Source organism: Seriola aureovittata, chromosome 22 (assembly GCF_021018895.1).
Source record: "Seriola aureovittata isolate HTS-2021-v1 ecotype China chromosome 22, ASM2101889v1, whole genome shotgun sequence".
Lineage (NCBI taxonomy): Eukaryota > Metazoa > Chordata > Actinopteri > Carangiformes > Carangidae > Seriola > Seriola aureovittata.
Genome location: NC_079385.1, coordinates 3,485,774 through 3,546,721, shown reverse-complemented (window position 1 = coordinate 3,546,721; position 60,948 = coordinate 3,485,774). Strand labels below are relative to the sequence as shown.

The 60,948-nt window shown below is 41.1% G+C and overlaps 2 protein-coding genes across 4 annotated transcripts; both read left to right on the top strand.

Moving 5' to 3' along the window:
* Positions 1-367: 367 nt before the first annotated feature.
* nap1l1 (nucleosome assembly protein 1-like 1) lies at positions 368-27,160 on the top strand. Of its 3 annotated transcripts, XM_056367292.1 has the most exons (16): positions 368-502; positions 6,331-6,369; positions 7,312-7,400; positions 10,449-10,551; positions 13,618-13,759; positions 15,536-15,628; positions 16,035-16,163; positions 16,407-16,478; positions 16,571-16,710; positions 18,487-18,632; positions 18,769-18,788; positions 19,956-20,078; positions 20,310-20,342; positions 20,949-20,999; positions 22,814-22,850; positions 25,262-27,160. In XM_056367292.1, the coding sequence occupies exons 2-15, from the start codon at positions 6,353-6,355 to the stop codon at positions 22,817-22,819; spliced, it is 1,164 nt and encodes a 387-aa protein (XP_056223267.1). In that variant the 5' UTR covers positions 368-502; positions 6,331-6,352; the 3' UTR covers positions 22,820-22,850; positions 25,262-27,160. The 3 variants fall into 3 exon arrangements, with proteins under 3 accessions (XP_056223267.1, XP_056223266.1, XP_056223265.1); XM_056367291.1 differs by lacking the exon at positions 22,814-22,850 and having other exon boundaries at positions 15,536-15,616; XM_056367290.1 differs by lacking the exon at positions 22,814-22,850.
* Positions 27,161-28,362: 1,202 nt separating this feature from the next.
* phlda1 (pleckstrin homology-like domain, family A, member 1) lies at positions 28,363-33,159 on the top strand. The gene is made up of 2 exons (XM_056367293.1): positions 28,363-29,192; positions 30,834-33,159. Exon 1 carries the CDS (start codon positions 28,692-28,694, stop codon positions 29,151-29,153), a length of 462 nt encoding a protein of 153 aa, XP_056223268.1. The 5' UTR covers positions 28,363-28,691; the 3' UTR covers positions 29,154-29,192; positions 30,834-33,159.
* Positions 33,160-60,948: the final 27,789 nt, after the last annotated feature.

The following is a 60,948-nucleotide window of genomic DNA, read 5'->3' as shown; positions in this document are numbered from 1 at the left end:
GTGTCATGATGGTGATCATGGTTAAGGATGATGAAGATAGTGATGATGTAATGTTACCTTTAGCAATTATGCTGTTGTCGCTGCATATTATAAATGTAAATCATTATAAATACATAGATGATTATTATAAATGAAAATGATGAGGAAACTGATGGTGAATACAGGACATGGTAAAGAGAAAGAGGATGATAATGAAAGAAAGGAATTAGGTGATGAAGAAGATTTTCAAAATGATTAGAGGAGGAAGAAGAAGATGGTGGTGGTGGAGATGAAGATCCCTCATCCCCTGCGCCCCCCTAGGGGCACCCTCGCCGCTGCCCCTCCCATGAACAGCGTTGCCTCGGTGACTGCCAGTTTACGTGATGACGTCGGATGTATATGAGCGCAGGCGGCGGGATCTCTCTCCCTTTTACCGCCATCGGAGCGGAGTCTCTTTCTTCCACGGGACCGCTTCACTGCGCAGCGCTGCCTAACCTGTCCAGCCTCCGGCCAGAGAGCGAAGGTAAGGGACAGAGCTGGGAAATGGCTTCCCTGCCAACGCCCCAAACTTGTGCGTCGTTTCATAAGTTAAATTTAATTTCTGCTGCTTTAACAAACAGACGACAGAGGAAGACGGCTGTGCTTTGCTAATGCTACTAGTCAAGTCAGACAGCGGCAGCAGCCATTGAGACTGGCTCCACCATGATGTGTGTTAACGTTACACGCGATTAAAAAAATAATAAAACAACGATTATCATCCATGCCCGTTTCCCCTGGATTGTTCCGACAATCATGGCACTGGTAGAAACAACAAAACGTCGGATAATCCTCGTAACTGTCGGCGTTTTTCGACATTTGTTGACACGTGTCTTGTATCTTGTATTTTTGGACTTGACCTTATTTTTTGGAGGATGATACCCAGGGTGGGGAACTGGGGATGGGAGTCTGGACTTTAGGAGACAGCACACTGCGGCTGCTTTAACTGTAATATTATAAAACGAAAGCCGGTTTAAACATGGCACCGGTGCGTTGGCAACAGTTCTTGACTGGCCCATATTTTGTAGCTACAGCACCGTGTTTGTCGAAGCTGTTCCTCCCACTTGCTCAGCCCAAGTAGTGCGCATCAAGCTAGCAGCACACAAGCTAGCTCAACTAGCCGGACACACCGAGGCAGTGCTTTGACAAGAACGGGGCAGGCCGGCTAAAGTTAGCCTGTTTACTAGCCAGGGGACGGCTTGTTTGTGGAGGAAGCGAGTGGACATTTGTTGTCAGGCGTCGGTCGGTAAACATTTCAACAGGTTCGCTGTCTTGCTTTGGGGCAAATGAAGTTAATAATGTGCCTCTCAGAGTGAGCATGCAGGCGCCCACCCAGGGCTTTTTGTTAGTCATTGATGGTTTGCTAGACTTGAGCATGCAACACGTGGTCGCTGGGCAGGATTAGGGGAAAAAGGCTTGTCCCAGGAAGGAAAAAGTGTGTATGGTCAGTCTGCTGGACCAGTGTTACATATGTAGTTATAGGGTTCGCACACATATATAAGAAAGAAATGTATTGTCTAGTAGCTATTTGGTATTTGTTAGCTTTTTGACATGGGATGAGGTGATTCAGATGTGTGTATGGATGGCAGTAACACCACAAATTACACATGTCCTAAGCTGTAATGCTGCCAAATATTATCAGATGTCTCATATTATGAGTCATCACTTGGACAGATCAGATGTTGTTTTCTTGATGAGATGGTGGTTCTGACTTATTTTCAAAACAAAAATATCATATTGTACAGAGAGACTTAAACATGTTAAGATATTTTAATAAGCAACAATACATAACAAATGTTCCCATAACTCCTCACATGCATTAGCCACATGCTTTGAAATGGTGGAGCCTGGTCTCCCAGCAGAGTAGTTCCTCCACATTGCATTGTTTAGCTGCAACTATTTTAGTCCATTTTAAAAAGAAGGTACTGACCTCAACTTGAAAAAATCTGTCATCATATTTTGCGCAACATCAGTATACTTGCAAAATATGTGCTGCTGCTAAGAGCTTTCTGCAGTACTTTCCCATCAATAATTTGGCATTATAGAGAATACAAGATGACTGGGGTGGTGGGTGTCATCTTACCTTAGATATTAGTGTGTGATATGGGGCACATGTGCAGTTGTTTCTGTCACGCTTGTGCATTTATTCACTTGGGCCCTTGTTGACTAAGAAGTGGAAGCCTTAAAATTTATCACCATATTAAAAAAGTGACAGAATGAAGCTCTCAGTTGAGAAATGGGATGTAATGAAAGCCAGAAATCAGAGTAAACAGTCTGCTCTCTTTATCAGTTATCCCCTTATGAAGGAGGAAACAATTTGATCCGTCATGTGAATTTATTCTGAGCTCAGAGAACTGTCACATCAGCTCTGTAGTTGAATAATCTTGCTTTATTAGCTGAATGTAGGCCAGCTAATATATGTAGAGATGGTGATGATATGATTTACAGAAAGGATATTTGTCCTGCTCATTTTTACAACTTGTTACGACCTAGAGGTCTCCCAATTTTGGTTTTAATTGTTAGTCCTCTGTAAAAACAGTATGTTCTTAGTGGGAATGTGACTAGACACGTTGGGGAGTTTGAGAGTCCAATTCTGGGTTTCGGAATCAGAACCGTGCTGCTGTCAAAGTGTTGCCATCTAATAAGGTACTGATTTATCCCTGGGATGGCAGGTGAATGCAATTAAAGATCTGACGGGATGAAGTCACCAGGAAGGTAGCAGACCAGGATTAGGCACCTTTGCCATAGTCTCAAACATGTTGAAATGTCATTCAGATGTTCTTTAGGTTATTTCAGACAGATCATGATTTCAGGTGGTGCAGGGATTATGGTAATGAGTTTCCCACCAGGAGAAGCAATATGAATTTATCTATCTTATCTGACAACAAAGTGAGAGAGGGATTCTGGATTAGGCCCGGGAGATGTGGTTGAAATCATTGCAATATTTGTGTCTAGTAAGTTTATTTCCCAATATTTCATATTTCATTTCAGTATTACCATTATATTATTTGCAAAACTTGTGCAAAATCGCAAGATATTCAAAATAGGGCGTCAATGATGTATGATCTATGATATACTATCTTAAAGACAAAGAAAAGTAGCAAATCTCACTTTAGAAGCTTGAACCAGATGTTTGGCATTTTTACTTGAGAAGTGACTCATGATTAATTGTAGCTGTTGACTTATCATTCTAGTGCTGGTTGAAAGCAATGAACTATGTCACGTATGTGTAATACAGAAAGAACTGAGTAACAAATCTATCACACATTGCTCTGAATCATTAATTTTGGACATCAGAAACATATATAACATAAGATCATCCTCAGAATATGTGTCTGCTAATGATTGATACATATTAATATTGAATAGAAGCCAGGTTGTGATGTCATCACTCTTGCTAGCAGGACTGAACTGAATTTCATACTATGAAGCTAGAAATGAACCAAAACAATAAATCTGAAACTGACCTTCTTTAATAACTAAAGCACTGCAGCATATAATTCCTTGTGGCGTTTGCATACTTACACCCTTGAAATAGACCAAGAGGGCTTTCTACAGGCCGTATTTACTAGCAATTGACCCAGCAGTTGTCCCATCTTCTGTCAATTCCCCATCTTTAAAAAAACAAGTGTTAACAAGAAGGTAGTTCAGTATTTGACAGAAAACTACAAATTGTTTTTCTGAAATAGCTCAGATGTACAGCTGTCAGTCTTCAGCAGGAATTGGATGGTTCTCTTACTTAGTTATTACAGAGAATGTACAAGCTAAATGGCTGGGTTTAGATAATGATAGATAATGTGTGTTTGAAAGCATAATATATGAAATGCATAGTGTAGTGGAAATGTTTTTGCATTTTGACTATAGGGAAAATGTGTATACATGTATTGGATTGATCAGCTGCTGCCTTTAACCATACCTCCAATTCTGCCTCTCTCAGTATATTTAAAAAGGCAACAGAAACAACTGTAGGAGACATGGCTACGCAGTATGTGACGGGAGCCGGGGGGACACGGGGAGACCAACTGACCACCACTGCTCAGTTTAGCACGGGCAGTGACACAAAGCAGGTAGTTGGAGCTAACCAGCCATGAGACGCTCCACTCAGACTCCTGTGCTGTAGCTCAGCTTGTGGCCCTACTACATAAAGTTCTCCTGTGTCTGTGGGAGAGTGTCAGTACATAGCTGTAGACTGGCTGTTTATGATGCTTAAGGTTACTGTTTAATAGCCCTAAATGTCTTAAGATTTGAATACAACATAGCTATTGGCAGACCCAGCCACTGCAGAGAAATAAATATGCTTCATGTACAGTGTTGTTTTGCTCTTATCAGCCTTGTTAACACTACTAGCAGCCCTGTTTAAAAGGTGCAAACAGGAAAAACAGTTAGCCAGTATTTGGTCCCAGTTAGGGAGGGGCCAGAGAATTTGTCTGAATCGAAGTAAAAATAATAATAGTAATACAAACATCACATACAGATACAAGCTCATTTTGAGCAGAAAAGCAGTTTTTACACACAATAGATCTTCAATCTGTGTTAACATTATATATGAACAAAATTCTATGTGATTATGTATAGTGCAAATAAATAGTGTAATTCCTCTTTTAGACATCAAGTGGGCACTAGTGGGACAGGTGCTCATTTGCCTCAGTGTTGCTAGGTCTTTCTTATGCTCACTCCAGGGTTTTAATTTTTAGCTTGGGTCACTGCAGTGTTGATAGGCCAGTGTGGAGGGAGTGACATTCAGGTGGGGTAGGAGGAACCCAAACGCTGAAGATAACACAAAACATTTAAGGCCCGTTAATAACTTATTACACCTCTGGGCATTTGTCTTTTTAACATTGATCAACATGAGTTAAAGTTACTTTTATCCTAGTAACACCATGTCTGTTCTGTTTTGCCCTGTCTTTAATTCATTACAAAACCATAGTTTTGTGTTACAGCCACCTTAGCTATTGTGAGTTTTGACCCTGTCACTTCCAGGTCGTGATCTGTTGCCTTACTGTCTTCTGGGGACCGATTGTCAATGCAAGTCTCCCCTGTCTGCCCCTATGAAAAGAACGCCATGGTAATCCAGCTTTCTCCGGGGAAGGCAGCTCTTGGAGGGGGCGCTGGGTGGTTGAGTCACAGCTAGGTCTGATCCTGTCTGGACCAAGATGGGGACTTCTTTTATAAGCATGTGGCCTGCCTTGTCCAAAGCCAGGGTCTTCGGTTAATAAAAATGCTCCTTGTCCTCTGAAAGCAGGAAATAGGTTGTTTCAAAGCATGTGATAGGCTGAGAAATCAACTCAAATCTCTGTCTGCTTATTGCCGGGGTCCTGTTGCAGCCAGTAATGCTGCCCAAAAACATTACTTTTAAGTGGAGACCTGTAAAGTACTGGAAAATTTAAACAAAACCATCAGTCAGAAGTTTTTATGCTCAAAAACATCAGCATACTTAGATTTTTCTAAGTATCTTGAACAGCTGATGGAAGAAGTTTTTATAAAGAAAAGATTCTGCTCTGCTTTGATCTTTCATCGGATGCAGGCTGTGAAATGTTGTATTGCTTGCTGCATAGCTTCCTTTTTCATATGCATTTCCTCTTGTATGGGGGTAGTAAACACATACACACACAACAGTAATTTGCAGGAGTAGGATTACTTGTGATCATTTTCTTTTTTTTTTTTAATTAGAATGGTTGGGATGGAAAGATCTTGAAGCAATTATGTAAGATCTAGGTTATGTAATAAATATGTAAGTATCTATTGTTTTGTGGTGGTTTTACTGGTATATGGCCACATATCTGAAGTAAAGAATGATCTATAACTGAAATCCTCATGGGAATCGGTTGGTTACTTCAGCCTGCTAGAGTCAGATGACATATTAGCTTTGTCTGTCTGAAGGTCTGTGTGACCAAAGTGAACACTATCTGAGTTCTTAACTGTTTTGTTTCTATACCTGAACCCAACCTGTGCTGGATGTGTCTCAGCATCTTATCTTGCAGGCAGTTCAGGATCCTCTCAGATTATGGAGAAGTAATAGGGGAAAATCTATTAGTGTTTATCCATAAAATCAAATTAACTATACTCTGGTGGTACATGGTGGCACTGCCTCGATATAAAGTACACTAAAAACTTTAAAAAAAGTTGTAGCTGTTTCAACTGTCATTCACTGTTTAACACCACCGTGTCGTGCTCTAAGCAGCTTAAAATTAGCATCAGGAGTTATTTGTAAATGCTGTTTGACCCAGATCTGGTGACAGTCAAATGTTACTCAACATTAATTAGCTTGTGTCTTCCAGTACTGTGGAGCTAATTATTTTCTCTTCTGTTTTTTAGCATCACTTAAGACTCAGCTAAAATGGCAGACATCGACAAGTAAGTACATCTTCCATCAATCACTACCATAAACACTTGGCCTCTCTGCCACCTGTCTCTTCTTCCTCTTTTGGTCTGTGGTCTCTGAGGTAGACTTCAGGGGTCTTTGACAGTTAAAAAGGGATACACCTGCTGTGACATCACTGATGTGGGCGTGGTCAAATACACAACATGATGAAACTAACAAAGGGCAGTGCAGCAGGCTGTCCCTTAGTAAGCTCTAGTGAAACATTTGTTTAGGTCTGTTTAGGATGCTGTGCCCACACACAAAACAAGACGCCTCATGACACAGAACGATGGACCTGAACATCAGTCTAACTGGAGTATGGCTCCAGTGGTTGACACACACACACACACACACACACCACACACACACACACACACACACACACACACACACACACACACACACACCCTCTACTGTTGGCCATTGATTTTCACCTCCTGCTGAAGACAGACAAGAGGATGAGAGCAGGGTTCAGTATTGTGCTTCTTCTGCACTGCATCTTAAAGGTGGTGTCATGTTTCACTGCTTAGAAAGGCATCATGGGTAAATAAAAAAAAGACTCCTGTTTTGATTAATGCTGGAGTTTCTCTTTTAGAGCTACACTGCTTCCAGTGGTCAAAACAGCAGAAAATTGTTTTGTCCGCTCCTTAGCTCCGTACTGTTAAATATGCCCTTCAGCAGCGTATTATCACTTATTTTCATATTTAAATGCTCTCATGCTCATTCTGGAAAACTTGAGGTATGAATATGCAAGATTCCCTGGATACATTTCAGACTTTTAAGAATTTAAATTTCTGTTTTCCTCAGCCTAATCATGGTACACAAGTAGTTTGGTGGCCAGTGTTAATACTGTATACTCATAAACACTCTGAAGTGTCTGTGTTTTGGCTGACCTTCCCATCTGCCTCCCTCCCCCTGTGTTTCTCCCTGAGCAGCAAAGACCAGGCTGAGATGGACCCGGCAGATATGGAGGATGTGGAGGAAGTGGAAGAGGAGGAGACCGGAGAAGATGAAAACAGCAAAGGTAAGCCTCTCTTCAAAAAAAAAAAAAGCAACATTGTGTAATTGTGAGCAATAGTATAGTTATGAATTATACATTCACATGTATAAAAATGTCATTCCAGTAGTAGAGTAGCAGTTTGAACTCTGTGTGCCTCTGCCTCATTTTAAAACTGAGCAGAGATATTTGCATGACATGATTTTGAATTGTAGTTAAGAGCTGGGAGGCACTAATCCGTTTTATTTTAGGATCTGGATGCTGTTTATGCATCCTTTGATGCTCAATAAATGATTCAGACGGCCTCTCATATATTAGCCTACTCCCACCTCATTGTGAATAGATATAGATGGTTGTTTGGACTTTTTCTATTTATAGCAGTTGTGAAAAGTCTTCTAAAAAGACAGACTTGAAAGAAGACAGCTCATTCTGGCTGCCTACGACTGATCTGTCATAGCCACCACACTCTCAGGAAAAGCTGTACATGAGGTCTGGAAGCTGAGGGGAGATTAGAAATGCATGAGTAATACACAGTTACAGCTTGGCAACATTAACATGCAGTGCAAACTCTTGTTAAGAAACCTCACTTCACGCATCAAGCTGCTGTGAGACACGAGTAACAAACTCAAGGACCCACAAATCTCAGCTCTGAAGATTTGTGAAAGTGAACTAAACATAAGGTGAAAGTATGTCTGGAGCCCCCACAGTGTAAATCATACAGCCACTCAAATCCCCAAGTTCATTTACTGTCAACAGTTTGACTTTTTCCTCTTTGAAAATAAGGATGTGTAAGTGCTGTCCTGACAAATACATGGGTCAGGTTCCAGGAATCAAACCTTTAACCTAGCAGGTGTTTGTACCATGCTGAACTAGGTTATGGTACTGGAGGCTGAGACCTGAAACACTGGTCAGAGCACAGTAAAGGTAACTGATGATTGTGATGTCCATCCCATTCTTGTGAATACGATATTGAGCAACACATTGACGGAAACTTCTTCCAATTTGGCACAGGCATTCACTTGGACTCAAGACTGATTATATTTTTGTAGTCAAAAGTCAAGGTCACGGTGACCTCACAAAACCCGATTTTGGCCTTGTGAACGCAATATCTTGAACTCTTAAGGGAATCCCTTAACATTTGGCACAAATATCCACTAGGATGCTCAGATGAAGTGATTTAGACTTTTGTGGACAAGGTCAAGGTCCGTGTGATCTGACCAAACACTTTTTAGCCATAACTCAAAACTTCTCACAGCAATTATGACAAAATTTCACACTAATGGTGAATATTTTATGACTCTGGATAAACAGGGATGTCTGTTCATGGAGGAAAAAATGTAAATAACACTAAAACTCTTCACTCAAGTTCTCTTGAGTTAAACGTGGTCACCTTCTCACAGGATTATCACCAAAGTTTCAAGGCTGTTTTATCTCTCAAGGCACAAAAAGATGAGATGGCTTGTGTTGTGCATAAGGCTGGGGATATGGCCTATGAATAATATTTTGATTATATCTCTCTCGATATTTTGAAATCTCCCCTAAAGCACTTAATAAATGTGCAATATAACCATTTGATGCATAAAATCTCCTCAGTATGATGATTCCAGTCCCTGCAACATTTGTCTTCATTAAAACATCTTTGTTTACTGTTTATTCATTAGTGGTTTCTATTGGAAACTGTGTGTACCCCTAGTGGAACAGTACATCAGGAGCATAATTAGTGAAATTCCACTATTCAAACACTCAGCTTCTGTAAATTAAAATCTACTGTAAATAACTGAATTTCAGTTGTTTTAAAAGCTGTATTTACTGTGGAGAAGCAAATGGTCAAGCTCAGAGAGTGTATGGTCGTCAACAAGACACCGTTTGGTGAAAAACAATGTCCTCCAGAAGGTGGACCTGTCTCTGCGGTAGCTGCTGACCCTCATTGATTTGTCCACCAAAAGCAGCATTTTGTAATGAAGCATCAAGCCAGTATCTTGTGCTGCACAGGTGTATTTATTTGACTGGATGCAGCGTCTCAGAAAGCTGATCTATTGTAGCTGGTAACACATTACAAGCAAAATGCCCAGGATGTGCCAACAGAGAAAAGTGACTTCCAATCTCTTTAATCTTCTCACCTGCCAGCAGCAATCTGACTGAGCTTTGATAGGTGCAAGCAACGCGCTGGCCACTTGGATTGTACCATCTGTCACCTGTCTGGTTTTACAAAAGGAGAACACCCTTTATTGCAGACTGCCACCTCTTGTTCCTGTGCAGCTCTGGCAATGTGCACATTAATAACCAGACTTCATTCAGTCTGTTCCTTTTTTTTTTTTTTTTTTTTTACTTCAAAGTATGCAGGAAGCAAAAATATTGAAATAGAGGTAAAAACACACCAGGTAATGGAAAGATGACAGAATGCTTTGAATAGTGAAAACATACACAATGCTGAGCTGTGCAGTTTAACTCAGAAAGGCTCTGATATTGCAGCGGGGATCAAGTCACTTTACTTAGTAGAAGTAAACATGGTGTTCTTGTGCAGCTGGTGATTCCGGTCCCAAGCATGTTCTCATCAGAATATGAGCAAAATAACATTTTCATACACTCCGCTGGGGTGGGAGGTTTATAAAGTTTTGAAAAAAGTTCTTGGCGCCCTTGGCGCCATTTTTGGTGGCACCCTGCCACCAAAAATGCTACTTCTTTGGATAGATATTTATAAGGAAATCCAAAACTAGAAAGTGGTTAAATTGGATTTACATTATTTATGAAATCTTTAGAATGGAAAGAATTACTTTTTGTATTGCAACAGGACAAATTTATGAAAATATGGGAAAGATGGATAATTTCTCTTTATTTAAATAATATATTATTATAGTATTTTTTTCTATGCCTATGGTTTGATTTACTTCATTGCTCCAATTGCTTCTGTATCTATTTTAACTCAAATTCATTACTTTTGGTGACATTTGAGTCTTACAGAAGGCTTTGATGGAAAAGTCACATTGTTTGAATGGATGATGAAGAAACACAATAAAAAAGAATTGATTAATTTGCCTTCATATTGCACTTTTGACTATATGTGTTTGTCCTCAGCTCGTCAGCTGACTGTGCAGATGATGCAGAATCCACAGATCCTGGCTGCGCTGCAGGAGAGGCTGGACGGTCTGAACGGCTCGCCGTCAGGGTACATGGAGAGGTGAGGGATCAGATCTCGGAGCACGTTTCTTCTGCTCGGCCCGTCAACACTTGTCACAGAGCAGAATCAGCTGCACCATAGTTAGCAGATGTTCAGCACCTGTGAGGATACTTAAGCAGAGGAGATGCTTTTTAATCTGATAAAGGCTATTAAACTTTTTATTGGTCAAAACTGCTGTATGTCAGTTTTCCATTATTATAATATTGGATAAAACATAAAAGCATAATAGATTTGTTTTTAATCTAAAACTTTTAATTGTGTTTAATTCTGTCGCTGTGGCTCATCGGTCATAGGTTGTAATCACTTCCTCTCGGATTGTGGGTGGATGTTTCTGCTCATACTTACATGCTAATTAGTTTTCTAAGTGGTGACCGAGCCGCACTGAGTAGAGAAGCTTTCATACAAACCAAGTTCAAGTTATACTCATCTGTTCAGTCGTACTCATCTGTAGCAGTGATATTCTCTTAAACATTAAGCTGTGATGATGCACTAAAGAGCCAACCATTCAGCCTGATGCTGAATGGCTGAGCCTATACACAGGCTACAGGCAAGTTTCATTGTGGTGCTGCTGAGTTGCTCAATAGCAGAGAAGCAAAAAGGGAAAATTGGCGCATCTTCACAGACATCACTTTGTACAGAGCTGCTTCACCAGCAGCCTGTTTGATACACAGCCATTGTTTAGCCTGAATTTGACTGGCTGTGTTGAAGGATAGAAGATAGTGGACAACCTGAGAGTACAGGAGAAGTTACTGAAGTCGATTTTAGCTGCCAAATTTTACCTGCATTTGGCAGCAGGTGGGAAATTCAGACTCAACAATTGCGTCCTCAAATAAACATAATCCTCAAACACAGACTGAGGACGTCAAAAGACAGTTGTCCATTCACAGTAAAATGCTAAAACAAAAGGAAAATGGCAGACACTACTTTTCACATGGCTGTGAGCACCAAGTGTCTCACTGCGTCATGTCTACCAAGCTGTCCAGAGAAGGTGAATACTTTGTCTAGCCTTTTGTACCTTTTATGTGCTAGATGAGCTGAAAGCAGCGGCTCGATGGCGAACATGTTAAATCCCTAAGAGCAGAGGAGCAGTAGGAGCTGAGATGCTGTATGAATGTAGTCGTGTGTCTTGGCTGCAGGGCTCTGCCACCCACTGTTCCTCTTCTCAGCAAAAACAGCTCTTTGATCAACTTGTCAAATGTTTGGCAGTCACCGACAAACTCACCAGTTTGACCGTCTAAGCACTTGGGACCAAACATGCATTCCCTTGCCAGGATAGTGCAGGCGTTTTAATTTACCATACTGCAGAGAAACGTACCTCTGCAGCTTCACTGAGGCTCTCTGACCACTGTGAAAATTAAGACATGAATCAAGACTCTGTGCTACGTGTTCAGACTTAATTGCCAAGGTATAAAACTTAATTTCATATAGTAATATTAATTAGTTAAAAATTTCCAGTTTATTGAAACTGGTATTCAGCCTGAGGGAAACATTGATGGCATAAATATTAGGTACAATATCTTATTCATTCAACCTTTTTATATAAACAGAGTGGACAAGACTCAGTTCTTAAATTCATTTTGTGTGTGTTTGTGCATTTATAAACACCAACTGACATTACAACATTGAGCTACAATCGCAGAATACAGCATAAACATTTAAAACCTGAAATTAGGGGTGGGTGATCCAGCCAAAAGATCATATGACAATTCTTTTGAGTAGAATCGCAGTTTCTGCTCTGGTTTTATTCTGAAAGTCCGTATCTTTCCGACGCTTCTCTTGAATATTTACCTGATCGCTGCCATTCTTCACACACAATGCTGTTTACAAAAATCTCACTTCTTGCTGAAGTTCAGATTCAGTATTCGTTTGGACAGCGCTGTTTATTTATAAGGTGCTATATGTAAGCACTTTAATTTGAAACTTCAGGCACTGCTGACCCCTTCCAGTATTATTAAATGTAAAGGTACGGGATGTAAGGAGAAATTCTGATCCGATTCGTCTAATGATGAGTGAATAATATTGATAGATTTAATGGGTTCAACATATTTTTCAAGCAGAAATACCAGTCTCTGGTTTCAGCTCCTGAATGTGAGGACTTGTTTTCCTTGTCAGATATAATTATGAATTAAATATCTTTGGACAAAACAAGCTATCTGACATTCTTAGACTAAAATGATTAGATGAAGAAAATCAGATTGAATGAATAAATGATGAGTATTAGCCCTACTTGTCAGCAGTTTGTGAAGCATATGCTGTAAGATGTGTACAAGTATTATCTAATCGACAGAAGACTGACTTTAACTTTGGTACAGTTCAGATCTGAGATGTAAAACACCTAGTTTCTCAAGTGAAGATGGTGACGCATGCAGGTAAATAATCACTAATCCAAGGTTATGTAGTTGAGTTTGAGTTCATCAACATGTCATTTAAAAGAGGTTTGATGTCCTCCTTAAAGATTTTAAATGTTGTAATATTGAGGAACCCACAACATCATCCAGAGCAGGAATCAGGCCACGAATCCCCGAAGCATAAACCAATAAATCTGTGTACAAATACAACATCATTTCTTCACTGTGCTGCTAAATGAAGCAAAGCTCAATAAAACCTGTTCTTGGCTTAGTTTCAGTTTGTTTAAAGGAGCGTACTTGGAAGGCCACCCTGACTTACTGGAGATCCTCTGGGGAGAGAGAGCTCCTCTGCAGTGAGCTGCTGTGCTCTAAAGCTCTCAGCAGATTAACTTCAGAGGCAGGGTCCTCTCTGCTACCATTTGCTCCCCATTAAGCACATTTTGTCCTGTGTTTTTATATTTAGAAGCCTGCAAGCAAAATGATTAATACATCTATCTTTAGATTTCAGAATCCATAAAGGGCTGCCCAAACCCAACCAAAATAGCGGTTTTTCACTTGATATTCCATGCACTGCTTTACAGTTTATAGATTATTTATTCATGATTGGCCAGAAGTGCAGCGATTGTAGCTGTTTGTGTTGAATGAAAACCTCATCTGTTTCCAGGATTTCTCCGGGATTCTACTCACATCTTCTCTGCTCATGTCTGTCCTCCCACAGTTTACCAAAGGTTGTAAAGAGACGTGTAAACGCCTTGAAGAACCTACAGGTCAAATGTGCCCACATTGAGGCCAAGTTCTATGAAGAAGTACATGAACTGGAGAGAAAGTATGCAGCCCTCTACCAGCCCCTCTTTGACAAAGTACGTCATTTACACACCTTCTTCATGCTGACTTTCTACTGACACGGTAAAAAAAGACAGTGAAAAAGTGAAAGTTCAATAAGGGAAAAGTGCTTTATAAGTGCAGTCCATTTATACCTCTTTCATTTTCTTTTTGAGCCCACATGTATTTGGACAGTTCAACACTGTGCTTCAACATGTTGAGTTGGAAATAAAATAATGGTTCCTACATTAAAGTGCCAAGTCTGAGCTTTAATATTAGTAGGTTCACATTAATACTAAATTAATCTATCAGATATCAAAGGCAGTTGGTTTCCCAGAATCGTTCTACAAAAGCAGATGCGCAGTAAAATGTTTTCTGGTTGTTTGTCCATCCCATTCTCATGAATGTGATAACTCTAACACCATGAGGGAATTCCTTCAAATTGGACACCAACATTCACTTGGACTCGAAGATGAACTGATTTGAATTTAGTGATCAAAGGTCGAAGCTCAAGGACATAAGTCACAAATTCATCCGCTGATTATGACACAATTTAACACAAATGTCTAAAAGGATAAAATGAAGTGATGACAGTTTGTATTCAAATGGTCAAAGGTCAGCTTCACTGTGACATAATGATCTGCAAAAACATCTTTGGCCACTATTCAACACTGTAACTCAGGAAAGAGAGATTGTGACCATCTCTCCTGCAACTTGGCTGGTTGGTGGAGACATACAACCATGAGGCGGGAAATGTAATTTAGAATGTACCCAATTAATGATTTTGGAAAACCATCAGATAACCTTTGATATCTGTGATGGATTCTTTGAATACTGATGTAAATATGCTCAAATTAGAGGCCTGACACTTTAACATAACCATGATTATATTTCCAATTGAACATGCTTTTTTTTTTTTTTTTTTTTCAATTACTTCGACAAATCAAATTTGTTGCGGGTAAACTTTGTCTATGATCGTTTCAGCTCAACTTGACTTGAGCGTTTCCATGGCCTTGAAATGTGCGACTTGTCTATATGTCAGAGTATTTGTCAGTCTGATGTGAGGGATTCTCTAACTGTTTATAGGTGATGAGCACCAGAGAAGATATCAAAGATGAGCGTATTTAAATGTTTACATATTGTTCTAAATAGGAAACGGGGAAATGAGAATGTTTTAGCTAAAGTTGACACCAAACCTTGTAAAGATTTTACCTTTCAGATCAGTTGCATTAGCATCTTAACCTTGAGGCTCATTAAATAACCAAATAAAATAAACCAAATTTCTTGTCATTGGTCTGAAAATGTAAAAAACACTTGGATGATTCTGGTTAAAGAAGCAGTTTTTATACTTGTTTAGGGCACATGACTCAGCAGAATTGTCTTGTTCAAGTGTTCAATATGACAGACATGATGTTCAAAACATGGCAACACACGTGACTCAGGTGAGGTTGACCCTGCTTTCAATCTTGATCCTGATCAGTTTTGTTGTGAGGAACCATTTTATAAACAGTTGACCCTCATGTTTCCCAGGCGCATAGTGCAGCTTCTCAGCCCTATTTGTTTTCATGTAAACAAACCCAGGATGGAAGCAGCTGCTTCACCATGAACGGCCCATGTCGTCATGTCTTTCCCCTCTAGTGAAAATGACTCCCACTTGATTTAACGAATGACCCTTTTTTCTTTGTATTTGAGGTTGTATCATTTCGCTTTTCCCTAAGACTCACCTCAGACAATAGAAAACACAAATAAAGAATAATGTACATCACCCCAGAGCCACAAGTACAAAGTTTAACTGTATCCCATCTCCTTCACAGAGAAGCGACATAGTGAAAGCAGCCTATGAGCCCACAGATGAGGAATGTGAATGGAAGGCAGATGAGGAGGAAGAGCTGACAGTAAGTAAGCAGGTACAGGTGACGTATACACCTGCATGCTTCCAGTCTGACTGAACATTTTCTGCTTTTTATATCTTCTTTCATTTCATGCATCTATCTCACATGCTCACCCAGAACTGGATAAACTTCACTTCCCAAAACAGGAACACTGCATGCAGCTAATATTAAATGGCCATGGATTCAAATTCAAAATCACTACCCCTGGTTTCAGCTGCAGAGCATCAGTAGAGTTGATGAAATCAGTGTAGTGATCTATTGCAACTATGTAACTGCAAGCTAGTTCTTCTATTTTCTCTGTTCATCTGGTCCCTGGTGCTGTGTGGTATCAGTGTTTGTGGTGAAAAGCTTTTTATACAGAAATAGAGAAAATGGTTGAGCAAGCCTCGTTTTTTGAAGAGAAAATGTCTCCCTCACTCAGGACGAAATGAAGGAGAAGGCCAAGTTAGAGGAGGAGAAGAAGGACGAGGAGAAGGAAGACCCCAAAGGCATCCCTGAGTTCTGGTTAACGGTTTTCAAAAACGTGGACCTGCTCAGCGACATGCTGCAGGTAGGCCCGTCCAGACAGCTCCTGGAGAGGCAGAGAAAATGGGTCACAGACGGTTTTTGCTTACAGCAATGAAGAAAAAAAAAAAATCAGGGTTTGCTTCCACCTGCTGGTGAAGTTGTGTAGAGCACGAGTTTTAGAGTTGGATTATAACACAATATATGGTATATCCTCAGCTGTGAGTTCAAAACAATACAATCTACCTCTGTGGTGTGATCTAATGCTGTGGTCTTGTCTCTTCCTCAGGAACATGATGAACCCATCCTTAAACATTTACAAGATATTAAAGTAAAATTCTCAGATCCAGGACAGCCCATGGTGAGTCAGCTGGCACTGTAACGTGGTTTACACCAGTCTGTTAATTTAATAAATGACCTGTATGTAAACATAATGTGGTTTGGTTTCCCCAGAGCTTCACGTTAGAGTTCCACTTCGAGCCCAATGACTTCTTCACAAACACAGTGTTGATGAAAACCTACAAGATGAGGTCAGAGCCCGACGAGAGCGACCCCTTCTCTTTCGACGGACCAGAGATCATGTGCTGCACAGGGTGAGTCCAGCACCCTGTTTTATTCAGTTCGGTGTTTGTCTTAAAGCTCCATATAGTCTAAAGGTAGATGTCCATGTGTTGTTTGATTATAAAGCAGGTCTAGCTTCTATATTAATACTGTGAAAGTATCAAAGCGCTCAGTCCACAGAGAAATGCACACAGCCTGTATTCAGAGACTGAGCCTTAAAATGAGTTGTCAGGACTCATGTAACTTTGTGATGTCGGGGTTTTTCCTGCATAGAAAATTGCAAGGCGGCTGCCTCAGTCAAATTTCGTTCCGCCTCCCGACAAAATTCTACTAGGCCTACTTGTTTTCTCGGTACTCGGTGGATTTGACGTTTGTAACTGCAATTGCGGCTGTATGCCACTACGGTAATGTAGTGGCACTGTATCGTAATCCGTGCATCAGGCAGAGCCATCCGAAATTGCCAAAGAAGAATAAGAACGCACTGGATTTTCTGCCTGTGGAAGGAGGCGGCAACCTGAATTTGCTGCTATTCTCACAAGTGAATAATATCTTTTTTACATCCAAGCACACCCAGCTTCTTGAAAAGTTTCCCTGAACTAACATTGCATCCCATCGTGTATTTTTTTTTTTGCAGAAATGCTGCAAAATCACAGATTATTTTAAAAAGAATTTTCGAGGAGGAGAATTGCGAGGACAGGTGAAACAGTGCAGAGTTCAGACATCATTCGTTTTTCTAATATGGGAAAAAAGTTAATTCGTGTTACATTAACTGTATCTCATCCGTGTCAGCACTGACAGTAGGCGTAGTTCTCAGTCACAAGTGGAAGGTGCCGGTGGAGGAGAGGATCAGAGCGAGAGATGAGTCAAGGCGAGAGTACCAAGTCTTTAGGAGTGTATTAATGAGTGTATTAAAGCCGACGTTTACATGATTTTAACGTCAGTTTTTTTCAGGCGCACCCTGGATATCAAAGCTGTCACCATTGCACACAACCTTGCAGGATTTGGTTTCTCTTGGGTTTTTACCTGAAACCTGCTACATTTTTATTCGACCTCTGTTAAGAACTCTGACTAGTGCTTTGTTTGGCTTCTCCAACAACAACCTTTTAATCTTTTTAACACCATTCTTCTCCTGATTGTTGGATCTCTTTTCATGATGTTTTATGAACTATACTTGGACTGAAAAACAGCTATTGTGGCTGTGTGTGGACTGCAAACTTGCTTACTCACAGTTACAAGGTGATATCCTCCGCATGGTGTCAGAGCTCTGAAAAAAGGATAAGTTGCTTGATTGTCTGATCGACCTGTTGTTACTAGAAGCCTGAGAGAGGGGATGTAAAACTACATTGAGATGGTTTTTTGTTTTTAAAACCACAAATATATCTTCTTATGGATCAACACTTTTTTAAATTAAGTGAAACTCATTCATGTTGTGTGTGTGGTTGTGTATTGTGTAAAGTTTTCAAGCAGTTTGCAGTGGTCATTTACTTTTAATCTCAGTAAAACTATGACGGGCATTGTTTATTTAATGTCATGCCGTCAAAGTTTATTCTGTTTTATAATATCAGCCTCATTTTTTCTCATGGCCCGTTATTTAATAAAACCCACCTCCACAGCAGCCACCATGACCTGCACCAAACGTTCTCTCTCACTGTTATCGCTCCACCTCTTCCATCTCGACACCGACGACCTCACCACTTTCGCTCCTAAAATAAATCCCAAGATGTCATTTAGATTTGGCATTTTAAAATGTTGGACACTGACCTTGCTGTCTGTCGCCGCCTCTTCCTCCTCCTCATGTTTCACCACAGTTGCACGATTGACTGGACAAAGGGCAAGAACGTCACGTTGAAAACGATTAAGAAGAAACAGAAGCACAAGGGCCGCGGCACGGTCAGGACGGTCACCAAAACGGTTCCCAACGACTCCTTCTTCAACTTCTTCACCCCACCAGAGGGTAAGAATGACGGGGCAGAAATGTCAGGGTTTAGTCTAACGTAGCACGTTTGATATTGCATTTGATAGAATGATTAGTTAGATTTTTGTTCCACCTATAGTGTAATTAACTTTATCTATTCTCCTGTTGTTTACAGTCCCAGAGAATGGAGAGTTGGTAAGTCATTGCACTTCTTCTAACTGTTTGTGCATCTCATTTTACTAACTGGCAGTGGGGGATGTTTGTTTTGTATATGTCCCCAATCCCAATGTCCACCCTCATGGACTCACAGGCTTTGAGGCATGTTCCTGGTGAGTCCATGAGGTCACAGGGCTGTCCCACTGTCAAACCATTGAGGGCATGAGGGCTCTCTAGCAGACCATTTGGGCCCTTTATGCACACGTTCTGTAAGCCTGCATTTATGCAGACTTTGCATCAGGGAATTACAGCATTGTGACACCAGGAGACGCCCAGAAACAAAAAAAGAAAGCTTAACAATCGCCATAAAAAAGATAGAACGGTTAATAAAGAAGCATGAAAGGAATTCAGCCTAATGTTACAAGAGAAATTGTTACATGTGAGCAGTGTTGTGCATGTTAATATTCTTAATGAACGCTGAAATGAACGAATCAGTTTGAGACGGACATTTTACTGGTCAACACTGACAACTGCATTAGATATTACAGAAGTCTCCATATTAACAAAGAAATTAACTATCAAAAATGAGATTTTCTGGTGTGATGTTTTTAAACTGCACAAAGCTTACTCGTATTAACCAACATGGCTGATCTGATTCTTCATACCAACAGTCCTAATATGTGACTTCATTAACAGAACTTGTTTCCCTCTTACATTTGATTTCAGTGATTTTAATCAATGAGATTTACAAGAATATTTACAATCTTTCAGAGCACCCTGTCAAATCATAAGATTATTATTTATTTTATTTATTTACTTTATTCTCTTGCATCATTGTTCACAGAGCTGTGCAGAAGAAATAAATATGTTGGCCGTATGTTTTACTGTCTAAATTGGTCTCAGAAGCTTGGCCATTGAAGGTTTCTCACTCCTGTGAACCTGGTTTTAAAACCTTTTAAGACTCCAGTTTCCAAACTAAAAGTTCTGAGATCAACCACAACTAGCGGTTTAAGTGAATGTCAGTGCAACATGAAAATCAATAAGTACTACAGTCTAATGTAGCATGATACCAACACTGACTACCAGTAGTTGTATTGAACTGCTGAATCAGATTGAACCTTTAAGTTCAGGCCTGGTTGCCTCATATTAAAACCTTAGGCAGTGCAGAATACAGGAAATGCATAAATGGAATGTCTCTCTCTTCAGGACGAGGACTCAGAGGCAGTTCTGGCTGCTGACTTTGAAATCGGCCACTTCATCCGTGAGCGTATCGTACCTCGGGCCGTGCTCTACTTCACAGGAGAGGCCATAGAGGATGATGATGACGACGTGAGTATCAGTGACTAATTTAGAGTTTGGCTGAGCTCTCTTTAAACTGGACCATACTGGATTGTAAACTGATTTTAGTAATTAAAATAATTATCAGCTGGTTTAATGCAAGATTCCTTAGCTGTTCAGTATTCTTCACTTAAAATGTGACTTTTGTTTTTTGTGGAACAAACATTAATTCAAATTGAGTTTTAATGTTTCCTAGCTAATCCTCATGTTTGTGTTTTACAGTACGATGAAGAGGGAGAGGAGGCGGACGATGAGGTGAGATTATTTAGGCCACTCTGCATAATTAATGTGTGAAAATGATTGACCCTGATCCTACCCAGACATTACCTGGAGGAGCTGTATGTAAAGTCTGGATCGACTTTACTCTGCAGCTCCAGAATACAAAATCTGTGTAATGTCAGATTGAGCACATGTGAACAGAGAGGGTCATTGTCTGGAGAATTTCCAGCGAGCAGGTGGACATGTTGATGATGATTCTATTATCCGACTGCTGCATAACCAGAAGAATACAAACACTCGAGGGTGAAGAAGGGTCATTTACATGAAGAATGTCTGACAGACGTCTGTTCGGACAGCCAGCTGATAGATGTTTCATGAGCTATCATTGCTTTGCGTGTATTCACGTGCACGCACATCGTAAGACCAGGCGCAGCTATGACTGTGGTGCTCTCAGTGTACATTCAAATCTAAAACCGGCATAAGAGTTAAGACTTACTTTTTTCCACCGAGCTGAAGCTGTCTGCTCTCGATTGTCCGAGCAATGTCCCGAGTTCATATGAGAAAACTGCAGTGGATAACAGTTAATTGTGGATGTGTTGAGGGAACCCAATAGACTGAAGTTGCTGTGTGCTGTGTGTTCAGGAAGGTGAGGAGGAGGCTGACGAGGAGAACGACCCCGACTATGATCCCAAGGTGAGCTCACCCCTCCTAACACACACACACACCCTCCCTCTAAAGAACTGTGGTGTTCTGAGAAAAGACCTTACTCAGCTGTTCTCAACTCTGTTGGCTCTGGGCACTCTTGCCAGCTCAGACTGGAGGCCGTGATAACTGCAGTGAGCTCTCGATTCACAGGCACTTTCTTTTGTCATTACAGTGAGAAACGTTGTGCAGTAAACCATCCAGTGCCCTCTGGGTGTCCTGAGCTGCAGGTCGAGAACAGCTGTGCTAAATTGACTTGTCAGATTTTCAACATACAGAATACATACTGTCAAATGCATCTCATTTTACACCAGCTTTTGGTTTGCTTCAGCTTTTATTTTGTTGTCGTGATCTTAATTTGGCTCCCAGACTAAGACAGAAAAAAAACACTCCTCCTCTGTTCACCATTGTCTTAACCAGATCTTGAACTCGTAATTATCACCAGTCAGTTAAGTCTGACTGTTGCATGCTGTTACTAAAACCTTAAACCTAACCTTAAACAGAAGGATGAAGACACCAGTGTACATATGCGTCCATATGCGTCCATTAGAGACGTGTAGGTGGTTTGAATGATAGCACACACAATGAAGTGTGAACCTGCAGAGGCTTACTGTAACTCAACTGAGACAAATACCAGATCCTCTCCTGTAGACTCTGTTTATTCACTCTTTTTTTGCATCACTGCTCTCCTGATGGAGGTAATTTAGATGTAGATCAATGAATAAGCAGAGAGTACAGAACAAAAACAGTGAAAACTCAAACGTATCGCTACCTCCACTAAGACATATGAAAATCTCTTGATGCGTAATATGTTAAAGTATGGCACCGTAGTGTGTTGCTGAGCTTTTACTCTGCAGTTTTTCAAATTTGCAGTTTGTGTAGGTTATACTCTAAATTATTTTTTCAGCCCACATACATTGGTTTGTGACTTTTGTTAAAGTGACAGTTGGGGTTACTTGATGTGGGGGTGTGTGAGGTAGTTATCTATAGTCAGTGTGTTACCTGCAGTAGATTCAGATCAGCTCGCTCTCAGTTAGAGAAGCAGCAGGAACACCGGTCCAGAAGCTGAGTGATGTTTTAGCCACTTAAAAAAAGCCAGTTCAGTATCAGTTTAAATATACGCTTTATTTTGAATATTTTTACCACTTAATCTTGCTGTCAAACAGTCTTTTCCTTTGGAGAGGAAACAAGCAACCCTATGTTTAGCTCTTTCTAACTCAAACAGCTGATCTGCGGCCTAATACAGCGCAGTGCTGTAGTTGTGCTATTGCATTGGAATACAGGAGTTCAACGGTTGAAAAAATATAGTTCACAAGGAAAGGACTGTTTGACGTCAAGATAAAGTGGTGGATACACTCAAATTAAAGTGTACACTGAAATCCATATTAGCTTTTTTTTTTTGTTTTTGCGGATGTCCTTGTTCACAGCCGCACATCACTCAGCTTCTGTGGCAGGCTATTTTTCTAAACTGAGAGCTCGCCAATCTGCGGGTAATAGAGTGACTATAGATAAATACCTCACACAATCCCACGTCCTGAACTATTACTTTAAGTGCAACTTCATTGATTCGGTCTGAGTTTAGGGGCTTTTTTTTTTTTGCAGACTGGAGCCGCTTGTAAGTCTGACACATGATATGAACCAGCATGACCTCTGCTTCTTCTTTGCTAAACAAAAAAAAAACGTCTTTGACATTCTGTATTCTGCTAGTTTTTGCTTTTTTGTTTTTCTCCTATTCATTAATGTTTCTTCATCTCCGGTCACTTTGGCATCTTTTGTCAGCTACTCTTTAAATTTTTCCTCACTAGGTTTAAGTGGTGACAGTAGAAAAATAACCCTATCCTGGTAGGTAAAGCTTGTGAATTGTCAGCTTACTACCATCACACCCCCACCCCCACCCCTCCTCCTCCTCCTCCTTCAGTCTTGATTTTAACTTTGCTTTTCCTCCTGTTTTTTCCATTGTCCATCCATCTCTCTGCACCCCCCGTCCCACACATGAGCACCCTCTCCTCCTTTGCCGCCGTGCTGCACCCTCCCGATTTACTAACCCACTGGTTTGTTGTTGGTTTTTTGAAGTTTAACCCATAGTGAGCTCTGCATTTGCACCTGTATCATTTCTGTATGTTGAAGATAGTCCAGCCCTCCCTTTTTTGTTTTTTTTTTTCTCCATGCTGAACTCGTCCTGTCCACAAACGCAAGCTAGTTTTTGAGTTTTTGTTAGGATGAGGGTTTGTCTGCCATGAATTCTGTGCTTTATTTGTGGATGTTTGTTATAATACCCATTGAAACATCATTAGTCCATTTGTCCATGATTTTATCCTCCTTTTCTTGTCCACATGAGTTCTTTTTATCTACCATTTCTCTATAGATTGGTTTTTAAAAGCCTGTTACTGTTTTGAAATAAAGTCTAACCAACAGTTAGCAGATTTTAATGATACAAGAAATGCCAACAAAAAATGTTTTTAATACCTCTAACGGTGGAATCATTGTCAGTAATAACAGCCTGTTTTCATTTGAAACATGATTGCATGAAGCAGATAAAATAAGAAAAAAATCAGAAGTCTAGATAAGTCTTTCAACAGATGCTGCATAGAAGCAGTGAAAATTCAGTCTAGTAGGTAAAATTGTAAAATACTTCTGGGCTTAAAACTTTCAAGAGTTCAGTAAAGGCCAAGTGTATTGCACGATGGTTAAAATGACCTTGCATCGTGCAGTCAGTGTGGCATCAGGCCATAGAGAGCAGCCTGAACAGCTGCAGTGTGCCATCACCTCCAGAAGTGTCTAATATCAGCTGGAAGGTCGCCATGCCTCAGTGTGATGGCTCTTAGTTATCTTTCTGTGCTCTTTTTACCTCTCTACATAGTGAAGGGTTCCCTTTGTTTTTGGCAGCTAATTAATTTCAGGCCTGAGGTTGTTTGAAGTGTTTATATTTATTATCTTGTAGCAGCAACATCAGAAATAAGCACCTTTTGGCAGGTACCTGTGTTTCAAAGCTTGTGTCCTCCTCAAATATATTCTGTTCAAAGGGCTCCATAAAGTCAGCTGTTACAGTCCTGTTTACTTTTCTCTATCCCAATATAAGTTTATTATGAGCAAACTTCTTCAAGCTGTCAAATATTGGTATCTGCCTCAAAAATCCAGTGTTGGTTGGGGTCTATTGTGTAGATTTGTGAACAAACAATTTTTCTGCTTCTTGTAAAACTTAAAACCACTCACTTTGATGATAGTGCAAGAAAACAGAGATGGCCACAAGAACGTAGGGAGAAAAAACTAAACAACTTTTGGTCAGCAGGAACAATTTCTGTACTACAACAAAATATCAGGTTAAGCAGAGCGCCATTTAACACTAAAGTCCCCATTAGTCTGTATGAAGTGTTTCGACTGCTTACTCCCACATCCTAACTTGTCTTGGGAGCTCCCTGGTGGCTCATTGGCCTCAGTGTTTACACTAACACATTGTCCTGGCTTTGAATCCAGCCTAAGACGTTGTTCTACATCCCAGTCCTTCTGTTTAATGTCTTTTGTGTTTTTAAAAACATCTGCAGTTTGTGGCCCCGAGAGCCTAATACCTAAGGTTCATACCACATAGCTGCCCGCACTCTAGCGGGGGGACACTTGTTTTCTGCCGTACTCTTCCCTCCCCACATTTCCTGTCTGTATCTCTGCTACTGCTGTCATAAGATGGGGGGAAAAAATCCGCCACAGTCCAATTATTTTTGGGGGGGCATTGCAGTAGTGGAAAGAGGACAGTAAAGGACAGAGATGAAACAAAGGTCCCAGGAGGGTTTAAACCCCGGGGACTTTGCTTTCATGGTCGGCCTCCTAATCCTTCAGCCATGGGGGCGCCTTGCACACCTGCTCAGTCTTTGTACCCCGAAGGTGCCTATGTAGCATTTCCACCAGGTCATGGGTCACTTAAGAGGATGTTGATCCAAAACACTTGTGTAGTCATAGCACTGATAAGTGTGCTACTAGGACACACCATAGTGATCCCAGTCTGTCCAGTGTGAGTGTCAGTCATCACGTTCATATCTGTGGTCTGTCTTTTTTTAGCTGTGTGTTCAGCGCAGTCGGGACATGAAACTTTGCCAACTGTACTTATATTAACTTAGATTTTTAGAAGCTTGTTGAATGTTTGAGGTCTTGAAGTGGCTTGGCTGTGTGTACATCAGATTTTGGTATGTGTGTCTCTCTTTGGAGCAACTATGGTCTTAACAACGCCCCCCCCCCCTCCCCATCCCTGTGATTTCTTACAGAAGGATGCAGCCCCCCCAGCTGAGTGCAAGCAGCAGTGAAGCCTGGCCTGGCTGCCTTGAGGATCAACTGCACTGTAACAGCTTCTCAAATTTAAAAAACAGAAGAAAAAAAAAGATTAAAAAAAAAAAAAATAGTTACTTACCGCCTTATAATGTTTTGTATTTTTCTTGGTAGAGAATTTGAAGAAAAAAAGGTTTCAAGATTTTTGTTACAAAAACTCATGGTAATATACTGGGAGCTGTGAGGCTCAATATACATAGTATTTTACTAGACCTGTTTTTTCCTTCTCTTCCTCCTTCTCTGTAAAATAGATAGAATACAGGAAAAAATCTCCCTCAAAAAGCATGAACTTGTTTCTTCACTGCTAAACTAGTTTGGGTTCTTGTGAAGTCTTTTGTTGTATTTGCTCTTAGACAACAGCTGTGGTTTAGACTGCATCACGGCAACGTCAGTTTATAAATAACACCCCCCACCCTCCCCTTCCTCCTCTTTCTCCTACCAAAGTTCCAGGTTGGTAAGTTCTGGTTGTCCCAGGTGAATCTTTTTTTTATTCTTAGCGGGGCCTTTAGCACTTGTTAAAAGCACTGTAGCATTTCCAGCTCATAGAGATGGGAGGACAGATGGGTGACCGGCAGCTGGGTGTCCATTCCAGTTTATCTAATCTTGCTGAGCATGAGTTCTGGAGTTGGTGTTTCTGGCCACTTCCTGTGCCATTTGTGCTCGACTACTTTCCACTCTTGATACATTCCAGTAAGCAGACTGGCTGGCACCATCGGTGTACCTCTCTTGAAAGGAGTCCACCTCTCTCTAACTGGACGGACTCTTTCTAAATTGAACAAAAAATTAAGTTTGTTGAAGTTGGACTTCTTCGTCACGTAATCGGTCGCTCCCAGCGCTTGGTGCAGCCTGGTCGAGTCTCTTGAACATTCCAGAGAATCCTTTTTAGATGAGGAAGAGCAGGAGACAGGTGGACAGGATGGCCAGTTCTGGGGCCTCCTTAGGGCCCAGTAATCCAGTGCTTCAGGCTCCTTGTAGGCTCGCAGTGGCATGGCTGTCATTTCTATAGCACTTTGTACTAGTGTGTGGTGTACCAGTGGTGTCCGTTCATCGGTAATCTGTCTGAGTATTCCTTGTGAGCAGCACTTTGACGCACCCCCGGGATGGTGCTGTCATCCTGCTCTGTGGACGGTTCAACTTGTGCTATCTGGTGTTAAAGTGCGTTACCTTTCTTACCGGGGGGAGGGAGGCACACTTCAGAGAGGAACAGGGTTGGGCAGATGTAGCACAGGGATGACGATGAAAGGCCAAACCAGGTTTTGACATGTAGAAGTATCGATGTGTCGGGTTCACCAAAACCCCCTTTTTCTCTTCAGTTCATGATATTTACCTCTTGTGTCGCCAATTTGTGACTGGTCAGGTGACTCTCGTGGACCTCGGCCCCTGAGGTCTCCGTTCATTTTTATCACTGTGAAAGAAAGAGGGGAAGCGTGATTAGGCCATTGTGTGGCCAATGACCCACTGCCCTCCCCAACCCCAAACCCTCCTTCCTTTGTTACCCAGAAGGCCACAGAGAAGCATGTCAGAGCAATATTCAAAGCCAGGAGGGGGACCAAGACGAAACGTAGCCTGCCTCCTTCCCAGTCCATTCTTAATGCCTTTTTAGTTGTGAAAACAGCCAAGTGTTGGTTGTGTTGGGCAGCATCAGTGTCCGCTGTGGAGAGCCAGGGTACTTCTCATTCTGCAGGGAGTATTCAAATCATGTTCATTGGGAAAGGACGTGACAGGGTTCTGTAGGGTCCTTCTGAGCAGCTGTTGTCAAGGCAAAATGCTATGCTACAAAAATACTAATGTACTCAATAACTGTACGTGTATGTTCATGAATAAATTGGTTAAACATGTCTGATATGCTTGACTTGTTTTTCTTAATGTATTTTTGTTATTTTTAATGAAACCTGAATGTTTTTATTTTTTTGATATTACAATTGTAAACGTAAATCCATCCAAAGTATTTACACAAGCTGGACACTACCAGAAGCCAATCACTGCTAGAGTAGGTTGGACTAATAGGTTTTATGGAAAGTCTTGTGCCAGCAGAGGGCGCAAGTGTTGTGATGTTGTGCTTCTGATACACTTGGCAAACACTCCATGTGGTTTACACTGAAATTAAACGTGACCGCATCAAATAACACTGAAACACAAGAGGGCCATTAGATACGCTGATGTAGAGGTGACAGTGATAGTGATGAAAAATTTGAAATAATATGAATTCAAAACACTTTGATTACAAATAGTGTTAATTAAGATCATAACACCTGAATCCTTAGAGTGAAAGAGACTGATCATGTTCAGACTTTACCTTAAATTCAAATTAGGACGTCAATACTTTCAGGACATTGTCAGATTAAAAACACTGAATCACCGTCAGTGCTGGAAGAAGCATTTGGATATTTAACTACAGGGAAAATGACAATGCTGCCACAAAGTAGAAATACTCCCAAAGTCTTCATTCAGATGTTTTGTTCAGAAATTTGAAAAATATACTTAAAATAATCGACTTTATTGAATGGACTATGTACAGTAGCCTATATTAAACTATTATTAGGAACACAATGAGATGCAAGCATTGGATTTCATCCATAACAATGCAAAATGTTCTTTATATTCATCTCTCTCTCTCTCTCTCTCTCTCTCTCTCTCTCTCTCTCTCTCTCTCTCTCTCTCTCACTCACTCACTCACTCACTCACTCACTCACTCACTCACTCACTCACTCACTCACTCACTCACTCACTCACTCACTCACTCACTCACTCACTCACACACACACACACACACACTTTCTTAAGATACAGCTGTCAGATCAATGTGAGGGAAGTGAACATCGGGTGGGACTTTGTCCACCATCCCTACCCTGCAAATCATAAGCCACATTTTCAACAAGTTTCCATACAGCAACTATCAATATTATATGATTTATTTGGATTATATCAGTGTATAATTAAAAGACTTAAGGGCTGTATGGCCTCAAGAGATGTCTTTGTAATTATAGTCGCCTAATAATGTAATATAAGCCTGCCTTTAAAAATACTGAATCAAAGATTCAAAGTGATGAAGTGACTAAGTAAAGAATTGGTGGTTGTTAGTTGGCTCTTAGTGTTTTCATGTTCTCGGGAGCTGCTGCCACTCAGGGGGGCGGTGCACCTCTCCAGACCCCTCCCGCCCCTAAACCCCCCTCACACATTGTGACCAGCAGCCAGACAGGCAGACAGGCAGCCTCCTCACTACAACCGACACCACTCACCACCGCAGTCACAGCAACATCTCATGCCTCCACCTGCTCCGGGATAGACAGCCGTCCCTCCGTCAGTCCCTGTGTCCGTCCGTGTAGTGCAGCAGTCAGGAGGGTGGGAGCCTGAAGCGTCCAGGTGAAGATGCTGGAAAACGGGAGGAAGGTGTTCAAGGAGGGTCTGCTGGAGAAGCGGAGCGACGGGCTGCTGCAGCTCTGGAAGAAGAAGCACTGCGTCCTGACCGAGGACGGCGTGCTGCTGCTGCCGCCCAAGCAGCACGACCACCCGCAGCACCACCAGCCGCACCACGGCGGCGGGGACACGGGCAAAGTCAAGGAGCTGCACTTCGCCAACATGAAGACGGTGGACTGCGTGGAGCGTAAAGGCAAGTACGTCTACTTCACGGTGGTCATGATGGAGGGGAAGGAGATCGACTTCAGGTGCCCGCAGGACGAGGGCTGGAACGCGGAGATCACCTTGCAGATGGTCCAGTACAAGAACCGGCAGGCGATCCTGGCCGTCAAGTCCACCCGGCAGAAGCAGCAGCTGCTCGTCGTGCAGATGCCCGGCCAGAAGACGGTCCGCAGCTCGCCAAACGTTGCGTGACCTGCGGCGAGTCCCGCGGACACTGGTGCGCCATTAGCGGTAAGACTGCTTAAGAGAAAGCGAGAGAGAGGGGGGCTCCCCAGGTCCGGGGACCACCTGGGGATCCCCTTGCAAATTAAGGACGCGTTTTTCGATTTTGTCTTATTCCCTGGATATTTACACCATGAGTGAGGACATCTCTTTGCATCATAGGTCTCAGTCCTCCCTCACAGATCAAACCCTGAGAATATTCTTCCAGGAGGAGACAGAATCACAAAATGTGGATTTATTTGGGCATAAAGAAAAGTTTGCGAGCCCCTGCTGTAGGCCTGTCTATACACCCCGTGCACGGAGGTGAGAACCACCACGAAAATGTGGTGGATATACATTCCCAGGCAGGTCTGATATTTCATACAAGGAGAGCTCCTCCATATCCAATATAGCATGTGGCTTTACGCGCGGTGATGAATAGATCTACATCTACATTACGCACGTCGCCTGATTATTCAGCCTGCAGCGGTGCCGGGAACGTGCAGAGCTGTGTGTGTTTAGAATCTATTTAAAATTAGGTTCACATTAATGAACATGATGGAATATGATTAAGTTCTCAGTGGTAAAGATCAATATTTGAGAAGCTGTTAAATATGTGTCAGTGGCTCCCAAATTAAGCGTAAAGTCGCAGAAATTGTGCGTAAATATCAAAGGCGGTTTAGGAGAATCCCCTGTTGTTGCTGAGTGTGTGCGCACATACCGACTTCCAAATGTACCCAGACACTCTAATCTCCACTGGAGCGCAGTCTCCGCTCTAAGTGTCACAGCAGAGCCAAGTGTGTGCGGCTTCACAGTCCAACCACACACAGCTCCAGGAGCTCGGCTCACTCCCTCTTTCCCGGCTCAGGTTGTGTGAAGTGAAATGAGCTGCGACAGCATTTAGTTTGACAACAGGATATCCATACACGTGGCTCTCTGAGGCACATGGTGACTGTTGTCACAAAGTGGTTTCAGCCCAACAAAGCATTATTATATGTATTATGTGTGTACATATATTATTATTATTATTTAGTCCTTATAATAAATGATAGGCATAAGTCAACAAACACAAAAAAGTGATGGCCACATCCATCCTGCGGAGGCATTTTTTTCCATGAATTCTGTTTTTTTAGCTGAATTTGGGCAGTTAACATTAAAAAACATGTCTTTTTAGGCTGATTCTAGTATTTTAGGCTGAGTTTATTTTGATTTATAAATTTTAAGCAGGAAAAATGATCAAATGAAATGATTCAGTATATCTTACCTGAATGTTAGAATAGAGAAGGTTTTTAACACGCTCTGGGGAATATAGTTTTCTGAAAATGTAGCTGAATACATAATAAAATGTTTTTTAAACTCTCATGAGGAGTTATTTGACTCATGAGGAATTTCAAAAACTCTGCTTGAGCCCCACTGAGCAATAAACCACTAATCTGTCTTTTATGTAAAAAAAACAAAAAACAAAACAAAACATACTCTCAGTTAAAAAGGAAATTATATTTTCGATTATGACAGTGTGCGTTTATATCTAATCATAAGATCCACACTGTTGAAATAAGCAGCCTTAGATTACGGTATATGAAGTCCATGTTCCAGGGGACTTGAGATTTCCTTTGCCCCCACTGTCAGGCAATACCAGTCTGCAGTCTGTCTAACTGATTGCATCCGCAGGTTAATTGGACACTCAGCTGGAGGATGAATATCGACCCGGACTGCATCTCCCCCTGCCGCTTCACCATCGAGCTCCATTCTCCAGGAGAACCCCTCTTCCATGTAGTGGTTTCCACAGACCAGAACCCCGTTCTTTTTCAATACAGAGACTTATTTCACAAAAGACTGATGGACAAAAAGCATGTGAGAAAACAGCTGTATTCTACCGTGCGATTGGTTATCCCTTATTTATTAGATGTGTATATATCTTTTATATAAAAAAAAATGTTATGTTGTTGATGAATGTTCAGTGTGGTTGTTGCTAGAGTGGAACAGGAAATACTCGCTCGCAGGTTCATGAGTCCATTGGGAATAAGCTTTCATTATTATCCTAGGATGTTTGCTGTAGGTTAGTCGAATCAGTTCTTTATTGGTAATATGTCTCATTGTCCATGTTTTCATTTTTCAACTGAACCAAAGAATCATTTCATTACATTTCTCTCTCTTGTGCAGTGTTACACCTCAGAATATACTACACTAAAATACCACAGATACTGTATATGACGAGATGCCTGCTTGACCGATACATGATTTGTTTTAAGTGCTTGATTTATTACAGTACAACTTAGTATTTTCATTATGTTCATCAATCATTTTCCATCATTTTGTTTGGCTGCATACATAGATACAAAAGCGATCCGTTGCTTTCTTGTGAGTCTTAAATCTGAGTAAGATACTGGTTTATTACCCACAGTTTGTTTCTTGTGGTGACAGAGAAGGGCTTAGTCGTGGTGAATAGGTAACATGCACAGTGGAGTTTTTGTTATATTGGACAATTTTCAGAAGCTGAGTTGCTCCAGAGTCAATTTCACTGGTTGCATTAAGTCCTAGTGAGTGGAGCCAAATAACAACAGCAAGCTAACATCAGACTGAAACTGAAAAATAAACCCTGAAACTAAACCTGACAAAACAGAAACAAAAAGGGAAATACATTTTCAGTCTCTTCTTGGTCAAAACAGGAGATGCTATCACGGCTTATTAGCTGTATTGCTAAGTATAAACTGGCTAACCGTCACAGCGTGCGCTAAGTAGCTTCCTAACCTACAGTTAGCAAACTACCAAGTCAGACACAGCATGTTAGCCTATAGCTAGCTAGCTACAGTGGTTCACAACTTGCTGTGCAAGCACCATGTATTTCCTAAAAATGTGTGGATATCTCTGCACTTTGGTGCTTTCTGGTGTGACAGCGCCTTTAGAAGAGCTGGATATGTCATGAGATGGCGCCCCGTTATATTAGGAAGAAAATGTTTTTTGGACCTAAAGCACAGCTGTTCCGTGCTGAGCTGACTGACTTCCTGCACAGCTCCTCCTGAGTTCTTAATTTTATTAGACCCAAACGGCTTGAATTTGAATAATACAGTATTTCTGGGCCAGTAGATGTCACATTACATGCAGTTCCTATAATGGCCACTGTGCAAAACTTGTCTTAAATCCCAGTGCTGGTCCTGGGGACTCTGGTGAAACCACAACACCAATTGTAGCACTATGCTGCAAGGTTTTGTAGCTTCTCTATCTCTTGGAAAACAATGGCTCAAGCCTTTGCATAGAATTACTCTCTCCAATATTTCTAATGTCTCTTGGCTACAAAATGGTATAGGCCAGAAAGGTTTTATCTTAGCTATTTATCATAAATACAGTGGATTTTGTATTTAGCTTGCTAATTAGCTTAACTAAGCTAAAACAGACTCTTCCACTGACCTTTGCTGCAACCAGTCAGAGTATTTCTGTCTCTGCTGCAACTTGGCCTCTGACAAATGTTCATGAAACTCTCTCTAATCTGCAAGTTCAATATATTTTAGGGCACAAAATGATTTTCATGAGGAAATATCAGGCTAAATAACGTGATTGTTGTGAAGCTTCTTAAGGTGGTGATACATGCGGCAGCATTTAGTGGGACATGACAGGTAACAGTCTCAGAAATTGCCTCTGTATTGTACATTTCATGATGGAGGGTTGTCTTGCTGTCAGGAAACATGTCATTTCACTGTGGCTCATGTTGTTTCCTGTTTGCTGGAAGAGTTTCCCACTGCTTCTCCCCACTCGCCAGTGTATCACCGCCAACACATGCCTCTGTGTTGCTGTCATCTCGCGCGCGGGGTTATAGCTGTGCCCTTTATCTAATGCAAATGGTGTGATGCTTTTCTGACATACCTTCCTATTGCCATCATTACACATACAGTTTTAGCTGCACCCTTTGTAGCCACTGTCCAATTTCTTATTTCAACGTGAGATCTATTTTCATACCTTGAGAAGATACATTCCATTAAAAAAACAAACCAAACAAACAGCACAGTGTCTCGTGTGGTTTCTCTCCATCTTCTCCCTCAGCAGCAGATGAACGTCAGAGCCCTGCTCCTGAGTTCACTGGGGTCATTTGAGCGACCTGTTTAACTAGCCACTGCTTTGTGGGCCTCAAGCCTTTCATGCTTTAAAACCGCTGAACCTTTCACCCCCTGGTTTCCTGGTCTAAAAGTAGAGGCTGTGTGGAGAATTGGGTTTCACTGCCAGTTGGTGCCGCTCAGATAAACTGCCCGTCTGTAATGTCAAAAGCACACGTGGCCCGTCTACTCTCCTGTCTAAAGCCAAGCTAATTCAATTAAACCTGGGGCACATGACGGCATCCTTTTTGACACATGAAACGTTCGCTGCTGCTGCTGGAGAGGAACGTTGCTGTGTAAAGAAACATCCTCTCTCTCCAGTAAAGCCTGGACCATACAGTCCATGTGAATACAGCTTTTCCTCTTTTCTCTACTTCAGGGGGATTGAAAATATTCACACAGGAGCAATTAGCAGCCATAATGAAAATGCATTTAGATTTTGAGGCATTTAGAAAATGTCCTCATCCACCAACTAAAAATGTTTCAAGTCCTTGAACACCACCATTACAAGCAAGACTATTGAGAGACTTAAACTCCAACTGTGGCAACTACATGACAATGATAAAATGTGGGGCGCCTCTGTGGTTCACCTGGGAGATTGTGTACCATTAAGACTTAGTCCTAACTGCAGCGGCCTGGGTTTGAGTCCGACCTGTGGTCCTTTGCTGCATGTCATCCTCTCTCTCTCTCTCTCTCTCTCCAACTTCCCAGTCTCTCTCTCTCACTGCAGCTATAACAAAGGCATAAAAAGAGCCTGAAAAATGACCTAAAAAAACAACATTTACCTCCTTGTGGTCGTGTGCCTCCACCAACCAACCAATTTGCAGGAAGTATGATCACATTCTCCCCTTCCTGAGAGTTTTTGCAGAACATTATGATGTCACAGTGAACTTGACTTTTGACCTTTTCAATATAAAATGTCGCCACTTCATTTTATCCTTAGAGACATTTGAGTTAAATTGTGTCATAATTACTGTATGAATTAGTGAGTTATGCCAATATGGCCAAAAATGTGTTTTGTGAGTCACAGTGACCTTTGACCTTTGACCATCAAAAGAATGTGATGGACGGATGGACAGATGGATGCCATTAGAAAAAGTTAAAACTTGTAAAAAGTGTAATAGCACGTTTGTAAACATTAGCCACAAGTTGCTGGTCATTCCAGACCAAGTGTAGCAGCACAACCTGTGTATTGAATTGAACAAGGGTTTGTTTTATTACATGAATATTGTTATTTCTTATTTCAAAAGTTACATAACGTCACTTTAAGGGCTGTTCATGTGCAATGTTTTTTAAAAAAAATATTCTTCTGGTTCCTGTGGCACTGATGTGATTTGACTTTATACTGCCTACTTGGTGAAGAGGAAACAAACAGAAATCCTTAGCAATGCTTATGGGTCCATTTTTAGCAAAATCCCTGCAATAAATCATGACATTTTGCACTAGTTAGTGTCAATACTTGTGGGTAAAACAGAGACTATGTTAAATTGGTGCACCTCCAGTTAATCAATTCCAGTTAACTGCTTATCTCCCATAACCCAAAAAATGTACGGTTTTTGTTCATGCCAGCACACAATTCAACATACATGAAGAAGACAGTTCCCAATGATAAATGAATGATGTACACAATTTTACTTGGTTTAAATGGAGCAGTTCTTCCCACACGGACTCTACAACTGCCTCCTTTTTCTTCCTCACTTTAGTAGGTGATTACAAAACAAGTGAAGACAAGTGTAACAATAGACAAACACATAACAGAGGGTAGAATAAACACGCTTTTAATTATAATACAATAAAAAGAAAAGAAAACGGGAAAAAAGAGGAGCTGGTGTATGTGTGGTGTGGTGTGTGCATGTTTGTTGACAGAGGCTGGGCGGCTGAGCGGTGGAGAGGGAGGCTGGGCTGTAACTGAGGTGTCGAATCAGCAGTTTTTTTCCTCAGGACTGGTTTTAAGCTGAACTAACACAACATAACTAGTTAGTCTAAGTCTCGCATCTAGGTTTCTTTTTTTCTGTAGAACTAGCACCAAACAATAAAGCGCTTTCTAGGAAAATTTAAAGAAACGATTAGGGTGTAATGGATGAGTAAAATAAAGTGTTACAGAATCTCCTCCTACTCTTCAACCTAATAAAAAACTGTTTATGTGGTAGTTGGTGTTGAAGTGACACGCTGAAGTTTCAGTCTTTGCTGTTGTTGACGTCCCTGCACCGTGTTACTCTGAAGCAGCCGCAGCAGCTGCCCTTCAGACGTTACATAAGAAACCTCTGTAGCTCTGTGTTAGCGTGTAGGTTGACCGCCAACTTATTCCTCACCATCCCCGCCTCTCTTTGATCTGCAGGAGGACGTAAGAAACGTGTGATAACGTGGCTGTAAGTGACTCAGGAGGAGCATCGTGGGGGGGCTCCCGAAACCTCACCACCTTTGTTTCAATAAAGTTTTTGATGTTACTGAATTTTTCTGCACATAAAATATATTCTTTTAAGAATGATTTATCTTGTAGTAAAGAAGGAGTTTGCACTCTGCTCTTACGTTTACTATTGAATAAGTCCAGCAGTGAGTGTTTACAATGTGTTAGTCTGTCTCTGAACACCGTTTGACCTCTCTGCCCCGTCTGTGCTACTGGTTCGTGTTGAAGACGTAAAGATGCCTCTTAAATATAAAGTTTCATTTTTTAGCCCAGTTATTTCCTTAAATAGCTGAGCACTGTAGCTTTTAATAAAAGCTCTTTAAAGGTCCCACATTTTAAACTTTTCCTGTATTTTATTTGACGTGTTGATCCATAAGAAAATGTATTTGTGGTATTAAAAACCAAAAACCATCTCAATGTAGTTTTACATCTCCTCTCTCAGGCTTCTCTCTGGAGCTCTAGTAACAACAGGTCAGTGAACCAATCAGAAGAGAGGAGGCTCAGAGTCTCTGTTCTGCCTGGGAAAGTGCTTAAATAATACACATATTATAGCATATCTTGTCCAATATAATTCTGCAATATTACGACTTGCCCCTAGAAACTGCATCCTGTTCTTTGCACTCATAACATTGTGCAGGGCCAGTGAGCACACCTGTATCTGTCTCCTCCCCCTCCCATCCTGTCTCTGAGGCCACTAAAGAAGAACAGGAACAACACATACACATGTTAAGATGTTTTATATTTTAATTATTTGCATTAGCTAGCTGTTAATAACATACAAAGTGAAACAGCCAGCTAATACAAGCATAGCACTGCCCAAATATTAGAAGCTAGCTATACTAGACAAATGTATCATCACCTGAGCTAGAGCTACAATACCCCTACTCAGAATTTCACCTGCCGGGTCTTTACTGAATGTTGGATTATATCTGTTATTTTGGAACATTTTGCTGCTTCCCACTCAAGTGTTTTTTCTTTTTAAATCTCGCCCTCTCTGCTCAGCCTTTCCCCTTTCTGTTTCTGCTGCTTCCTAACGTGAACAGTGAACACACACATTCCCGACACGTCTCTGACAACTCTGCACGAGCCTGAAGAAGAGTTCGTAGCTGTTATTGGCTCATTAGCTGACCAATTGTTATTCAAGGCACACCGGGGTCGTACCACTTGAGGAGGGGCCGCTCATTTACCCCCCACCCCCCACCCCCCCACCACCACCACTTCAGATGTAGACTTGTTTGTTGCTCACACGCTGGGAGAAGAAAGGGGCTGCGAGCGCCTTGTTTAAGATGGCCAGATGGCGCAGAAAGGTAGCCTACTGTTATATAATGCATTATTGTTAGCCTACACAATAATCAGTCCGGCCCTGAAACGCTAACAGCTAACCCACCGGGAATTCTCTGGACCCTCTCGATTACCACTGATTAAGGTTGCGTGCATTTCTCTGCGGACTGAGCGTTTTGATACTTTCACAGTATTAATATAGAACCTAGACCTGCTTTATAATCCAACAACACATGGACATCCACCTTTCTAGGCTACTATATGAGACCTTTTAACAGGATGAAATGGTGCATTTGTTGGGGACTATTTTCAGTGGCAGATTAATCCACATTTGGTGTTGTAGTGAGTATTTTTGGCAGTAGGACATATGTGTGTGTGGGACTGTGAGAAAATAAACTACAGAGAGTGTGTGCATGGTAATGAGGGAACATTTCACCCAGCGCAACAGTGTGGCTCACTGAACAATGGAGCTTTAATGATACAGATATAACAGTGATTAGCTTTGGTCTTTTTATGGGATTCGTTAAGAAAAACATGGAATATCACTAAAATGACTTGCTTGTCACATGGTCAAACAGCTGCAGAGGTTGCAGGGTGGGCAAGATGCCAAATAGTTTATTTTCTGAGCGAAAAAATATGATTTTAATTGTTTCCTGATGAGTTTTAGGTGACAAAATGTTTTCAGAAAGGATACATACTCTAGTTAAATGAAACTAAATTCCCCCAAATGTTGAATAAGTGTGAAACTGTAGCAGCCTCAAGCTGAACTCTGAGACCGAGACCATTGGAAGTTAATTCCACACCGACTGGCTGATTGCAGCCTCTCTGGAAGGATGGCAGACACTGGCTTCTGTCATCGGGTAGCTGTGGCCAGTCTGGGCAGTAGACGACGATGATGCAGTTATGTTGACAGACAAGTCTCCCTCCTCCAAGCCCGTGTGTCCTCGTCTTCTCTCGACACATACACACAGTGGGTTGTATAAACTCCTCTCTGACTGATTTTCCCTTCCCTGTGGCAGTTTGTCAGTGACATAACACAAAGCCTCTGTCAAACGCTATCTTTGCTTTTCTGGTTATCCAACGCTTCATGTGTTGAAAATGACTTCTTCAGCCAGTCCCCCTCAGAACTGAAGCAGACTAACGCTGCGTGCAGGGCTGATATGTGCTGGATCTTTAGTTCTGCGGCGGGAAAAAACCCCCAATCTGGCTCTTAAACAGACCATTTGTATGTACGCCACGATGCTGCCTGTCAAACAGCGCATGAAAGTTGTCATGCCTTGTTGATTTTATGGGACTGCATTCATGTGTTTATAAATCCCAGGATATTCCTAGTAATCAATCGCCTTCCCAGGATCCATTGTATCTGATTAGGCTGAATGACATTATGAGCACTGCAGAACCAGAGCGCCTCAGAGGATTATTGATCCATAAACTGCAGATCACTTAAGCTGTGAGGAGGGTTTTTTTAGTTCATACACTCGTCAGTGTGTAATACTGATACAGATTAACAGTGGTTTGTCTTTTCTCTGTACAGCAGCCTGTTTAGAGTTTATGCAAATGCTCCATCAGTTAACATGAAGATGGTGCCAAGCCATCCAGTACTGTTAAATGTTAGCATCAGAAAATGTAGGCTACATGCAAAGCTGGTGTCAATTAGAATGAAATCCAGGTAAGGGGTGTGTGTGTGTGTGTGTGTGTGTGTGTGTGTGTGTATGAGGGGGTGGGGGGGTTGTCTGACTCATTAACAATCTGATGAGACACACCTGGGAGAAGCCAGGAGAGCAGTGGGGAAGAGTTTTAGTTGGTTCAGAAAGAGTGAATTTGGAACTTTGGATCTTCTTTAACCTAGAAAATAAAAGTCTGATCTGTCAACAGTGAATGAGGAACCAGCCAAATCCAGAGGAGGCCTAGCAGCCACTACCTACTCCTCACAAGAGGGAGTCATGTTGTGCGGGTGATACAGAGTCCACTTCTTCATCTTCAGGTTAGTTTTTCCCACCACACACAGTCATTTGAGTTATTGTTGATATTAAAAAAATGTATTTTTAAGGTTCTATAAATGAGATTTTAGACAATAATATAGCAGCAAAAATGATTTTCCATGTGATCACACCTCCTCTGTGTGTGTTTTTAATCTGAGCTTCTCTGTGCTTCATTCTGGTATCCGGTCTGGCAGCAAATGCTAGCGTGGGCTAACGTGTGGCTGGATTGTTTTTTTGTTGGCTCTTGTGAACACAGGGTAACTTTTGAGTTGAGTGCTTCTTGTTGTGTGTTTAGTGGAAGCTTTCACCGGGCTTCATGACACCTTGTTGACTGTTGTTGTGGCTGACAAAGCTTTTGTTTTGGTCTGAGATGCTGGTGGTCTGCTGCAAAAGTGCTTTGCTGGAATGGTTATTTGGTTAATTTACTGCTCCTGTGTTCGGACCAAATCTTTCATTTGTCAATGGGCTCATCTGATTAAGGGAAAACACCTGATCAGCCTTTTTGTTCAGCAGTACTCTACAGTGTACTAAAGCCATGGCTCCATTCACCTTGTCAAGGGGCTCTTGGGTAAAGATTTGCTGTTGGGCCCCTATTGAACACCCCATCACCACCACTGCCAACTGTACATGTTATGTTTATGTGCAACATTTCCTTCAAGTTCACATTATATATATATATATATATATATATATCTATATCTCAACTGAATATACTCAATGTGTTGAAACAGTCTGCAGTGCACTGTGACAAAGTGTTAGCATGCTCTATGAATTTAATTATCCTCATTTCAGCCAGACAATCTGATGGTCAAAGATGGCCTCCTGCTCTTCTGATGTATTGGTTTCCATGTTGCTTGATTGGCAGCCATGGCAACCTTTGCAGGAAGCAGCGAGTTACTTAATGGTGTAGTTTGTGTTTGTTTTATTTGTTCTCTCCATCTTTAGAAAATTTTTCATGCGGCAGACAAGTGTTTTAAACTGCTGTATAAAAGCCATAATCATCTTCAGGATGTTCATTGCTCAGATTACAGGGACTCAGCTGCCACTCTTATCGCGCCACATCGCCGTCATATCCGTAATCACAGATCACTCAGATGTGGATGTAGCAGCCCCTCACGTCGCTTCGTTATTCAAAGTGCCTGGCGAAGAGATAACAGGTACACAAAGACAGGCCCATTATTCTGGGACATCTGGCGTCAGCCCGGCTCCACAGGCTTCATCAGACGGTGAAACAGCTCATCAGCACAGAGAGCGGAGAGCAGATTGTTCACACACTCTGTGTTTTGTTTTCTTCCAACTGTGTAGGCGGAAGACAGATAGGTGTAAGATTGCTTTATGGGACTCTATTCAAGCTGTGCGTCAGAATTAAAGCCAACTCGTTTGTGCCTTTGTGTGGATTTCTGATAAAGTTTGGATACAAGTGAGAGCTCCAATATGTGGTTTTTGTTTAACTGTAAGTTTCATTATTCTGCAGTAGAGAGTTATGAGCATCATAAAATGAATAATCCCATACTTCAGATCTTTAGTCTAACTATTCATCGTCATTAAACCATTATGCTTTATGTTCTTAGCCATTAGCAGGCTGTGCTGTGGTGTGTTGGGATATAAAAATCCAGGAATACTTAGTTTATGTACTACTGAGCAGATGGCTATGTGTTTTATACTTTCTGTGTAAATTACCTCAATGGTAAGAAAGAACTGAAAATGATGAGCAAGGCAGGCCGGCTTTTTGAGAAACTATGTCAGCTTGTCATCTTGCCCATTTCGCTCCGTGCGTGTGTGTGTGTGTTTGTGTGTGTATGTGGGTGCAGAGTGGAGTTTCATTTACGCAAACATGTCTTGGAGGCAAAGCTGCTTACAAGGTCATCATTTTCCATCTCTGATGCATAGATGCAGAGGCTTGTTCTGGGTTCAGTTTCCTAGCCAAATTCAAATGGATGTAGGGTTAAAGTGCCATATAGTATAAAAGTAGCTGTCCATGTGTTTGATTATAAAGCAGGTCTAGGTTCTATATTAATACTGTGAAAGTATCAAATCCTCAGTCCACAGAGAAATGCACACAGCCTGTATTCAGAAACTGAGCCTTAAAACCAGCCATCAGGACTTCCTGTAACTTGGTGATGTCACTATGAAACACTCACCATGCAGCCTTTCCCCAAGCCCCGCCCAGCTCTCAACCTCTACTGATTCTATTCTACTGATAACTGAATGTAATAGGAGCCTAAACGTTTATATTTCAGATCTTTATCTGATGATCGACTGTTTCAGTTCCACGTGTTTGAGTAAATTCTTAACGACCGATTAATTGATCTTCAATTACTCATTATCATCCTGTCATGTCATTAGACTTTTTTTTTTTTTTAACGCTTTGAAACCTGAACAGACTTCTGAACCAGCATTGGAAGTAATTACAGTGATTGCAGCCAGAGCAGCAGGTGTTTGTTGACAGTATTGTTTTACATTAACTGAGCGGTAGGTTTTCCAGTTAGATTAGGATCATGCTAATTTAGCCGTAGACTAACGTAGCCACACTTCCACTTTTTTAAAACGCCCATACCAGCCTCTACTCAATTCAGGATCTGTGTCGCAGTTAATGAGCCTGATGACCTATTGCAGTGAATAAACAAAGTCACTGACATTTCATATTTATTTTCAGCCCTTCGACCTTGCCAGTTTGTCAACATACAGCACTCACGAAAACAGTGATTTCCTTGTCCTTTAATTATACTGTACGGTTATTTTTGCTTCAACAGCCGCCCTGTGCAGTGTTTATAATTCAAATTAGAGTTTAGTGCGTGCGTGCGTGCGTGCGTGCGCGAGAGTCTGAAGTGTTTGTAAATTTGGCTCTCCTACCTCTCTCTGCCCTTTGACCCTCTCTGTGCTTGCTGGCTTTGGTCCTAGACCACATCCCCCTCTCTCTATATACACACACAGTGCAGCACCTGTTGTCAAACCACCCAGCAGAGGCAGTGCTGGTCAGCTGGCTCAGCTCAGCCTCTGTGCGATTAGAGCAGGAAGTTTGTGATAACAGCAGAAATGTCACCTTGGTCTCTGCAGCTTCTGAAAACTCCATGAAACCCTGACTGAGAGAGAGAGAGAGAGAGAGAGAGAGAGAGAGAGAGACACACACGCACACACACACACACACACACATACACACACACTCTGGTGCTGACTGTAAAACTGTGCTTTATGAGAAAACATTTTATCACTACCCTCTGTGAGCTATATGAACATCACTCGTAGTGTGAGCTGAAAAAATCCTTTTTTACGCTGAATGTAGGTCGGAGTCTTTTGCTGCATTTAAGGGAAGCGTTTGCTCACGTGCTGAAATCACCTCGGTACCTGTACCTCCTGTAGTCAATCCGCACCTATCAAGCTTTCCATTCAAGCAGTTTACAGTGACGCCAGCAGATTTACCACGCATCAACAATGGGTGTTTGATTTCAGACAGAAGTAGACAAAAGAGGGTTTCTCATGTCTGGCTGGCAACCGTATATTGTGATGGCTGCAAAGACAACTGTTGCTGGCAGATTTGATCATGTTTAGCTGGCAGACTTAATAATGAGAATAAAAGGCCGTTAAAGCTCCATATTTTCTTCTTGATCCATAAGAAGATATATTTGTTTATGTGTTATGTTTTGTTTATTTAAAAACCAAAAACCATCTCAGTGTAGTTTTACATCTCGTCTCTCAGGCTTCTCTCTGGAGCTCTAGTAACAACAGGTTGGTGAGCCAATCAGAAGAGAGGAGGCTCTGAGCCTCTCTCTGAGAAACAACAACAAGTCCTCCAACCTGAACAACCATATAGGTTTTTTGGGGGGGGTTTTGTTTTGTTTTTTTAACCCTCTGAGTGTCTCCTGAAATACCTCCCTTATGGCTGCATGCATAGATAACCTTGGTTGTCATAGTTACAATAATAAGGTCATGGCATGGTTAGGTCTGGGCACAAAAACTAATTGGTTAGCTTGAGGAAAAGATGCTGATTAAATAACTACTCCCTCAACATTAAACGATCTTTGTTGTCATGGTTACAATAATAACTTTGTCAGTCATGGATAATAGAAACAACATGAACTGCTACTTTCACATGGGAATTGACCACTGCTCTCCTGTGTCATATTGATCTATTCACCACAACCTCCTCCTGACGTGGCCTTTGTCTCTCTCTGTACTACTTTATACTACTAGATGTCACCTAGCAACAAAACGTAAATATGGATCATAATAACCTGCTGCACAGATGACCTATGGGCTCGTGTTTTACAGGAGGACAGTCTCAGAAACCAAATCATGCAAGGTTGGCTGGTTGGTCCAGGGCGGTAACTGTTGTGTTGTGACATCACAAAGTTACAGAAGTCCTGACGGCTGGTTTTAAGGCTCAGTTTCTGAATACAGGCTGTGTGCATTTCTCTGTGGACTGACTCTGTGGACATCTACGTTTATACTATATGGGACCTTTAAATTCCTGACATTGATATTATGTTTCTGGTTTTGGAGAAGAGATGGAAAAACTGACACTACCCTCTAAAGTCTTCAGATACTGCCATTTGCAGCCGTTCAAGTGAGGAGTTTACACATCTGTGCCAATTTGCGTCATGCATTCAGCACATCACACATCTGGAAAATGAAATCAAAACTGAAACTACAGAATCCATTATAATACTGTTGCCAGAAATCAGGGTTTAAAACGTTTACAAAAATGAAAATTATAGCTCAGTTCCCTGAACAGGTTAAAGAGACAAGCCTGAACCAATCCAGGGTAAAAAGCTGGAGGATAGCGTGTATTAAAGAGTCTATTATCTACCCCTATAACTGCATAGAAAACATCTCATTTAATTTCCAAAGTGGGTGTGGATTTGCATGCAGTCCCCAGGCTGTTTGTGAGACGTTAAGTAAGCACAGCAGGAACAAGAAACACCTTAGACACAGTTTTTTTTTTTTTTCTCGTAAAATTTCCTCTGTTGTCAGCAGTTAGAAAACATGAGATCAGCAAACCAGGGAACAAATATGTGTGACCCACACGTCCTCTCCCTCAATAGAGACCAGCTTTTCCTGTCTTTCTGTTGCACACACAGGCAATGTAAATATCCTCTCCCCTATCAGTAGGAATATGCAGGTGCTGTGAGCTGCTGACTCCTGAATATATACACAGACCCACACACACACAGCTGCCCCCTCATCGGCACACACACACACACACACACACACACACACACACACACACACACACACACAGGTGATATGGTGTCTGCTAGTGATAACAGCAGTACAGCAGCTGAGTGGACTCGGCCTCCTCCTCGCTCCCCTCAGGTCACTGATAGGCCGACAGCAGCAGCGACAGCTGTCTCTCAGCCAATTGCCATCCTCCCTCTGTTTGTGTGAAAAGCTCAGTTCCTCTTTTGCATGAGATAATGCTGTTGTTACACTGGGATTATCTTCTCCCACAGGAGCCAAACAGCAGTTAAAAACAATGCAAATGGACCACTTCGCAGGCAAACTGCTCTGGAAAATGGAGAGTTTGCCAGGACTGGTTTGGCAACTAACAATGCCATTTTTTTTTCTTTCGACAGCTTCCTGGAAAGTGCCAGCTGTTGCAAAGGAAATAAATGAATTTTAAAAGCTATTCATTATTCCCCTGATTATGTTAAATGCTCACAATTAAAGCTCCATATTTTCCTCTTCTCCTGTGTTTTATTTGAAGTGTTGATCCATAAGAAGATATATTTGTGGTTTTAAGAACCAAAAACCATCTCAGTGTAGTTTTACATCTCCTCTCTCAGGCTTCTCTCTGGAGCTCTAATAACAACAAGTCAGGTTTGTTGTGACATCACAAAGTTCCAGAGGACGGCTGGTTTTAAGGCTCAGTTTCTGAATACAGGCTGTGTGCATTTCTCTGTGGACTGAGGCTTTGATACTTTCACAGTATTAATATCGAACCTAGACCTGCTTCATAATCAAACAACACATGTACACCTACCTGTATACAATATTGGACCTTTTTACTCAGCCAATGAGATTACATCTGACACGCATCCATTTGAATCTGTCGAGAAAACTGACCCCAAAACAAGCCTCTGCATCAACTTTCTGAGTTTGGTCTTTTTCACACATTTAAAGCGTGCACAGTAAATCAGGAGATTTTCCTTCAGCCAGATGACTTGGGTTCAGTTTCCAGTGTCAGTAAAAAAAAACTTTGCTGAAAATAAATCCATGCTGATGTATACAAGTGAATGGAGAAATTTCTGATTCAGTCAATATAGTATCACATAAAATAAAATGAAGTCTGGAAAAGTTCCCTTGTTCATAAAAATCCCTCTCAGTGCCTCAGATACACTGAGATGCAATAAACAGCCAGTCTTACTCGAGCACACAGCCACTGTCATGGTTTTGAATCTGTCACCATGAGGACTGAGAGTAGAGACAGTTTGATGAGAGGAGACAGTAAACGCTGAGGTGCTGTTTACTTCAGTGTGAACGATTGCCCAGAGGCAGGAACTATGCATGAGATGTGATCATTCAGCCACAGCTGGATTCAAAGACTGTCTGTCTGTCTCTATGGCTGCTGCCTCTTCATAGTGTGGTGAATCTGAATATGATTATTAGGACATCAAGTCCAATGTGATCGAGACACTTTGTCACCTGTCACAGCGTATTTAGTTTTATTTATTTATTTGATCATGACAATGCATGGTAATGAAGATCAGTATAAAATACACAATGTAAATATATAATATTATATAAACAAATATTGTAGCATTGTAAACATTGTAGCAAAAATTCTAATGTACATGTAGGTCATCCCTAGGCAGGTGATATGAAACAAAAAAACATTACAAGAAACAACACACAAGTGCAAATATAATATACACAAACAAAATGACAAATTCTTTTTGCCTACATTTAAAAGTTAAGTGATCACAAATCTGCTTTGACGAAAGCCAATGATTTCTTAAAGGTGGGATATGTAGGACACTCCCTTGTTGCAAGTGTTAAGTCATTCCATTATTTCCTTCCCTTTTGTTGATAGTAAAAAAACAAAAATCAAAATAGTAACAATGAACTGTTCTGTAAGGACTGAATTACCTCTTCCAAAAAACTGAGATCAAATTTGGGACATTTTAAGTTGTCACATTTAAATAATGCCATCCAACATAAAACAGTGACTGTTGCAGTTACTGATGATCATAACAGGGCTGGGCATACTGCCCTGATAATTAAAATCTCGCTTTATTACAAACTGGGGGACCATGATATTTTTTTTTTCCTGCAAAACTAAACCGTTAATGAGACATAGTTTGGGGGTTTTTTATGTTTAAGACAGTTAAGAAGGAACAGCTCCATTTGCATAGCTGATTATTATGTATGTATTATAATATTATGTTATGTATATTGAGAACAAACAGGTTGTCTCACACAGATGTCGACTGTCAGTAGCAAAGTCTAGTATGAGTCTCCCTCACAGATGTGACTGTTGGTCAGGGCAGCTCCCCATCTTGAGTCACAATAGAACTGTAAACTGGTGTGTGTGTGTGTGTGTGTGTGTGTGTGTGTGTGTGTGTGTGTGTGTGTGTGTGTGTGTGTGTGTGTGTGTGTGTGTGGTTTTGCTAGTTTTCAGATTAACTTTGATTTTGACTCATTTCATAATTTGCCCATATATTGGGAAATATACATAGTTGAATTTTTAATAATAGGATTATGATACCTATTTTGACCTAAATTGACTCTGTAATGTAACCTCAGTGTTTCCCACCATGCTGTGCAGCTCTGCTAACAAGCTCTATACACTTTGTTGCAGTGAAAGATAGCCTGCGGGCGAATGATCCCTGAGAAGACTTTGAGAGGCAAAGTCCTTTGTGCTGGAGCTGGAAGATGGCTTGTGAAGTCTGCAGCTTTATTTTGGATCAAACTAATGGTTCTGAACTGGATGATTTTTATGAGGAAAACTGAGGTGACGAGTAAAGGGAAAAAAAAATGTGTGGATTCAAAAATTTGTAACATGTTGCAGTTAAGGAATTGGCTGAATTTGTGTTAAGCAGAGGTGGGAAATTGTAGTCAAGTACAAGTACTGTTTTACTCAAATGCAAGTAAAATTAGTTGTGTAAAAATGTCCTCAGAGACAAGTACAAAATACGTCGGTTAAAGTGTGCTCTGAGTAAATATTACATTTTAAACGGGGGGAGAGGAGGGTGATAACAATAACATATGATAAAACTATTTAATTAAAGAACCTCTTTAGGCTACAGGCTCATGCATTGTCATTTCATTGCATATATACACTGTTCCCAGGTGAGAACAGTACCGAAAGCATCCAATCCATTCCAGCCACACTCTTTGCAGCCTGTGAATTCAACTGAATTCCACATATACACTCAGTTGGCAGTTTATTAGGAAAACCAACAGCTCTGCAATTTTAATATTATTATTAATTTTTGTACGGGTGATAATTCAACTGAATGATCATGTTGGAGGATGTAGTGTGTATGGTGCTGTTGAGCTGTATGACATTATACAGAGGTGTGACTGTTATTTAGCCTACCACCTATAAACAGGACAAAATAATAGGAATACAAAGACGCCTCAGCGGGAGTACGTGACGTTATGTAGCAATATTAAGATGCATAAATTAAACAGCTGCTCCTTCTTAGCATTAACAGCAGAAATAAAGCAGCACAAAGCAGAGACGTATAAACATGCAGCTGACAGACACAGACAAAATGTTACATTGCTACGTAGTAGTTGTTGATGCTGTAAAATGTTGCACACACCTGTCTGATTGTCACTCTGCATCTCATGAACCACGAAGTCCTCCATAATCTGCTCTAAATACAACTTCTCTGATAGTTCTCAATGCAAAATATAACCAATCCACACTTAGCGTCAGCCAGACCCAGCATGCACCTGTTCGTCATGCAACACGGCAGGTGTGTTTGATTTGGGACAAGACAGGAGACATGAGAGTTTTCTGTTGTGTTAGTTTCACTTCAGAGAGCTACTGTAGTTACTGTAGGCTGCGTCTCATACTGGGACCAGTAATATTCACAAGGCACAGGAGTCGGGCAGGAATGTCAGCCAAGGTGCCAGAGTGACGATCGGAAGATCTGGGGCTGGTTTCATAAAGATACTTCAGACTGGTCTCATACATTACTCTGATGTAAGTCAGACCGTTTCACAAAAATAAAGACTAACTCCTAACCCTGCCAAAAGCATTAGACACCTTACCCCCAGGCTAGCTCAGGCCTAAGACCAATGTTACAATCAATGACACCCGCGCTGACCATTAGCACCCAACAAGAAAAAACAGGAAAACATGGCTCATGATTTGAGATATGCTAACATTGTTCTGGAGAGAATGATGAGAAGGGAAAGGGTTTTTTTTTAGAGACTGCAGCCATTTATTTCCAAATGATTAAATCAAAAAATGTTATTGTTACATTCTTCATACAATCTTGTAACTGTTGAGTTCCTTCACTAGACAAACATCTTCTGCTGGGGTCAGCTGAGCTGAGTGGATGGATGTGGTTCGTCTGTCGGCCATTTTTTCATATTGGAAAAAAGTCTTAATTTACCCAGAATTCACTGCGCCACAATTCCGCTTAAGGTAATCGGGAACTAAACTGCTTTATGCAACGGATGAACTTAGACATCTGTCTTTGTGAAACCAGACCCTGGTCTAAGAGCCAGTGACCTTTTAATACCATGAATGTATGGTTCATTGAAAATAGCTCTATTTACTGTTGCTCTTTCTGTCTGCTCGGCTGTGACTGATGTTTCTGAGAGAATGATGTCATTGATGTGAGGAGCAGGGGTTCCCATATTATAATATTCTCATATTAAGGTCGGTCACTGTGATAAATCAATGATAGAGACTTTTATGTTGTTGCTGGCTGGACCACATTATATACTTATTTGCTATCGCAGTCTGATTGTGCACTGCACGATTAAGATTACATCGAGTATCAACATGGATAGCTGGCTAGCAACAGGAAGAATGAAAAGGAAAGAGTCAAGAGACAGATGGTCAATCGACAAGTCATATTAATAATATCCAGCTGTGTCATTTGGGATCGGATGTGGGCCGCCAACATTTTTGAGAATTTCAATTGGGCCGTGAGGTTGGGACCCGCCTGTGCTACAGAAACCAAAATGGCCACGCTCTGGCCATGTGCATGTGTGGTCAGATAAGACAGAGTCAGACATCAGGAGCTCATGTGGTGATGTGTCCTTTAGGCGAGGCTGGCTCGGTGACAACAGCGGCTGACCTGACATTTACAAAATCTGTATGCATACACAACCTTTTGTCCTTGAAAGGCAACAACAGACCTGACATTTTCCCCCTCCGTCCTCTCCAGTTTCAGCTAATCTTTTATTGCCTTCCCAGCAGGAGGCTCCTCTCTGGTTTGCGTATCCTCGGGACAGACGCACACATTGTTTAGTCTCCTGGAATGTGAATGAGGCACGGCGCGGTGAGTCAGCACCTGAGCCGGTGTAACAGTTATAAGTCGTTTCACTGCACACAGGGACAGACTATAACATGGGTGTATTTGGTTTTTGTGTGTGTGTGTTTGTGTGTGTATTCAAAGTGAGACAGCTCCTCTTGACACTGCCATGTGTCTGTTTCAAGGCTAAACAATGTGAAGAGAGAGAACAGCCCCAGGTCTAATTTCCTTTTGTTCTCCACATTTATCCCCTTTTTCTTTCTCCCTGACGTACTTATCAAGTGTCTGTTAATGCAGCACAGTAGTAACTCACACAGCTTCATATGATTTTGATATAGATTTTTCTGATTTGAATAGCCATACATTTTTAGCATATAAATATGTTTTTAAGGGCTTAATTATTGAGGCAACACCAGCATATAAAACAATAAAATGAATTCACTTCTATGCAACTGCACAAGTAGTGGATTTGTCTGTGGGGGCAAAGAAAATGAATGTAAGTATTTTTGCAAGTTTGATGAGCTTTGTTACGTGACCCATGCAAATGATGTTAGCACTCACCTGAGAGGGAATGAGTTGAAAATGGAGTTTTACTTAACTTAACTGTACAGCACCTGCCAAAACGCAGTTTCTCTCGTATTTCAAGGTAATCTCCCGGCACCCTCCTTCCCTGTAATTAGCACCATCCACAACTTTTATCATAAATACCCGGATCCATACACTTTGTTTGTTTGTCCAAGTTGCCAGATTGTGTATAAAACACAGGCTGGACACACAATCCACACACATAAATACAAGTTAGACCCATCTGTTACCACAACCTGGCAACCCACCACCTGATTCAAGTGGTGTGCACAGCTGCTCGCTGTAGTAAAAGGATGTTTGACTGCAGAATTAATTACTTGTTGTTAAATTAACAAAACTTTAACAAAATTTTATGTTCATGTGATAAGTGTTAATATTAATTGACATGATGTGAATTTAAATCAAAATTTTAAATGAATCTTATGTGTTATTATGTGTAATGGCAATAGCGTGCTGGAAACTAGCATTTTAGCTAATAGCTGTTCCCTTGTCCTGAAGTCTGTGGGTTTCTGTTTACATGACTGAAATAAGGTCTGCTCAAGACATTTTCATTGTTTTATTCTGCAGCATAAAATACATCAGTAAATACTCCAGTCTTACAAAAAGCTGGTTGCTATCAAGTGTCTAAATGAAACTACAGAGCCACCAGTTTCTCTTTTTGATGAATTGCGTTGGTCTCTGTTTTACTCTAGGCATGACATCCTCAGCACACAGCACATAGACATCCTACACATAGAAACAACTAGTTGGCAACAAAGCATTCAAGGCTGGACCAGGAAAGAGAGGTGCACTAGTCTGCGGCAATGTATCATCCAGGGATACTACATCATAATGTTTTTATGAGTAAACAATAACCTCACTCCTAAGGTAATGATATTCATATATCAGTCTACCTCCATATTGAAAATATCCTTTTACCCAAACTTACAATAAAACCACTCAGGAGGAATTGCAAACTGTACAGGTGCATTATGTAAAATTCACTGGTGCTGCAAACAGCACATTCACCACTGCACCTGAAGACCGGAGCAGGAGTAGTCAGGTGACGTCTCCTCACACCCACGCTGTTTGCTTGACAGGTGAAACTGTAGAGAGTGGTGGTGGGGGAATCCAGTGGGGACCAGTCACGTCTTATCAGACGATAAATTTAATTGAGTCATGAGGTTCTGATGTGAAACTGCTCAAGGAATGAGTTGGTGTTTGGAGGGTGGAGTTTTGGCACCACCTCCTTTCCGCCAGCTATCTGATCATTTGGGAACAATGAAGGTCTTTCACTGGCAAAGACACACGGAAGGTCAGGGCGGTGGATTCAGCTGTTTATTGTTTGACGTTGTATTTGATATCAAGGGGTGTAATGCTGATATCGGTGGTTGTGTTGTTTCAGTCTGGTAGTGTGTGTTTTAACAGCTTGTTACTGAATACTGCCCTCAAGCTGATTCCACTTTTATTTCTTACTGGCCCATACGTTTCTGTGTAAATCCCAATCTCACAGATAACAGTACAGAGTCATACATGTATAATAAGGATGTAAGGTGTATCTTACCTGAGTGCTTCCCTTCTGATCATGAGATCATGAGAGCCATTGTTAAATGGGAATTCAGCTTTATTCCATGAGTCAAATTTTCACCCTCATTCCTTTTTAGTAATTCTAAAACTGTATTCACCAAGTTGTTTGCAGAGATCCTGAAACCCTGGCAACACTGGTGAAAACGCACCACATGCAGTCATATGAACAGACAGGTTGCTAAAAACATTTTTAAAAAAGGAGCCCAGAGAACTGTAAAACTCTTACAAAGCGACTGACTGGAGAGGAACCCAACCGGTCTGTCCATTCTCCCATGACCAACTGCTGTTGTTTTGTTGTTGGATCCATTCTGAGTAAAAACTTTAGAGAAGATCAGCCATTTCAGAAAAACCAGACACCAACATCAAGCCACGGTCAAAGCACAGGCTGCAAATAAGGATGGACGTAGCCTCTGTGATGTCACCTATCGGGTTCCGAAGAGCAGTTTTGAAGTTCCGAATGAGCTGCTCCGCCGTCGCCATGTTGGCAGTGTCTCACTCCGCCCCTAACTCCCGGCTAATCCAAAAATGGTCAAAGAGGTGGGGCATGTGTGGAGCAGGGACTTCAGTTCATGCTGACTTGTGGCGAGCATGTGCTCGCGCACCTGTCACTCAAAGAGGCCACGCCCTCAATTAAGCAGAACTTTAAGTCTTAATAAAATGTAAACAGGTTTCCTTATTCTGATGTTTGATGTGAACATTAACTGAAGCTCTTTTCCTGCATTACACAGCTGCCACATGATTGGCTGGTTAGATAATTGCATGAATAAACAAGTGTTCCTAATAATGTGCTCAGTGATTCTGGATGTATGTGGCTATATGATAGCGTCTTGGTTGGATGTTGTAAAAGCAACAAAAAATTTAATCACAAAGCTGATCAAAATTAAACATAAACTTGTAGTGAATGTGATTTTCCTTCATCATCATCATCATCATCATCATCATCATCATCATCATCATCATGATAAAACATTGTTTTATTAGGCTACTGAATATAAGTCGGTGAGAAAAGATACATGTAATGCCACAAACAATCATGTAAATATCACTAACATAAAATAAAAACATCTATATAAGCACTTATGAAGTCATTATCTCCAGGTAACAGATATATAAAGATAAAGATAGATAAAAATGGTGACTAAAAATAATATTGTTTCTTTTGCTTTCTGTTTAGCAGCTTTTACATCAACACTTTCAGTCTGTTTTCTTTTCTTTTGATTTCCCTCTGTTCTATTTCTCATCTCTCCCATTTTAATTTGATCCTGTTTTTCTTTCCAAACGTTCTCTAGTTTTCTTGATATATTTTCATTTCCTGCTCTGCTTTCATCATCTTTATCCTCTCTTCCTCTTTTACCTTTGTTTTCTTAATTTTTACATCTACCCTCCCTTTCCTTCCTCCCTCCCTCCCTTCCTTCCTTTTCCCATGTCCTTTTTTCCTTTAATCTAACTCCTACCTTTTGTTTTCCATCCTCTCCTCTCTCCCTTTTCTCTCCTCCTCAGAATACTCATTTTTCATTCCTCCCTCTCCATTTCCTAACTCTCCTTTTATCTCTATAACCTTTCATCACCATGCGATTGTACCCTTTACTTTTCTCACCTGTAATTTTCCTTAGTTTTCCTTTTAATTCCTCCTCGCCCCCCATTTCCCATTTCCTCCTTTCCTTGATCTTTTCCCCTTTCCTCCCTGTGCCTCTCCTCCTGTTTCATTTCTCCCCCTCTTCTCCCACCCTTCATTTTCCTCTCTATGCTATCTCTCTTTACTCTCCTCCTGATTCCTCTCTTCATCTCCTTCCCTACCCTCTTATCCTTTGCGTCAACCATGTAATTTTTATCCTCTTACCCTCTTGTCTTTCCTCTATTTTCTCATTTCCTCCTCTCTCATCTCTCCTCTCCTTTCATTTCCTCTCTGTCTCCTCCTTTCCTCCACTCCCCTCGTCTCCTGTCAGCTCCCCTCTCATTTTCATTTCACCTCCTTTTTTTTTTTTCTTTCCCTCCCCCACCCCCCTTTCTTTCTGCCGTGCAGCGTTGCGGTGAAGGACAATGATCTCATTCAAGCCCGCCTTGGGAAAATGTTTGTGACACTCCAGAGCGTTGACGGGCAGTCGTGCGATGCCACCAGGCGGCCGGGGGAGCACTCACTGGGGTTGGGTGGGTGTTAGGGTGGTGTGGGGTGGGTGGGTGGGTGTGAAAGTTGATATGTGGGAAGTGAAGAGCGAGTGTGAGTGAATGTTGGAAGAGAGGGAATGGCGTAAAAAAAAAAAAAAGGGACAGAGAGGCTTCTTCTCAATGTCACCCTGTAATCCAACACACTTCATCACTTCCTCTCTCTGTCATCCTGTCCCTCCGCCCCTCCGGTATTTCCTTCCCTCTCTTCATCTCTCCCTCTCGCTCTCTTACCCCCTACCGCTTAATATTCTGTCTCACAGGCAGGTACATGCATTTTTCTCCCAGGAACGATAGTGTCACATTTATAAACGTTCCAGAGGCTGCAGAGGGGATACGAGAGAGAGACTGTGTGAATGTAAATGTTGCTGCTGCCACTGTGGATTGAGTCGTAGCTCGGGAGGAGTCGCCTCTGAGCACTCTTCTCTTCTTTTGCCTGTTTTCCTTGCAACTCTCCCACAAAGCTAATTGGTTAGTTAGAGCAATAAATTGTGCAGGAGGCACAGACAGGCTGAACTGGAGTGTGTCATTAAGTTTTTAATTGCGCTGAACAGTTGGTGAGCTGAAGCTGTCTGTCCAGTGTGACGAAGAGGAGGGATGACGGGACAAATTAAAGCCACCTGTGCAGAACGATGGAAATGAATTTGAAATGGGGAAACATGCAGTGGGCGAGTGAGTTCTTCTATTAAAGGTCCTATATTGTAAAAAGTGAGATTTCCAAGTCCTTTTTTTATTATAAAGCAGGTCTAGATTCTATATTAGTCTTTCACAATTGGTAAAACACATTTCTTGAAACCTTTTCATGCTTTTCTCAAAACTGTAAACACAAAAGCCAGCTCTCGAACTACATTCACAAAACAAAAATCAGTCATTGTTGTCAGATCACACACAAAGACAATCAAAACAAAAAATGGAAAACGCAGTGTTCAGGGCATGTAACGCATCCACTGTGTTCCTGGCCTTATGTTATCTAAAACTGAAGCCGTGGAGTCCAATAATACATAAGTCTAATAATACATGTATTTAATTTTAAACCCCCCTCCACAAATGATTGACAATAATTAATCCCAAAAACCACAATTTGCAAATAGCCAAATAAATCTATCAGATGCAGAGATCAAGTCTCATGGATTAACTAAAACTAAAAGCAGGCTGTTGTCACCAGAGTCAAGTCACTGAGTGTGAGAGAAATGATAGAAGTAACTGCTGTCCCTGCTGCATCCAGTTTTTATATGGCCAGACCAACCAATCAGATAAACTTTGATTATTTGAATGTGGTGTTGGTGTTATTTTTTTTAATTTTGGGTTGAAGTGGGATGATTTGGTGTTACAGTCAAAAGAACATGGCCCATTACAGTGGCTTGAATTTCATCTGAAATGACTGTTCTTGGTCTTTCACTTCCTCGTCCTTTTCCTCCTCTACCTCTCAGATTATTTTCCTCCGTAGTTTCTTTCAACATTCAACAACCTGTGCAGTCTGAACTGGCTTATATTGGTTCATGTAAGATATGGCATCACACATAATTAGGTTTTTCTGAATGACATTAAACCTTGAAGGAAAAGAGGTTCCAGTGGGTAGACACAGGGAGTGTGTGTGTGTGTGTGTGTGTGTGTGTGTGTGTGTGTGTGTGTGTGTGTGTGTGTGTGTGTGTGTGTGTGTGTGTGTGTGTGTGTGTGTGTTCAAGATATATGATTAATTAGCTATTTTGCTTTACCTTACGTGAACAGTAAGAAACAATGTTTTGATTTTTCTATTGGGAACAGAGAAACACCTGTGAAACCCCAAGTCAGCTCTGTCTCTAATCTAAGATGAAACGGCTTCTAATTTGAGTCACCAATCATACAGGAGCTAAAAATAGTAGAAGTTAAAAAAAAAATTATGCCGTTTCTCATGGTTTTTAATGGAAAATGTCATGCAATCTGTGAAAAATGTGAACAAGAAATCAGAGTTATGAAACTGAACCAAACTTGTGTGAGATGCTGGATTTGTGCATCATCGTTTAAATACGGTGGGGGAGACGCAACACTTTCTCTGTTACTCAGAGAAATGTTACGCTGCTGCTTGGACTAGAAGAAGCAAAACGTTTATATCTGAAACGTATCTGTCGGCTAACTACCCAGACCATTTTAAAGATGATTACATATAACATAATCATTCACAATATTTATAGATGTTGCAACTGACCCCAACCCTGAGGACAGTTGTTCCTCAGCAAAATACAAAAGAACCCCAGTTCACATTTACATCCTTGAATAAATCAAAAAACTCCACATGCTGTAACTTCTTGAAACTGTAATCACTCCAAATGGTAATGACGTTTTCTCACAAAATATGAGACATTTGGGAGCCTGAGAGATGTATTCTGCAGTCAGTCAGCACTCGCGTACCGAATGTATAATTTATTATCTCCTCTGAAGTCCTTTCTGCATGTGCATTAACACAAAAATATCTGACTACACATAAGATCTTTAAATTCATCTTTAATTTTAAAAGATGTAGCAGTTATAACAAGTTACTCAAAAAACCTGGTTAAGAAGAGTTTTGCTTTGAACATAGTAACTGTGCTGGAAGGAGCCACTAGAAGATGGTCAACTGTGGCCATAAAGGGATGAACATGGTCAGCAACAACCATGACTGAATGGTTCCCCACACCGTTAACCCACCACCACCAGTCTGAACTGTTGACACAAGGCAGGTTGAGTTCCATGAATTCAAACTGATCCTACCGTCTGCTGCCTCAGCACAAATCCAGATGCATCAGACCAGGTCTCCATACGTCCAGTGTTGCTGAGTCCGTGTCCACTGCAGCCTCGGGTCTCTGTTCTCGGTGACAGGAAGTGGAAGCTGACGTTGGTCTTCTGCTGTTGTGGCTCGTTCACCTCATGGTTGGACGTGTTGTTCATTCTGAGATGCTGCTCCGTTCACCGCAGTTGTAAAGTGTTTCCTCCACAGAGCTGCTGCTCACAGGATGTTTTTTTGTTCCATGCTGAGTAAAAACTGAGATTAGAGACTGTTGTGTGTGTGTGAAAATTGAGATCAGCAGTTTCAGCCTGTGTGACTGGTAATAATCTGGTAAAAATGCAGATTATTACGCCTTGAATATATAAGTTTGTATTTTCCTTTAGTGGTGCATATCACCTAACAAATTAGTAGACTACACACCAGGGGGCCTTGGTAGCTCCCGATGTCCTGGACGTCTGATGATGCAGAACAAATGTCAACTTGGGGCTCTCAGCTGTTGCTTTTCCTGTGTTTTAAGTGGGGAGTGACGTGAGAGCGCGATAAGAGCATAAAAAGGTTTCAGACATTTTTCTGTCTTATTTTTCTGCTCTCCCTCACTGTATTTAATTTACATCCTCTTGTGTAACTATGTTGCAATATGTAAGGATTTACTTCTTGCCTTCTCACTGGTATAACATGAAAGGTTTTCTGAAGAGCTGATACCCTGTCGAGGTAGAGAGGCTTTGGTTTTCCTTTCGTTTGATACCATGAAAGTTGCAGATGAAGCATGATTCATAGAAGCAGACGAGGGAATTGGACCTTAGTCTGTGTCTGTCAAAGACCGTCTGTACTCCATACATAAAAAGATAATACACTACAGGCTTCTACCTAAACAAAATAAACCTGCTATGCCCATTCTGTAATGACTCATGGTTCCAGGGTTGGTCTCTTCGCGCATGTCAAGTAACTGGTAATTTAAAGCTCCTATTTTCTGTGTTTTATTCGAAGTATTGATCCATAAGAAGATATATTTGTGGTTTTAAGAACAAAAACCAGGCTTCTCTCTGGAGCTCTAATAACAACAGGTCAGTGAGCCAATCAGAAGAGAGGAGGCTCTGAGCCTGACTTCTGATTGGCTGACTCTTCTGAGTGATCCAATAAAAATATAGCAGATTTCATGTAAACATTCAGAGAAACTAAATCCTGCAAGGTTGGATGGTGGGTCTAGGAGGCCGGGCTGAGAGCAGTGACTGCTTTGTTGTGACATCACAAAGTTACACAAGTCTGACGGCTGGTTTGAAGGCTCAGTTTCTGAATACAGGCTGTGTGCATTTCTCTGTGGACTGAGCGCTTTGATACTTTCACAGTATTAATATAGAACCTAGACCTGCTTTATAATCAAACTACACATGGACATCTTTACACTATATGGGACCTTTAATTAATAACCACAGATATTGTTTCATTATTAAATAAAAGATCTAAAGTTCCACTTTTCTGGTGGAAATATCCAATTACATCATCTTATTGTCAATTGGTTACTTGAGCTGTATTGTATCAGTTTACTTTATCCGTTTATTTCTGTGATCTTGTACCATATGAGAGCGGTGTAAAATGAAGACGCTAATTATAAAAAGTAGGACAACTGACAGCTGTGTCGCAACTTCACACATTTGTAAATACAGCTCCACAGAGGAACGCTGCCTGTGTGCACTCTGGGCACAAGTACAGTTTATATGGTACAGTTAGTGTTTGGTAAATTAGCTTTCAGGCTACAGCCCCACTCCTTGCTGTGAACGTGTGATCAAGATTAAACCAGCCCACTCTGAAATAGGGGCAAGCCATTCATTATTGATGATCAAATCTCTCTGAAGATGCCCTAAATAGACGTGTGGTTGCATAACACATGTGTAGCTTGTGAGCCTCTCCTGGCATTACCGGCTTTTATGAATGAGAACAACTTGTAACCCCTATAGCTCCAGTCAGGTACTGCTCTGTTAACCTGATAACTCACAATACGGGAATAATTAGTTTCAGCTGTTGGCTTATTAGCTCCTTATCGGGATGTGCTTTTATGTGATTTGAATTAGCTTCTTTTGCTAATGCTCAAAAACATTATGTATCAAAACTAGGATACCAAAACATCCAATTTGTGCACATCAAAAATCCACTTTTTGCCCCCAAGCCTGCTGCACTAGTGAGGAAAGCTCTTTCCATTTTTCTGAAGAAATGTTTGAAAAAAGTAAATCTTTGCTCTCCTTTCAGCTAGAACTCAGCACAATGACAGTGCTGGCAGGTTGCTAAATACTTGCTGCCTGTAGTACGAGGATAACTACGTGATGTGCGGTCGTGGTGTGTGACCACACCTCTTGTAATGTAGAGTTACAAAGGTGTTCATGGCTAAGCTTGACACCTCAATACCTATACAGCTCCGTGCTGTGAAAGGTGGACTTTTCAAGCACCCTGGGTGTGAATGAAATTGCTGCACATGTTAAATCAATAGTTGGAGATTTTGGGTACGGCTTTCTGGCAGAGCTACATCAGAAGGTGTAGGTTTCAGAAGTGTGGGGCGAATAATAAAATCACGATCACAATGGTGTCTTTTATGAGATAATCTGTAAATTCAAAACAGCTTTTGTTCTTTTACTTGATATGCAGAGGAGTCAGGCAACTTGTATGTTGCCTGGCAAAATATAGTCTGCAAGCCACTCATTACTGTTTTATAAATCTAAAATAATGTGAGTGCATGGTAATGACCGAAGGCGACTCAGATGAGCTTTTTAACATTTTGATAAAGTCAGAGCTTCTCCCATGTGGATTTTGGCTAATGGACAGTATGACGACAGGCTTCAGTGGGCTTTAATTGAATGTGTCAAACTGAAACTGTAACAATGAGGAGGACAAAAGTAGGAAAATGAAAAGTGAGACTCCATCCCTTGAGAAGATTGTTTGTCCATATTTATAAATGCTACAGCTTAGCACAAAAGCAGGAAAAGCGGAAACATCTAGCCTGTTGGAAAAATAACAAAATCTGTATATTTACACATCTAAAGCTCACTAATTAAGTTTGGTCTCTTCATTTCTACACTTGCATGTTTTTTACAGATTAAACAAACAAATTATAACATTATAATGTTTACATGTCCATGGTCTTTTAAAAAAAAATATATATATATATAATACAAGATATATGAGCAATCAACAGTCAAAACATAATCAGTCACCCCCATGACTTAGTATTTCCACCTTGACCTGCAGTGAACCAATGACAGTCTCATGAAAACAGATTCAGACAGCCAGGGTTTCATACGTCACAAACCTAAGGAACCAATCCTGTCAACTTGTGGGGACGGGGGGCGGGGCTAAAAAAAACCTGAAACCTTGTCAGTACAGAGAGAGAGTTAGCATTAGCACAACAACTAACACTGTTTCAGCCACTTCCAGTTGTGCTTCTAGTCCCAGTTTTACATTTTTGAGTATAGTTCAGAGTATTTTTACAGAGGAGGAACTCTTAATTGGTGAGCTTTGCTGGTTTTATTGCTGTCGAGCAGAGTTGGGCTAACTGTTTTCAGCAGTGTGTTATGCTTCACTCATGCGGCTAATGTAGCCTTGTACCCATTGGCCTCACGCAGAGATGAGTACTGAGCTACAGAGGTCTGGCAAGTCCACTTCTTTCTAACTTTACACCTCGGATTTTTATCATTTCGTTTTCAGCCTTTAGCCCCAACCAACATTGAGTCGAGCGACATCACTTGAGGGCATTTGTCAGACTACACACAGCTCCCTTTGGAGACCCAAAAGACTTTGTACAACTTTTTTCACGTACTCAGCACTACTTCCCAACACCTGTGAACAGACTGCGGTGTGTAAGTTCAGTGGAGTTGCCTTTAAGCTAACTGACTGCAGGCTGTAACCATACATCTAACAGATACATATGAGACTGGTGTCAATCCTTTCATCTCACTCTCTGCTAGAGAACAAATGTGTATTTTCCAAAATGTCAACTATAGTTTTTCCCCCACGAGATTGTCTGCAGTTTAAAAAAAAAATGAATAAAGCAACACAAACTGCTGAACATATGTTGTAAATCTGTAACAGTCATGTATTGCTGCTTCTCCAGAGGTGTCATAGCATGAGCACACAGCTGCAGCTAATATAATTAATTATGGATGGGACTGGTTGACACAAGTTAATGAACACTGGCAAATGCAATTGTCAGGATTTGGCAATGATACGCCTGACTCAAACTTACCTGTTTTTATTAGTGACGAAAGAAACAGCTGGATGGAGACTGATTTAACTTTTCAAGCGGCACTTTTTACTTTCCTTCAACAGTTCCTGTCTCTAAGTCACATGTTGCTAAACTAACCAATCAGAGGCAAGGAGGATTTAGGCTTAGGGGTAAATAAGAGGAAAACTAGATCTGGGAGGTCACTGTAACTGTTTTTAAAGATGCACATGTAAATATTTAACCTTGTAAATATGTAAATAATAATTCTATAAACATAAATATGTAAATAGTTTACTATAAACATGAATGTGTAAATAATTAA

Coding starts and splice junctions, on each gene's coding strand:
- nap1l1 (XM_056367290.1), top strand. Junction 7,401..10,448: donor AGAAGATGAAAACAGCAAAG/GTAAGCCTCTCT, acceptor GTTTGTCCTCAG/CTCGTCAGCTGACTGTGCAG. Junction 20,079..20,309: donor TAGAGGATGATGATGACGAC/GTGAGTATCAGT, acceptor TGTGTTTTACAG/TACGATGAAGAGGGAGAGGA.
- phlda1 (XM_056367293.1), top strand. CDS start 28,692: ATGCTGGAAAACGGGAGGAAGGTGTTCAAGGAGGGTCTGCTGGAGAAG.